At 34.2% G+C, this 72,089-nt stretch overlaps 1 protein-coding gene across 1 annotated transcript; it reads left to right on the top strand.

Moving 5' to 3' along the window:
- Nucleotides 1–18,324: 18,324 nt before the first annotated feature.
- LOC149579986 (3beta-hydroxysteroid-dehydrogenase/decarboxylase-like) lies at nt 18,325–48,556 on the top strand. The gene is made up of 12 exons (XM_089788285.1): nt 18,325–18,725; nt 30,215–30,304; nt 30,432–30,565; nt 30,750–30,920; nt 44,065–44,193; nt 44,313–44,392; nt 46,599–46,797; nt 46,918–47,035; nt 47,124–47,298; nt 47,403–47,559; nt 47,751–47,817; nt 47,898–48,556. Exons 1-12 carry the CDS (start codon nt 18,452–18,454, stop codon nt 48,044–48,046), a joined length of 1,743 nt encoding a protein of 580 aa, XP_089644411.1. The 5' UTR covers nt 18,325–18,451; the 3' UTR covers nt 48,047–48,556.
- The last annotated feature ends 23,533 nt before the right edge of the window (nt 48,557–72,089 follow it).

Genomic DNA, 72,089 nt, shown 5'->3' with positions numbered 1-72,089 from the left:
CTCTCTTTGTGTACTTCCCTACCTCCATCTTTATATATTTCTTATTCATAAACATAGACACTCATTTCTCCTTATATCTTCCTACCCCTATAACTATCATTTCTCATATGACATGGGACCCCTAGACTTGTGAAATGCACACAATATCTCATCTTTCCATAAAATAAAATAAACATTTATAAATCTATTGATTAATATAAGCTAGGCTAGCTAACAAATGTAATGAATATTAACTTTGTAAAAACATTTCATCTTATTCTCTAACAATATCAAAGGTTTTTTTAAAAATTTAATTTAACTCTATCCCAATTTTAAGTATTTCTACAACTAAATAAACCCCAATCTTATTTCAACACTACTCACAAATCTATGTTTGTAAACCTTATTCAGAAGCTATCACATGATTTAATATTATATAATTTTAAAATAAAATAAACATTTATGGATAAATATTCTGTGAGGCTTTACTACATTGGTGATAGGAAAAAATCTACAATGGTGATATATGATTCCAATTTTGTGGGAAGAGTGAGGATATGAAATCTTTAAATTTTCTACTTAACTTTACATTAGACAATGAAAAAGGTTTGTCTAACTCTAAACACTCTCTTTATATCTACCAATTTGAAAATCAACATGAGCCTATTCACTTACCAATAATTGATGACCTTTTTTTGCAACCATGGAATTGTATAAGGAAATGGATGCCTAATTCTTGTAAGGTTTGGCTTATCTAGCTTGAGAGAAGCTAGCAATAACTTTGTATAATGTGACATCAATTAGAACCCAAAAGAAATTAATCAATATTTATATATACACTCATTTGGAGGACTCTACGTATTTTCAAAGTTACAAGTGGTCTCAGACCCTTTTTATTGTTTGATGTACACGTCTAACAAATCAATGGATTTTCTTCAAACATACATGTATGACTGAACATTTATCAAAAAATATTACAAGATGTTTCAGGTGATTTAGATTTTGTCAAGTTATATATAATTTCAATGCTGTTGACAACATGAAATGGTACATTTTTTATGCATCTTCGTGGTATTTGTGATACAATTGAATAAAAGAGTTGGTTATAATGGATTAAAAGATCACTAAATGTACTCCACTATATAAGGCTTACAAATTATCATTGTGTTGTAGGCTCTTACCTTGTGGTGCTATGCTTTTAGGATGCATCTTCTATTATTATTTTTAGAATATAATTGTGTGAACTTGAAATTTATAAAAAGTAAGAGGTTATTTGTAAAAACTAATTGAATTATAAGAAAGGCACCTTCATTGATTGATATTTTGAATTATTAGCTGCTTTATTATAATTTTAATATTCTAAATCATTATAGATAATTTTTCAAAAAAATAATTGAACAATTTATAAGAATGGCGGTATTTATGCTTGAAATGAAAAGTTTCCACAGAAAATTGTGTTTTTGATAAGTAGATGTGGAGAAAGGAGAACATACCTTCGAAGCATTGATGCCCTCTAAACATATAGAACAAGGTTGATTTTATAGTTTAGATTTTTGGTATTTCCACAAAGGGCGATTGAGTAAAAGAATAGAGATGGAGAACATAGGTTGTGAATATTTGCATCATCCCCCTATATGACATTGAGTAGTTAGTAAGCTTGGATGTAATTTTTTTGAGAGTACTAAAGTCTACTACCGAATGTGATAGAATTTTCTTTTATAGAGATTTTGGACATCCAAGTTTTTGTTTTTATAGATTTAGAGAAACTTTACACAAGTGGACTCCCTCTATCATGCCATCAAAATCATGTATATTGACCATAGTAGAAATATAAACAATCTCTTTTGGTTTCATTGTTACAAACAAAAACTTACTATTAAAAACAAAAAGAAAAAATTCAGAGATAGAAAAACAAATTAAATTTGTTTGTGTTGATAAATAATGACGTCTTTAAAGTCTCAATCTAAAACTACCATTAATTTCAAACATAAATTGTTCCTTGCCATTAATTTAACTCAATTATATCGAGAAGTAATTTTTTTTGGTTTAAATGTCAAGGGCATTTATTTTCCCCTCTGTATTATTCTGGTCTCCTTTTCGGGCCCAATGTATTATCCCTAGAAACACACCAATGGACACATTAAAACAATATTTAAGTATATAGCAATGCCTAATATGACCAATCCATGGAATATATTAAATTATTATTAAAATATGTTCATCTATTTTCTCAATGCATTTTGGTGGCCTCTTCTAGAAGGAAACACTTTTCTTTATGCTTTATCCCTTTATACATTTTCTGACAATGTTTCCTTGTTCCCGACATCTGACAACATTAGAAAGTCATAACATTTCAACCAAGATCCTCTAAGGAATAAGCCTATGACTTAATTAAATGGGAGATGAATGATTCTTAGTGGTGGTCGGTCGAGTTTATAGTGATAGCTACAAATATTGTTTGAGCCAAAGTTTCTTTTATATGAAATGGTGGGCCTTGTTTCTCTCAAACTTAGGAGAATTCCATATTTGATAACGACTCATTTGGCAGCGAGAATACAAGTGGAATAGGCATATGTAAATTCTTGAAATTTTGAATTCTCCATTTGGATGCACCAAATTGGAATTGGAATTGGAATAAAATAGGAATACACATTCCAATTTGGGCCCAAAAATGAGCATTTGCAATTCCACCTAAATAGGTGGAATTGGAATACATATTCCTATTCCAATTTTATTTATTTCAAAAAACATAAATTTTTAGGTCCATGAATTCACCATCAAATTATGGTTGAACCAAACAAGAATAGGAATATGTAACCCCACTTTCTATTCAAGAATAAGTTGTCCTATACACATATTTATATTCCCGTAGCTAAATAGACCTAATTGAGGCCGCAAGGAATGATAATTTTGGCAGTGTCACTATAATCTTGTAAATATATTTACCAAAGTTATGTTTCATAGGAGTTGGTTGATGAAGATTACCACAAATAGACTATAACTGAGCAAGGCAATTTAATTAGAACTATTGTTGAAGTCATTGTGGTACAAAAATCCCTACTACCATGATGAAATTGGGAGCTCATAAAGCATTGTAAAGCATCATTTCTTTTAGAGGATAGTTGGACCTATTATATTGGATGACACCCAATCTTTCATTAAAAGTCCCCTTCATTTTTTTTTTTGAGGAAATTATCAATGAAATGATGTCAAGATTTCTTAGTGCCAAAAGGGCCATTTAGAGGAATTGTATTGTAATAACAATATTGTTTGGCTAGATATTTGATATCATACAAAAAGATGAGTTTAATGAACATTTTGGAATATCAATTGAGGTTGGTGTCACACTTGGAAGTTACGTATAGGCATGAAATGGAAATAAATTACCAAGCTTACACGTTACAAAGGAAGGTTAGCTAATTTAAGCCAGATAAACTTCTTCAGAAGAATGGGGAAAACATCAGAATATATATCAGACATTAAATATTGAATAGTAGAATGAATTCCTAAAACTTGAGATAACTTCCATATGTCTAGAATAGAATTAGGCATTTTGTTTTATGATTTGATGCATATGAGATAAGTAGTTATTATCATTTAGTATTAAATTTGTCTACTCTATATTTAATTTCTTATGTACTTTAAGAGTTATTTACCTTGATCTTTTCCTCTGAGAATGTTATTGTAGTAAGATGAAGATTGAGATTCAAAGGGAACTTGACATGTTATTAGAGGCAACCTTGAAAGAGAGGGAGAAAACTAAGGATGTTATTCAATTAACCTTCAATGGTCTCTGTCTTATTGATTCAGAGGGAGTAAACCATTTTGAGATGGATACTCCAGTAAATTGTCAAAGTCAAGAGGGCCATGATTCATACATCATGACCATGTGATTTTAATGGGCCCACCTCCTATGTACATCATGAGGAAGTGGTGACTTCTAAATGATTATCACTTGTATTTGGAGAATTTATTGAAAGGTGGTGACCTTAGAATAACTTTTATCATGATATACATTTTGTGTAAATGTTGAAAGACTTTATTTTATAAATCAACAACTTGGTGTTAGATGTCATTAATTTTACTATCTAAAAGTTGTTTGTGTAGATATATTTTAGGTGCTTGGTGAATATATTGCTTTGATGTCCCAATAGGCCATTACCACATTGAGTACTTGGTGCTTATCATTTGATTGATGTTTAGATAGGCCAATACTCATGTTATCTAATATGATATCAAAAGTGTATTTGGTGAATGTTGTGTGTTAACATTCTCATAGGCCAATACCCAAGCTATATCATATTATGAAAGTCTTCTAATCAAAGATTTATGTGTTGTGTGACTTCCTAATATTACCAACGGTGTAATATCTTGTGTTTATCCTTCCTAGAGGGAGTGTTGATGTGTGGTAGTTTTAGTTGGCTAAACTCCATGTTATACATTTTGAGTAAGTATTGTACTTAAATCATGAGAATATGCATCTTGTGAGACTTACAACTGAGTGCTTAGATGTCATTAAATTGATTATCTTTGAGTTGTTTGTTTATATGCATATTAGGTATGAGGTAAGTTTGCATTTTGCGAGACTAACAACTAAGAGCATAGATATCATCAAATTGATTATCTTTGGGTTGTTTTTATAAATGCATACTATATATTTAAATAACTAAGAGCTTAGATATAATGTAATGCCTTGCCAAGGGATCCAAAAGAATTAACCTAAAGTTTTACTAAGTTTGCCAAACACTTTTAAAAAAAAAGAAAGAAAGATAATAATACACATCAAACACATAGTAGTGGAAGCAATAACATACAATCAATTGTAAGCATACATAACAAGTTACATTCCTTAAGGATCCCAAGATGTTGAGTCACATTTAAATTTTAATTAATACTAATTCTAACAACTACCACATCCACATGAAAGAATAATTAAAAGTCCAAAGTCCATAATAAATATTTGTTCTGAATGCCTCTTGGCAAATGAAATCCAGAATGCTCAATCATCCACTGTACATGTCACAAGGTATGAAAGGCTTAAAAGAATATACATGTGCAAAAATAGAAATACATCATCCTTCACAAATCCATGATAAAAAGTACAATAAAATAAATGAAACTAATAACATACATGATACATCCATCCATCATAAAACACAACTAACAAAGTGTGTGGTTCCTCCCAACCATCAATAGCATCATACGACCATCGTGGGCCCTAATCATCCCCTGTGTGTAATATCCAAAGCCACCAATCATATCATCGATACTATCATAATATGGATGTCACTACTAAAACATGCTACAACATAAGCATAAGGAAATCTAACATGCTAGAATAAAGCATAAGATGATCCTAAAAAGTAGATAACATCACCTATCACAAGCTAATCATCAATATAAGAAAATGCGTCAGTAAATAACATCATCTAAACATGATAAACAAGCATCCCACGAAGCTCCAGCCATGGTGACTACGGACAAATCTCAATGGTAAGAGTAAAAAAGCACTACCACCCAACCGCGTAGAACCTAAATGGCCCACTCCCACTATGCTGAGGAGATAGTCTCAAGTCCCAAATAGGATATCAGATCACATAACACAAGTACTCAATAAGTCCAGGAAATCCTAAAAGCATATTAACTCAAAGGCTCCAACATAGATCAACATCTAGACCCAGAGGTGCACAAGACACATAGGAAACCTACTATGTAGGCAAGCAAGTGTCATTGCATGAATCACGCTTAGAGTTACTCGAGAAATCCCTTAGAACTCCTGAGTCCCTAGTGATCCCACTGTGGCCACTAGTATCCTCTCGTAGCAAAAAGGCATACTACAAAATGCAAGGTCACAACCAAGCGTTCTCTCTACTCCCATCCTAGTCTGTACTAGCACTCGAGGCATGGGCAAGAACATACAAGACTCTTATTAGGTTCATTTTACTCTTATTTAATGTAAATATTTTCACTTATTAAACAACTTACAATTGGTTACCCCCAAAGCCACTTAGGGCTCCCGACCCCCATTGCAAGCCACTTCACAACACTACATATAGATAACCTACCTTAGGCTCAATAAAAGCACAAATCAATAATCCCTACCCTAGGCTCAATAAAAGCACAAATCAATAATCATATAAAAATCACCTCAGCCCTATACAAGTGACTGGAATGCATCAAAAGATAATCCACAATAATCACATCAGTTCTCCACGAGCAACTGGAAAGCATCAAAGATAAATCACAACATCCATTGGTTCTCAACGAGCAACTAGAAAGTATCCCAAAATAAATCACAATACCTACCAGTTCTCAATCAGCAATTAGAAAGTATCCCAATAATATTGATCAATGACTCCAAAATGATCAAGTCAAACATGTCACAACATGACATCATCAAAAACATAGCAACACTTCAATCCTATCAAAGCGACTGGAAAGTAACCCAAATATTGATCAAAGACTCAAAAATGGTTAAGTCAGGTATCTCATAAACATACACCTCAGCTTCACATAAGAAGATTGGAAAGCAATAACAATCAATAATCCACACACATCATAGAGCATGCCATCACATTACCATGGTTAAGTAGAAATAATTAAGATCGAGATCAACATTAGCATGACATCACAAACACATAACTCCCGAGCCTCTGGTAACAACCTAAGAACTGGTCAAAACTAGATCAAACCCCGAACCCCAAAACATGGGCACCAACAGAAAATAGAGTGCAAATTTCATAGTTTAGTTTGATTTAGAAAACATGTTGTTGAATTAAAAGAAAGGTTTCAGTTTGCATTTTCAATATACTTTTCAAGCGTATGAGATTCCCAGTTTGCTCTACATATAACCCATCCATTTATTCGACTCAATTATATAAAATTACCCCCAATATTAAAGTCAATTTCCTAAAAATATTCTAAGGGTAATTACTTATTTAATTAAGTTATTAAAATGATCCTTATTGATTTCTAAATAAAATGATTTACAATTTTATTATAAAATCAGGGTTTATAATAATAATTACATAAATTTACCACCCTATCAATTTACCTTCATTAACAATTAAACATAATTAAGTTATATTAACTTAATTAATAAATTATATATAATTATCTTCTCAATCCCACAATAACTATTTATTTTAAATAATAAATATTAATAACTTCATTAATAAAATCTATTAAATAAATATTAATTTAAAATTATATATTATTAATTTTTTTATTTATTTTAATAAACAATTTACAATATTAAATTAATTATAAAATTTATATTTAAAAAAAAAATAGGCGTATTGTTTAAAGGCCCACCAGCCTTATTAGAATGGTGGTTGTCGTTGGTAGCCTGGTTGTCATAGTAGCCCTACTATCATAGACAGCATATTGCTACTACATACAACAATGCTGCTACGCGTAGCCGCTGTCACACACAACATGGTTGGTAGGGGGGTTGGTGGCCCCACCCACCAAAACTTATATTATTATTATTTTAATTATTAATTAAATCAAACTCCCCCCACCTTATATATTATTATTTTTTATTAGTTTTTTTATATAATATTTAAATTTAATAAAGTCAGTCTATATCATGTATTATATTTTTTTGAAAGTAACCCCTCCTTTTAAAATAATTATGTATATATATATATATATATATATATATATATATAATTATTATTATTTAAATAAATATTTACAATTATAGTCTGGTAGAGAAAATATCATTAAGCATGCGAATTTTCCAACCTAGAATTTTCTTTTTTTTCAATTTCAAAATTTTCCCAATTATCTGATTGAAAGATTCGATTAACCATTTGAATTTCTAAATTAAATTTTCTTTTTATTTCGACCCTTCCCAAATTAAATACAATTTTCTTTTACCTATGGACGAGGTTTCCAAATCGATTTGTTTTTCTTTCAATCTTAGTATATAGTTGAGATATAATATGAATATCATAAGATTTAGACAAGAGAACGAAAGAATCATACAATGAAATCTAGAGAATTCAATCTCAACAATCACGAAGAAGATAAAATTATCTAAATAACATAATTTTAACTGGGTGCATAAAACTCAAGAACCTACCTGGTTCTGATGCTAAATCGCAATGCCTAGAAGATTTGCAAAAGAATTCACTTCTATCCAAGAACTTCTCTCTAATAGTTTTCCCAAAATTTTCCTTCCAAAATTCGCTTCCCAAAAATTCATGTCCAAATTCCTCTCTTTCGAAAATGAACCCTCAATTGGTGATAAGGAGTTCTCTCCTCAAATTGGGGCACTAATTGTGCGTTCACCCGAGAGGACTCCTTGCTCATAAGACTCAAACTCTAAATTAACTTTTATTAATCTTTCTTTTATCTTTTCTTAATCTTTTCCATGCACATCAAATGAATTATTAAATTACATTATTTAATTTTCACTTAACTTCTTTTTAATTAATTTATTACTTTTCAATCTCATGAGCATTTTATTAAAAATATCTTTATTAAGTTCACATGTTATATCTCTCTAATTAATATTCTTTTATATTTCAATCTCATGCATACATCATGCAAACTTAAAACTTTTTTCATAATTTAATATCCTTTTTCACTTTTAATTTATTTTTGAACGTTTAATTTGATAAAAAAAATTATTAACTTAAATAACAATAATATTTAGCATTTATTTAAACATGAACTCTAAATATATTATTATTAAATTAAATAAATATTATCACGTTCTAAATTTAAACTTATAACCTTTATCTCCAAATTTAATTATTTTTATTTAATTAAGTATAATTAAATATTAGAATATCATAATAATTTTTCATTAAATTAAATCATTAATCTAATCTTTTAATTTGACTTAATTAATAGAAAATTCATCAAAGACTCATAAAGTAAAATACGAAAAACCCATATTAGAAAAACACATACAAAATCAAACTAAAGGGTTATAATCATGAATTAATGTCATTTGACGCATTTGGAGGGTACTCAACTCAGATACTTGTCTTAATTTTCAATTAGGACAAATGGTTTAAAGGTTTAGGATTTGGACTTAAGAATTTATCTCCCCTCTCTTACCATTGAGATAATGCGATAAGGTACGTTCATCCTAGAAATTTAGGGAAGTCGATACCTAGTACCTGCAACCTGCATAAAATCCACGCATGTACAAACACAGTATATACTCATCTAAACAGGCAATGGCAGGAAGTGGTGCATTGTGTAGATCCCGACTAGCAAGTGATTATGACTCCCTTCCTTAACCCCATCAAAAACACCATACATGAAGAAAACAAACACGCACACCATATACATGCAGTATGGGGTAAGTATCCATAAGAAAACATGTATAATAAACCATCTAACTAATCATCACCAATAACTGAAAACATTGTAATAATTATCATGCACACATGAAGTATAGAGTACCAAGTAATCTCATCATATAATCAGCTGAATCTAAAACAATATACGATAATCTTAAAACAATGCCACTAATCATAAGCATGAAACTAGCCTAAAAGAGTTCATCAAAGACAATAGAAATGTGAACTAGGGGCAGACACTACATATAATCTCATTGATCATCTTTGTGTTATTCAAAATATTGATTGTCCTTTACCTTTGATTATCAAAATATATTTATCCTTCTTGACTAAGAGGGAGTGTTAAAGATTTAGTCAAATTAGATGTCTTTATCCTTTATATGTGTGTGTTCATCATATATGAGATATATGTTTATTGTTGTGTGTGTGTGTGTATAATATAATATAACTATGATTAATCTTAATTATCTAATTATTGAATGGGCATGTCTATTCATGTCCTATGCTCAATATAAATGTGAGAGGAAGTTGCATTTGAAAAGGACATGCCAAATATCATGGGAGTGCAAATACATTTGTAGTGATCCTTCCAAACTTTAATAATTTCATATGTTCCTCCTTGGTTTTGCTAAAGATGAGTCTATCATCTAAGTATACTACTACAAACCTGCTAGTGTAACCCTTAAGAACTTCATTCAATGGCCTCATGAATATGCTAGGGCATTTGTAAGCCCAAATGACATAACTCTCCACTCATATAACCCTTCAGTGGTATTGAATGTTGTCTTTCATTCATCCTCTTCCTTGATCCTAATCAGAGGGTAGCCACTCTTTAGGTCCAACTTGGTGAAATACCTAGATCCTCCTATACAATCCATCAAATCCTCAATCCTAGGTATAAGAAACTTGTATTTGATTGTAATCCTATTTATAGCACTATAATTAGTACAAAGCCTCCACTTACCACCTTTGTATGCCAACACCACCAGTACTACACAAGGGTTGATGCTCTTCTTGATTAAGCCTTGGTCTAGCAACTCTTGCAAATGTCTAGCCACTTCTTGGTTCTTCTCTTGGGTGAGCTTGTAGGTTGCCTTGTTTGATAAAAAAGGCCCTAGAATAAAGTCTATTTGATGAATAATAAACCTTTTAGGAGGTAATGTTGCAGGTGTCTCATCATTGATTATGTCCTCAAACTTCCCAAGTAAGTCTTGTACTTCTTTAGGTATTGGTGCCTGCATAGTCTTTTTTAGGTTGCACCATTATAGAATATTCAAGTCACCTCCTTGTTGAAGAGTATTAACAAAATCCTTGCCACTACTTAATAAGACACTAGGGGTCTTTGACTATGTTTTATCTTCCTCTATTAATGATTGTATTTTGAAGGTCCTTCCATCCTTGTTGAGAGAAATGGTGTTCTCCTTCACCAATCAAATTATCTTTATATCCTCCAATGTAGAACTCTACCCATATATGTTCATTCACAAGTACACTTTGCCCCTTATTCAACCATGTCACCTTGTATGGATTAGTATGGGGTATCTTCTCCAACTTAAGCTTTGTTACTGCTTCCTTTCATATTATGTTATCTATGGAACTTGAATCCATAATAACCTTACATACCTTACCAAGAATTTTATATCTTATCCTGAATAAGGCTCTTCTCTGCTTGGGCTCCTCTTTGACTAGTTGATGGATAATAACTCTTTTAAACATCAAGTTCTCTTCCATCTCTAACTCAATATGGCTAATCTCTAGCGACTTGACAATGTTGACATTACAGTCAAGTTTTTTTATTAGTGACACACACACTTAATCAGATGGTTAGTAGCTACCAAGCTTATCTTTTAGTTTATAGTGTTAACCAAGTAATTCAAGCTCTACTAAGTTCTACAATTGCTACTGAGTTCCAAGAACAATATTTAGTTCACACCAAGCAATATCTACCAAGTTGGTGATTATTAGTGTAAACCAAGCTTCATAATGTTTACTGAGTTTCTTAGTGCAAACCAAGTTCTCTAATTTTTACTGAGTTCACAACCTCAATAATGTGAATCTAGTGTTGATCGAGCTATGCAGTGTCAACCAAGTAATTCAATTTATATGCCTAGTTTTGCAATGTTTACCAAGTTACCAATGCAGACTAAGTTTAGACTACTTAGAAGTGATCAATATGAACTGAGCTTCTACGTCGATCGAGTGCATGATGATGTTGAGCATTGACAATGGTTGTCAAGTGTTAGAACCTCACCGAGTTTTTCTTCAAAACCTGAGTACCATTAGTTGGGCTGACTTTGTGTATTTTGGTGAAACTTGTATTGTAGCTGACTTTGATGAATTGTAAATTGGATTGGTATATATGTAATATATTGTATCACATCTAATAAGAATATATAAGGATAGAAAGATATGTATAAGAGAAGAAGTGCGAAGTAAAAGGCTACAAGTAGTATAAGGAGCAGAAAAGATTTATCTATCATAGCAAGGTGATCATTACACTCCAAAGGAATCTCATTCAACAAATCATGGTTGCAAATCAAAGATCAGCCACTGGTTCATTCTAACAGGTGGAATAATTAAATCCTTTCACAAGGTAGACTTAACAATTTTTCATAAATATCTTTACCAAGTGCATAATTCATTGTATGTTTGTAAATCCTTTTGCAAGGTGGATCTAGTAGTCCTTATTGCTCCTAACAGAGTAGATCATCAGAAGTGATCATTGTAAGCCCTAAAAGGCCAACTTTATATTGTAGTACTAAAGATTGTGGGTATCATCCCCACCCCAATTTTACTTTCTATTTGGAAGGTTTATGGGTTATCATATTGTGTGTCAAAGTGTCATGAATATTTTAATGCTTTCAGTTTTACATGCATGCAATTAGATTAGATTACATATGATGGATTAATTGTTGAATTAAGATTAAGTTTATTAGTTCCTGATTCACCCCTTCCCTCTCAGTAACCTAGCCTATCTTATATTTCCAATAGGCACTTGATGTGTCCTCTTGAACATGTGTTACTCTCTTCTCAATGTTTGAAGAAGATGCCTTCTCAAGGAACCTATAGGTAGGGTGACCCATCTGTCCACAACTATAACACTTCATGCTAGCAAAGTATGAGTTGCTTTTGCCTATAGGTTCTTCCTCTGTTTGAACCCCCTTGAGTTCCTCTACCTCTTCCAAGGCCTCCTCTAGAAATAGTTTCATTCCCATGCTCTGTAGATTTAGACTCTCCTCAATTTATTGATTTAGCCCCTCTACCTTAGTAGCCACCTCTATGACCTCTTTGGTCTCTTCCTCTTCCTCTTCCCTTGGAAGTCTAATCATGTTTCCTCCTGCTCTCGTCTTTAGTCTTGATAACATTGATATACTATTTTTGGGGTTGAGAAGAGTCATCTCTTCTTGTATACCCCATTTCAACCCATATAGGTTTCTAGCCACCTTAAGACTTTCATCTTCAACTACATTTGACCTCACATAAAGCTTTTGGAATTCCTTAGTATAGGAATTTAAATCAAGATCCCTCTGTCTAAGACTTTGTCTCTTCTGATGCAATTGGATTTCATAATCCTCTGGCATGTATGCCTCTCTTACTTTGTGAACCATTCCCTTCCAAGTGGAAATTGGATTCTTACCTTCCTTGTCTCTCTGCCTAGATAAACTTCCACCATGTCAATGCAGAGCCTCTAAGCCTTGACTTTGCTACCCTCACCTTCTATTCATCTATGATTCCATCACACTCAAAATGGTTTTACATTCCATGACTAGATCTGCCTCCATATTCCCATTGAATAGTGATATTCCCTCTAGTGCCTTCCCGCTCATGGCTATCAATGCCTTTAAGAATGGTTCCTCTATAATGAAAGGATCAGGCATAGGTTCTTCTTCCTCTATAGCCACCTCTTTCTTCTTTCCTTCAACCTTGCCCTTGACTTCCTCAGTCATTTCTTCCATTTGATCCAACTTTTCTTCTAGTTGGGCTAATCTATTTTTGAGAAATTTGTTTTCTTCCTCTTACTCAGTCACCTTCTTTGATAACTCTTCATTTGTCACCATTTTAGTTTCTCCTATTGATTCCTTAGTCTAAAACATTTATCCACAAGCCTAATCTTTTGAGGCTCTGATACCAATCTAATAGGGAGGTTGGATGAACCAATCATAGGTTCATGCTCTTAGTCTTCTTGGAAGACTTCTAGGGTGTCTTCACCATACCACTTGTCACCTATAAAACCTTTATTTCTAAGGATCTTCTAGTCTCTCTAGACAACCCAACTATCAAGAAATATTCATCAATCAAGCCAACACTTGATGCATTCTTGCTCCAATCACCATAGCCCTTAAACCTTCATAAAGGCTCTTCACCTCTAGAAATCTTGTACTTAGCCTTGCAGAGGTGTGGAGGTATTCCCAAAAAAATCAAATCAACCAACTAAGGGTGTTAGGAGTCTCACTTGATTCAACTTCTCATCTAATTTCATCAATTCTTCACAAATTTATAGGCCTGAAAGGTTACTAGCCCCAATTAGGTCCCCTATTCCAAGAAAATAGGGACTTTCACTAACCATTCCAAAGAAACCCTATAAAATTTATTAGTATTCTTGGATCATAATCCAACGCCTCAAGGGTTTTTAGGGTCTTGGGGTCACCACCTTCCGTACAATACCCTAACTCAATTTGAGTGAATTTAAGGGTTTTTAGGCTCTAACTGGCTCCTATGCAAGTTGGAAAGTGTAAGGCTATAAAATGGATTGGTATGATCACACATTCTTCACCATACCTTGGCAAGACTCTTATCTACAATTTCTAAAAGGAATTATGGCTCTAGCTATCCACCTCTACAAGTTATGTTGTTTACACTTTGGTCTTTCCTAGCCAGACTCACCACAAGCTCACCTAGGACAAGACTTTAAAAATAGATTTTCTTCATTTGAGGGCCCAAGCTCCTATAAAATGAATATAAATGGAGTCTACTCACTATTCCCAAGAGGGAGTTCAAAATGGATGCTGGGAAAGTGAGTTAGAACTCCATCTTTGCCAACTATCTAGAAAGAACCAACAATAGTGCAAAGACAAGAAAATTTGCAAAAAGAAAGAAAATGTGCACAAAATGTCTATCTAATGCCATAAAGAGTTAGGAAAACATCTAAACTACACATACCATGTATTACAATATCAAATTCAATCCTCTAACTACCCACTGTCATGAAAAGTACAAAGAATATGCTAAAAATTACTTCAAAACTCTAATGTTTAGAACTTTCTCCGTACAATGGGTGTCCAACCCTGCATCTTGGTTAGGGCATGCCTTATGTAGGATGGTTGGGTAATTATTTCCCCTTAGGTCTCCTTGTCATCAATTTGCAACATTTTGACAATGTTGTCCAAGAAACTTTTCATAGTTGCAAAGTTGCACAATGCATTTGGCAAATTTTGCACAACTTAGCCAAATGAGTTCTAGTACTCCCCAAACTTGACCAAATACCTTAATTATGGTAAAAACATTATCCTAAATACTGGTGTGAGAATTATTCTCTTGATAACAAAAGGTCTCCTGATCAAAATGTTAGAAATGACTCGTCAAAATTAGCATGCATGAAAGAAGACATGTACTCTATGTCTAATCAAGAAGATGGTCAATAAATGAAATCTATAGATGAAGTAGGGTCTGCTAATGTATTAGGGCACCATCATGGAAATTTCAAAACTTAGGAGAAAGTATTCAATCATCTTGGTCCTAGTGAGATTGAAAAAGAGATCTCATGTGTCTCTCAAGAAAGTATGCAATATATGATTGAAGATGAAGGAGTGTTAGATGATGAACCTCACATGGTTATCATTCAAACTTGGTGTTTTGAGGCCTCAGATGATGACTTCCTCTATAGAGAAGACCTTCCTATTTATTCAACACTAATCATCAAAGACAAGGACTCTATTGGTGAAGTTAATTCACTAGAATCTATTGCACAATCTTCAACCACTACCACTGATGAATAAACAACCTCAAGTGAAATCTTGCAGACATCTCCTTTAACTTCAGAAATGAAAGTCTTTACATTCAAGTATGTTGAAGAATTTTCAGCAAGTGACGTGATCATCACAGGAGTAGAAGAACATCTTCAAGAGAAATATGATGAGTTCTCAAGCAATAATTTTCAAGGTTACAAGCAAGTAGAATATGAAGCCTTCCAATTTTGTAAAGAATATCATGAATAAGAGACAATGAAGAAAGAGAAGTAAAATATTAATCAAAATTTGATGATTGGTTCGATAGAAATGGAAATTAAGGATCAACTTCAAAGATAAGATGAAACATCAAGTTCTCACTCTTTCTCATGCATACAACCTAAATTTGAAGCATTTGAGTTCATTAATGGAGATTACAATGAGGAAGCATTGAAAAAAGATATATCTAACTGTCTAACTTTTGAAGCCTTCTATTTTAAATGCATATTTTTAAAAGATCCTAAAGTTGCATCTCGATGTTCAATGTCTTGTAATATTGATTTCATAAGGGAGAAAAATGAAGTGGACTCAGAGAAATATGTTGTCATATGTGGTTTAAATGATGTTGAAGTTCAAAAATTGGATCCAATATTTGAATTGGCACAACTTTCTTGTTATCACAAACTATATGAGGATAATCTAACACATTGGTTGATGTTTCTCATTTCAAGCTATCAAGGAGATCTTCAAAGAGAGGATTTTGGAATGTCTAGGGAATTGCCAAATGTTATGAGTAGCCATATGCAAGTTGATACCATTGTGATCAATGAAAGCTTACAAATCTATGATGAGATATGGTTGTTTGGTCCAATACCAAAGAATGTTTCATATCTCATATGTGACTCTTTGGTAAACTTATTAAGCCTCCAAGTATTGGTCAAGAGTTCACTTATGTTTTGCACGGGTTCCTACTTCTCCCAACTAGTAAATGGATTTGTATGATTCACTAGAGTCTCTTCGAGGTAGGGGTTTCTTACCATGTACATATTCCAATTAGGAGTTGTTGTTGTGATGGTCCCATTTTTTTGGTTTTTGTCTGTTTCTCTGGTTAGTCCCCTTTGTTGTTGCCTTTTGGGTGACAATATAGCCTTTTTATAAAGTACTACCTTCTCCTACCTCTAGGTTCATCCTACGTCCTTTGTAGTCCTTATACCTAGATAGAGCCATCTATTGCCTTGGTTCCCATACCTTCCAAATTGGGAGAATTTCATCTTCTGGAGTTAAAACAAATTCAAACGCATCAAATTTCAAGCTTTAAAAGAGCAATTTATTGCATTTTTTAATGATCTTATGGTCAAATTTCAAGCTTTAAAAGAGTAATTTATTACATTTTTTAATGATCTTATGGTCTTGATGCTTTCGACTTGTCTCCAACTCTACTCAACACTTTGAATTTTAAAAATTTGGCTCTTGAGTCTCAACTTACAATAGGTTAATGAAAGGTGCCAAAACACGTGTTTTTAATGGAAACATTAATCATGAAAACTTTAAAAAGGTTAAGAAACAAGGTTCAAAACATGTGTTTCCATTCAAAATCTTAACCTCTCATCACAAAAAGAATTAAGAAAAATATTCCAAATGCATGTTTTGAACCCCAAACCTTATCCTCCAAAAACCAAAGAGGCTAAACTTGAGACCCAAAACACTTTGTTTGGAGACGATTCTTAACCTCTTTGCCCAAACACTAGAAGGTTATAAAGTAAGAGGTTAATTAACCTCACAAGAAACACATAATTGGGAGGTAGTTATTAACCACATAAGGGTAGTTTCTTAACCTCAAGTCTATATAAGGGATCATTTTACTTTGTAAAATGACTTTTTGAATTTTGTTGAATTAGAGAACACTTATGTTGGAGTTTTGGTAGTAGGGCAATTTTTGGAAAGTGTTTATAGATCTTGTTCTTATGATCGGAAATTTCCCTTATGTTCTTGGTATAAGGAAATACAAGGAAACGTGTTTTGGGTTCTTTTTCTACAAATCTTAATTGTTGAAGTGTTGATTCTTTTTGTAATGAGTGTTTTCATGATATTATGTAAATATTCAAATATTATTGAATCAACATTGTGCTAATGACAACCTTCAAGTGTAGCTCTTCATTGTCCTTATTAGTAGTTTAAGCTAATCTAGGAAAGCTTTGATGTTGTTTGGTGCATTTGCCATCAATATCTTTCTTTCTATCTTTCAAAGTTTTAATACCTTTTTGTTGAAAAATTAGAACTTATATCTAATGAGGGAGTTGCCCCTCTTAACATAGGGCAACTGTTAGGAATAGTTTGTCACATGTACTCTCTTGGGTTGCATTACATCATTTTAATGTGACAAATCTATTTACCAACAAATTTGACTTTAATAATCTCAATATAGTTCCATAATAAATTTTGCATTTATTCTCATTTTGAAACAATGTACATATTGATTTTTTTTTCTTTTTACATTTTAGCAAATAATTTCGTAAATTATGCAACATTAATATTAACCTTTTCTATTATTCCAAAATCAGATTCCTCATCCATATTTAAAATTTGACAATAACACTAAAAGAGGATTTGAATTTTGATAACAACAACAATATCACAACTTTATCATTATAACATACCAATGACATCTTCAATTCCTAAAAATAATTTTTAAATAAATTTAACCATTTATATTTAATTCTTGTATACCTTATTTAATTTAGGTTAATTATATTTCATTATTATTTGTAAACAATAACAAACATCACAACACGCCAATGCTAATTGTAACTCTCTCTTTTTTAAATTTTTTTAAAAGCCTTTTTTTGGCTTGTAGATTAACTGCATTTTATTATTATTATTATTATTATTATGTGACAAACAATAAAACATAAGGTGCGAGGGCAAATGGATTCCCAACCATCCTGCTCTAGGGTGGTGTGACCTTTGAATATTTAATTTATTAATTTACACTTCCCGCACAGCCCAATAAGATTCTCTCATTAAAAAATAAAAAATAAAACCAAAAGAACATTGTCGTTCATGTGCGTTTACATATAAATAAATTCAAAATTTCCTAAATATTTTTTCCCCATTGTTTTTATTTTTGGTTGGCTCAGATCGTAGCTGGGAGCTACAGCAAAGCCTCAAAATACGAACATCAACCAACTTAGAAGAATTACAGCCATGGAGGATGAGAATCTTGTGGAGCAGGTGGAAATGAAATGCGAGGCAATGGAGCGCGATTGTTGCGTGGTCACAGGAGGAAGGGGCTTTGCAGCGAGGCATTTGGTGGGTAAGCTCGTTCAGTCGGGCCGCTGGACTGTGAGAATTGCTGATTTGGGTTCTACGATTGTTCTAGATGAGGACGAGGAGAATGGAATCCTCGGCCAGGCGCTGAAGTCGGGTCAGGCTATCTACATCAGTGCGGATCTTAGGGACAAGTCTCAATTGGTAAAAGGTACTGCTTTATATAGTGGGGATTTCGTTTGATTTGGTGAAAAGGAATTTGATTTATGTTTGAAAAGATTAGCGCCTGTTGCTTTCAAATTACAATGTTGGTATTGTAAAAATGGATTTTACTCCATTTTGAAGGTGGACTATTGCATGGTTTGGAAAATTTGAACTTCTGGAGTTCGAATTTGAACACTGTTTTGGAAACAGAGTTTCTTTGATTTCTATGTGAAAAAATGTGTGCTCTCTGATTTTAAAGTTAGAGTTGGGTTATTGGACCCTTGGTCTGTTGGTGAAGTTGAATTGTTCTGAATGTGAGCCCACCAGGGATCAAGTCTGTCTGATTGCATGGCTCAGAAAGCATAAGGAATGAGGCTTGGATCCAGGGTGGATTTTGACAGAAGGATAACCCTCAATCCTTGGCTCTTAGCTGAAGAAGTTCTCCCCACCTTCAAGAACAAAAAAGAAAAATTAGAGCTGGTATTTAAAAAAAAGGTTTTTTATTCAATTATGAAATTGGAATGTTTCTTGGTGTTGAGAAAAATGGATTTTTCAAGATGGAATATTATAATGTTTCGAAAACATAGGTGTGGATCTCAAAGACAGAATATTAGTTAGTGTTAAGAGTTGAAAAGACTAGTTTCTACAAATTTTAAATCTATAAATTTTGAAGAGTTTCTTAGCAGCTAAGTAAAAAAAATGAAATTAGTGTTGTCACTACAATTTTCGTAGTTGAGGTAAACTCAACCGTTCAGTGAAACATGACAACATAATGGTTGAAACATGGGAACATCCTTGGGCCTGTTGATTGGCTCTGATGGGGGCTGGTTGCCTTAACGGATCACTGGAAACTGTCTACTCTTGACGGGAAAAAGGGGATAAAGGATTGCTTTGAAATGAAACTAAGAGTACTAATTCTTAGGAGATAATGCACCGAATTTATGAGAAGCATAATCTGCTGCATTAATTCACAAAGCATTTCAATTAAAGATATTTGTTCATCAGAACTCAACTCAGATCATTAAATGCATAAATATTTCATAGAAAGGCTTGCATTCAATATTTGCATGAAAGAAAACAAGGTTTCACACCTTCAACTTACTTGAAACAATCAAACACATCTTATAACTGTACTATCATGAAAAATGCATGCTGAATGGGACATGTTTAGGGAAAACACAGTAAATATATCAAATCATTGATCCACGACACCAAAACAAAAGAGACTTGGGAAGAAAAACTGCTTCACTCTTATTGAACTGAAAGGAATTATTGCAACAAACTTAAAATGCTTTCAAAGAGCTACAATGTCTTCTACAATGTCTTCTTTTTGCTATGTGCAAAAGCCAAGAAGAGAAGAACTAAGGAAAAGAGAGTACAATGTTTCTTTATAGAAAGAAGGGCTAGTCCTAACTAAAAGAAATAACTGAAGGATCTCCTTGAAATCTGCAAGAACTGATGTTGACTTCTTTGAACGATGCCTCAATTTGAGTAAGTTATCCTTTTGGGTGAGGCAACTTTATAAAGACCCAAAATTAAGGTCTAAAACAGAATGAAACTTGGTAATTCTAGCCTCAAAATTTGCCTTAATTGGTGTTATGCTCATATGAAATCTATGAGCTGCCTTAAAACTGTCCAATGTGTCACAAAAACCCCCCTTTTGAGGCGTGTAACTGGTGCTGAACCAACTACATGATCTCCTTTACTGATTGATAAATCTCCTTGAGCGAGGCTTGATGTTAGAAACCGAGCTTAAAGTTCAACTGACCTTCTACTGTTTATATCTATCCTCGCACTGACTGTATTGTCATTGCATGTCGTCATCTGCTGCAAGCTGTTACTCTGATCTCTATTCAGAAAGTGTCTTGTACCTCATGAAACTATTCTATGTTCAAAATGACTGCTTTTAGGCATCTTTGACTGTCACATGATTTATGATTGACTATTTTTACAAGAAAATGAGTGTCCTTCGATGTTAAGATCACTGTTTTGACGGTGATATCACTTTATTTGACAATTTAACTACTGTTTCAATAAAGGAACTCAATGTCTTATCTATCAAAATCAAAGTAACGAGAATCGGAATCGTATCGGAATCGGCACGGCCGAATCGAATCGTGAATCGGGGGTGAATCGCCGGTGAATCGGTGATGAATCGGCAAATTTGAAAAAACCCTTTAAATGTAGAGATTTTAACAATTTAAGACTTATTTCATGCACCCTTTATTGAATATAACTTAAACACACTATATCATCATCAAATAGAAGTTGAAACTTAACATATATAAACATGGAAGTTTGTGTTTACCACATGGGGTAAAGAGTTTTTATAAGACAACTTCACATCCAACACCTACTCCAAGTGCTTCAAAGCATATCACCCCTCTCGAAAGGCTTGCTCTGTTGTTCTCTCCACCACAGACACTCCATGCCTGCAACAGCTTCAGGTCTCATCAACTGGTTAGACTTCCCACGACTGATAACTGCAGTGACTGGGGGTCTAGGGGGCTGCGCCCCCAGCGGGATCCTGGGGCAGCGCCCCAGGCGCGCTCCCTGTCGCGATACAGGGCGGGGTCGAGGGCCAGCGCCCCCGCTGCCAAGACCAAATTAGCACTCTGAAACCCACACAAAACTACATGGAACACAATGTTTTTATGATTTCTTCTGATCCCACACTCTTTCTGGGAACCGCTGATGTTTTACTACCTGATTATGTCTTTCCCTTCCCTTGGGCATCATCCGTTATGCATTCTAAACATTTTTTATTTGTCGTATTTTTTTTTTTTTTTTTGATAACCTATGGTTTTTCTTTTCTCTTCTCCTCTCTTCTAGTCATGCTTAACAATTAGAAGGCCCTTTAAGATTATAACAAAGAGGAAAGGTAAAAAAGAAAGCAAAAAACATAAGTGATTTTTTTATTATTTCCAACTAAACATGCTTGCTGCTGCCAGCTGATTTTTGGCAATTTCTAATGGCGATTTAGGCGATTTTTTGAGTGGATCGCCGATACATGCAATTCACCTGATGAAATCGCCGATCACGATTTCCGACACCAAAAAAATCGGCGTGCATGAATTTGATCGCTGAATCGGCGATTCATGCGATTTCAGCGCGATTCTCGTTACTCTGATCAAAATGACTGTTGTGAAACTGAAACATTGTTTTCTTTTCTTGAGATGGCTGCCCTGACAGTGAGATGAGTGTCTTTCATCTTTGTATTGGCATTCATGACTTTCTTTTGTCAAATAATCACTGCTTCATGTAATGAAATGACTATCCTCAAGGGCTTTTAGACATCTCCTTAATGCCTTTTGATTTCCTATAATTTGGATTCACAGTTCTTGTGCATTGCTTGTCTACTATTGATAAGATTGTCTTTCTCACTAGATCTGCTTTAAGTCACTGTGAAACTTTTTATTTATTGTTCTATCTCCTCGTTTGCTTTTGAAAAAGTTTCACGCATAATAATGTTGGTTATTGTATGTTTGAGCTATGTCTATACTATTCTGCTTTGTTTTGTTTTCACTTTTCATCGTACAGGTTGAGCTATAAGAGGTGGCATTGTGGGTGATTGATTTTGGCATTTACAGTTATGTGTATAATGGCTGACTGCTTGTGTTCTCATCAGCGTCTCTTCAGTTTTTGGGGAATTTTTCTCATCATCAATACATGGCACGAGAAAGCTTTTAAAAGTTGTCATATATTATTTGTTTGTGATATACACAGTGCTGTTCAGTGTTGCTATTTTGTTTGTAAGACTGAGATAGTTCACCGTATATATTTCTCTGAATTATCATTGTGTGTTGATGGTACAGTGTTAATCTTGGCTAATTGGTTAAGCGTATCTAGCTTGTGAAGCTTTGTACTGGAAGTTTTGGTTAATATAAATGATCTATTTGTGGGGTGTGGCTGGGTTTTTCCCTTGAGTAGGAGGGTTTTCCTAGCGTAAATAATTGTGTTATTTATTCATATGCTTTTCTGGGTTTCTGTATATTGCATTTATATTATTGTGGTTCAAAAACTTAACATTAGATGCCTCTGTTTTGCCATTCCAAGCCACTGTCCTTCCTTGTTCGAGATGACTGACTTATTCTCTGCACAACTCTTTACATTTTCATTTCTTATTTTCATCTTTGTTTTCTATGATCTCTGTTTTTATATTAGACCTGTTCTTATGCATTCAACCTTGATGCACCTCATGGTAACAATGATTTCACTGTGCATCACTGTCCTGCAACATGTCTTGAATACTTGGCATAATACATTGACCTGCATCGTCTATCATTGTATCCTAATCTTCACACCTCGATCTTTCCACTGGTCTTACCTTGACTCTCAACCTGATCTTACTGTTTTGAATCTTCCTGAAATCACTGCCTTTTTACTGTTTTGAGCTATCATTTTTGCTGTCTTGTCATTACAATGGTGATCTCTCTTTCTATGACAGCCTCTCTTTATCCTTTAACAGTGGCTTTCTTTGTTTGTGGTGAGCAATGCCTTGCCCTGCTAAGTCACAAGGTTTGAGTTCGAATTCGAGTTCGGCAACTATGAAATTCGGATAAAATTCAAGACCTCAAAAAATTCGGAAAAAAATCGACATTAAATTCGCCCATATAAAATAATTTTTAAAAACTATAAATAATAAATTTAAATTTAGATAAATATTATACAGAACAATGTTGTAATTTAAATCGATAAATTATATCTACTATTTATCACATAAAATCGTAATACTATCTAAATATTAAAAACACTATATAAATAATAATATCGTAATATTATCTAAATATAAAAAACACTATATAAATAATAATAATTATGATGTTGATAACATAAAAAATAAAATAAAAAAATATCACAGTATATATAAAACTAATAATATTAACATATAAAATAATATTATCTAAGCATATAAAACTATAGTATACATAAATAATATTTATCACTTTTAGTTATTTTTAATTTGAAGTGCGCTTCAAATATATAAACTTAATAACATTAAAAATTTAAAATGTACCCGACTGGCATTACAATTATTATTATACAAATAATAAAAATAATATTAACCTACAAAACTAATTTTAATATCTAAAAATTAACTATGGATAAATAATTTGAAAAAAGATCATTCATGCATTCTATTGAAATCTGGACTTTATTTAATCGTGTTTGAAGCTGATTCAGAGGAGTATGTGTCGTTCATCTAACGCGAAACATTTTCGTGAGACCATAAAAACACAGACATTAACCTTTGTGTAATGGCGCTCTACAAGACGATAAAATTGCGGACAGGGAAAAAACAGGGAAAAAACATGGATTAACGCCTTTGCGTGTACGTAAAAAAATGCGGGAAACCCTTGAAAACATTTTATTAAATGCTGTTTGAAATATTCGTACGAATATTAGGCGAACTTTAACGAATTTTTTGTGCTGTTTTGAAGTTCGCGGAATTTCGAACCTGATGGCTGAAATTCGCCGAACTCTGTGACTTAGTTGCCCTGTATGTTCTTAGCAGTAACTTTACTGCTGTTGCATTACAATGTCTTCTTCTCCTCTCTTTAAATACTTAGCTACATCTCAATTGTGCTTCCACTATCGTTTGGTCTCATAACAGTGAACATGAAGGCTTTTTCAAAAAAACAGTCATGAGTATCCTGAAGGGATGACACTCTTCATTCAAACAAAGAACCTTAAAAAACAATATGAGCATACTCTTAAACCTTTCATCTCTATTAGTGTAATGATCTCACAAAGGCAGCTAAACATCAGAAAGGAGTAAATGCAATCTTCATTTTTTGAACTCTCTTTGACATCTTTTATGTTAAACACTACTGCTTTGATACATGCATTTTCGCTTTGTTCTAAGACAATGACTTTGTATCTGCTCTTAGTGCCTATTTTCTGTCTATAAAACAGTTATCCTTGCACTTTACACTGTTTTTGTCTTTTGATATTCATGCTGCTGTTTTGTCCACATTTTTTATCTTTTACTGTTGAGGCATTGTTTGACAGTCAATGGTTTTGCCATTCCTTTCCATTGCTTTGACCTTTGTAGTGATAGCACTATATTTAACATCATTGTATCACTATTATAACTCCCTCTGGTATAGTCCTACTGCTGTAAATCACATCCTTCACTTTTACATTATAAAAGCAGTTGCAGTGGGTATTCATCCCTAATTTACATCCTGGATTCATCTACATTCCTTCTCATTGTTTGCAAACCATACAAACCACTTGCGTCACTGATTTCATCACCGTTGATTACTATGACTAATTTCATATGCATTGTTCACTCACTGTTTCAAGTTTGATGAGCTTCACTGTTTCGCATGTCAGCAATATCTACCCTCTTGCAACAGTGGTGGATACTATTTGGAATGCCCGCTTCTACAAAGCCCATTAAACAGTAAATAACCACGGTTTGTTTCCCATCCTATGGTATTACTTATTTACTACTCCCCTTAACTTATTCTATGGTTTCATCATTATGCCCTTTTGTGCGTACCAACATTGCATCTCCACCATAGTTCTAATATAAAAGTACCGATCCATACTCAAACATGATTCAAGACATTCATGAAACATGGTTATTCATACAAACGCACAGGAAAATTATGCAAAATCCTTAAACAGTAGAATTATTATTTCTCCTTGCACCTCTATGTACAATGCTATCCTCATAATCCATTTGGCTTCTTTTAGATCTTTTCATATATGAGGTCATGATTAAGACTTCTGACAAACTTCGTAATTTTGAAAGGTATACATCGTTGTTCTTTGATACGAGACTACCGCGCATGTGCCCTGTTAATGACTTCATGATCATTTAATGAATGAGAATCATTGAGTAGGGTTTTGATTGGGTTTGGGACCCTACCTTATACTGTGACTTTTGCTTGAACTCTGCTGCTTCCTGAGAAGATCTTATTGGTAATCCACTACTTAGTCAAAGAAGATGCTGCTTCTTTAATGAGATATGCAGCTATCCACGGGTTTTGTGCTCGAGAAACATAGAAACCTTCTTATTCCTTTGATAAAACTTGCTATTACTATCCAAGATCTTTGCTGTTCATTCCTCAATATCTGCTTTTCATCAAATGAAAGCACTGCTGTTTTCAACTTTGAATGCGTGTTCCTTGCATGAATCTTTGCACCTCTTCTTGTCTAACTGATGTTCTAATGAAAATGTTTTCTTTTCTCATTTATCTTTTCTGGTCCTTTAATAGAAACTTGCCACTCTCTTCTTCGGGTTTGGTATTTTCTATATTGGAACTACTGTTATGAACCTCACTGCTTTTTCTTTGCCTTAAAACTGCCATTTTCTTTGCTTCAAGGGAATCTTCTATCTTTTTAGAGCAACATGTTTGTAAAGTGAACATGGGCAGGGTCAGGGTTTCATTCGTCAAATGAACCATTCACTTTTGCAAGAATAACCCTTGATGTTTAAGTTTCAACAACAAAACTCAAACTCAAACTCAAACCAACCATGAGTAACAATGATTTTTCGAACCTCTAAACTCACTCCAAAAGTTTTTTGAGACTCTTTGTAATGGGCACCCTCGAAATGCCCAAAATCTGAACCAACTACTAATAGAGATTTTAATGACTTTGCATAGATATGAAACCACATAACATGAACAAGAAGGAATTTATGCAAAGTGGAGATTGAACCACTGCTGAAATTATATTAGTTTTCAAACTAATAAAATTAAATACATAGAAAACTCACTAATTACTCCAGCATCATAAAATACATAACAAAACTCTTCAACTCACTAATTACACCCAATCTGCCTGTAGCTGGAAATGCGCCCAAGCTGCCTGTTAATGAAGTTGATAGCAATGAATTCCAAAGGCCAAACCCCAAGGGAATGACGTTTAGAATCTCACAAGAGAGGATAGATGTCCTCTAATGCCAAGAACAGATCTGTAACTCACACATCCATGTTCTTCTCATATTCCACGTTGCCTAACAATAGCTACAAGCTCTCCTTTTATTCCTACTTCATAGGGTCGACCACTTTACACAAGCAATGTGGGATAAATAAAATAAAATAAAATAAAATAAAAGGCTAATGGTCACACAACTGGACAACTGCTAAAGTGGGAACATTACAGCAACATGGTTCTAGCCCCTTGACCAAGTTGAACAAGGCAATAGATCAAGGAGAAAAGGTGAAGGATAGAAATTTTTTCTGAACACTAAATCCTCCCTTTTGATATCTTATGCCCAAGATGTTTGACAAACTCCCAAGTACTTGTAAGAACTTAAAAATACTTCCACGGAATGTTGATAATAATAATACCAAAGACTCATTACAAGGCTATTTTTCTTTGAAGTGGGAAAGTGGGTAGCAATTAGTATGCCCAGATGTGTCCTACACTCGGAGCTGGGAGAGGGGCTGTAAGAGTATTGTTAGCTGACATGGATAAACATTTATCAATTACAAAAGAGCCAACACAAAAGAGAAAAAAAGGTCATTTATCAAGCTGGATCAAGTGCTCAGCTGCAGAGTAATGTTATTTGAAAAGCAAATTAAACCTATGTCTGCCTACTAAAGGTGGTTCAGGATGAGGTGAGCATGCCTTCCAGTCCACCTACTCCAAAATTATTAACAACCAATAGATCAAGGCTGTACATCAAATGGCTAAATACATTTTGGCCTTTCTTTCTCCCGTTTTGTGCTAAAAGATTAAGAACTGATCATATTTCTAGATGTCACAAGCTCTTTTCTATCTGATTAGTCTATAGTTTTGGCATGAAAAGAAAAAGTACTTTTTGGCTCCATAATTAAGTAAATGTTACTTCTTTATCATTTATCATTTATGACTAGATGGTATTCTCAATGGTGTAAACTAATATGATTTGTTGTAAAAGTGATGAATACTGATATTCACATGGTAACATAAATTGAATGGACCCTTTTGGACCCATTAATTTCTACAAAGTATTGTTCCGGTCTCATACTTTATTGTGGCTATGGCCCCAAAAATTAAATAATATAACCACTGTCAGTTTGAATAACATTGTTAATATAAATTTTAGGATCTGTGTTTGAGAGGTGCATAGCAAGATGAGTACTTAGTTTCTATGAAGGAGCCAGACTATACCATTTACAACTTTATAATTCAGTGTTTATGATATCATTGTACTTGTTATCTACAAAATTTCAATGGCAAGCTAAGGTGATTGTTTGATTGAATAAAACTGCAAACCTTTTTCTAAATGAATGAATGAGACCTTAGTTTGTGTAGTTCTTTTCTAAAATGATAACTGAAAGCTCTTTATATATTAAAAAAGATAAGGCTTAATAAAAAACCAGTTACAAAGGGACAACAATCTGTGACTAAAATCTACATCAAGCGTGGAACATGAGAAACATCACCATTGAAGGTAAATGCCCAAAGCTATATGTGATGAACTAGTTTACATATCTTAAGACTTATATACATATTGATATATCTGTTAAATTTTGACAGATATCAACCTTAAATTACTCATCTTAAATGCTGAAATGATGCAATAACAAATAAAACAAGATAGGTACTTTAGGGTTGATATTTCTTGGCATTTAACAGTTATCTGATCTACTTATCAATCCCCCTAATAAAAAATTTAACTTATAAAGAGTTTGGGTTGAGTTACTGCACTTGATGTTCATGCAGGTTTTCTGAAAGGACAAAGTTAATTTACTGAAAACTACCATTGTCATTCTGAGATCAGCTAGTCAGTTTGTGTGGTGACGGGCTTTCTGAAAACAATCGTTGAAAGGGGGAGCATTGGATTTTGAGTTGATCTGGTCAAGATTTGTATCACAACTAAGTAAATAGTATTTGGGCATTTGCTACAATGTTCAATTCATAATGGGACATACTCATTTAATGAATCCACTAACATATCTCTGAAAATCAGTTGAACTTTTTTGATATATAGTAGCTAAGTCACAAGGTTCGAGTTCGAATTCGAGTTCGGCAACTATAAAATTCGGATAAAATTCGAGACCTCAAAAAATTCGACATTAAATTCGCCCATATAAAATAATTTTTAAAAACTATAAATAATAAATTTAAATTTAGATAAATATTATACAGAACAATATTGTAATTTAAATCGATAAATTATATCTATTATTTATCACATAAAATCGTAATACTATCTAAATATTAAAAACACTATATAAATAATAATATCGTAATATTATCTAAATATAAAAAACACTATATAAATAATAATAATGATGATGTTGATAACATAAAAAATAAAATAAAAAAATATCACAGTATATATAAAACTAATAATATTAACATATAAAATAATATTATCTAAGCATATAAAACTATAGTATACATAAATAATATTTATCACTTTTAGTTATATTTTAATTTGAAGTGCGCTTCAAATATATAAACTTAATAACATTAAAAATTTAAAATGTACCCGACTGGCATTACAATTATTATTATACAAATAATAAAAATAATATTAACCTACAAAACTAATTTTAATATCTAAAAATTAACTATGGATAAATAATTTGAAAAAAGATCATTCATGCATTCTAGTGAAATCTGGACTTTATTTAATCGTGTTTGAAGCTGATTCAGAGGAGTATGTGTCGTTCATCTAACGTGAAACATTTTCGTGAGACGATAAAAACACAGACATTAACCTTTGTGTAATGGCGCTCTACAAGACGATAAAATATCGGACAGGGAAAAAACATGGATTAACGCCTTTGCGTGTACGTAAAAAAATGCGGGAAACCCTTGAAAACATTTTATTAAACGCTGTTTGAAATATTCGTACGAATATTAGGCGAACTTTAATGAATTTTTTGTGCTGTTTTGAAGTTCGCGGAATTTCGAACCTGATGGCTGAAATTCACCGAACTTTGTGACTTAGTATAGCATTATATCACATCTCTGACTTTAGTGAATGGTTTTGCATGATGTAGAAAGATTGGTATGAAGGTCAAATATCACAGCAGTAGAGTCATAACAGATACCAGTAATTAAGCATTGGTCTCCCAAGGGAAAACATCACCAATGTAGCACCCAATTATTGTAGCAAGTGATTGATTTTGTTGGAATATGGCAAGAAGAATTTGTCATGGTCTTGTAAAGAAGAGTGATAGACTTTGTGTGCCGAATTTTCTTATGCAGTTAAAGATTTTTCTTTACTAAACGTCGTTCTAGATTTCCTTATTACGTGTTGATTGTACTGGCCATTGTAGTACCGACTTATTAGGTATTGCAGCAAGTGATTGATTTTGGTGGAACAGGGTAAGAAGCTTTTCTCACGGCCTTGTAATGGGCTTACCAAGAAAAATAGTGACAAATATTGTGTGCCATCACTTTTCTTTCTGCTTTTCCTCATAATTCATTGACTATATGTCTGATGACATATTTTGATTTTTCTTAGCAAACATATGTACCCTTTTATATTGTTAAAAGATGTTTAATTACTTACCACTTCCTTTGTGCCCCTTGCAGTGTTTGAAGGGGCATCTGTTGTGTTCCATATGGCTGCACCTAATTCATCCATCAACAGTTTTGATCTTCATTATGGTGTCACAGTCCAAGGTTGGTTGTCAGAAAAATTGCATTAATTATTGTTCACATTTTCAACCCATGAAAGATGCATATACTTTTTTTTCTCAACTTTTAAAGTATAGCAGCATCAGAAGAGTTTAACTTTGTTGGTGTTTAGGTACAAAGAACGTAATAAATGCGTGCCTTCTATGCAAAGTCAAGAAGCTTATTTACACTAGCTCTCCAAGTGTTGTCTTTGACGGTATTCACAGCATATATAATGGTGATGAATCTTTATGTTATCCAGACAAGGTGATTTCCTTGCAAAATATTTATCTCTGTTCTTTGTTCTCTTTTTATCATTATAGTTCCTTTTCATGCCTTTACCTTCTCATTTTGTTAGTCAGGGTAGTATTATTGCCACAGAATGAAGAGAGTTTTGATTCTTGGCATACTGTAGTTGCTGATGTAATTTTGATCCTTTCTGAATGTGTAGCACAATGATATTTATTCTGAGACAAAAGCAGAAGCAGAGGCTTTGGTGTTGCATTCAAATAGAAGAGAAGGGTTGCTTACATGTGCTATACGTCCAAGCAGCATATTTGGTCCCGGAGACAAGCTTTTTGTTCCATCTCTGGTGGCAGCAGCAAGGGCAGGAAAATCTAAAGTAAGAAGCAGCTTTTCTATATTGTGGTATCAATTATTATGGTATCTGATGATTCTTCCATTCAACAACATCTTTTTCTAGATCATCTGAATTTCACTCAGAAATTCTAAGAACAGGGACAATGTTACGAGTAAAGTTAGAACAGGTAACTAATAGTAGTAGTCTGGAAACTTCATAATTGTTGTGATGAGTAGGGTAAATGTACTTCATATTTATAATCTAATCAATGCTGAGAGAAATTGAGGAGAGGGCGCCATTGCTTATGGAATTAAGCAGGAGTGCAATGCTAAAAGCCTGGGTTAGTGCTTTATGCAGCAAGATAAACTGATGAAGAGATACATCCATCTATAGTTCTGAATGTGTTGGATCTAGCCATCTTTGCAATTTCTTTGAACATGCACATATCTTGGCAGTAATTGTAGCAATAAAATTTGCATTTATGCATTTTGCATTTCATTACTGTCTGAAGGCTGAAACAGGGGCTAATTTCAGAAGACATAGCGATTTTACAAATTATATTGTTCAAAGTGTTGAACGAGTTGTAGGTGATTTGAATTGATGCTGTTGAATTACATTTGTAATTAGTTTTCAGCTGGGCAGAGTAACAACTTCTATAGCCCATAGTTACTTGGAGATTTGTTCCCTAACCATTGGTATTCATCTCTCATACTAGAAACTCATGCCCATTTTGTGTTGAGATAATGGGTGTTGCACACATTGCATAATATTGTTATATTTTTTTTTTTTTTTGTTATGTAATGTTGCCCCTAGATGGACGTGCAACATGTAAAGATTCCCACGGAATATTCTTGATGAGTTGTGTTGTAACATTGTGATAATATTTTATGCAATTATTTAATATTGGGGAAAAAAATTAAATGCCCAATATTAAATGTGGGGTCAGTGGGTTAGGTAGCACATGGTTTATGTAATATCACTTAGTGGTTTTGTGAGACTTGCTACTATATAAGCAGCTACAAGTGTAGTTGTTGTAGAATAAGAGTGAGAAAGGCAAGAGTCGAGCGGGACAAGGCTTGACAGGTTAGCCAAGGGAGCATTTGTGAAAGTTGAAAGCATGGCATGGGATGTGTGGATTCATGCTTGTTCACATAGTTTGCTCGGTTGTGGCTATGGCCATGAAGGTTTCCATGGTTGTATTGCAATGGTATTTTTTATTGAATAATACATGGTGATGGATGCTTTTGGAGGCTGGGTTTTTCCCTCAATGAGGGTTTCCTAGGGTATATCTTGTGTCACAATTTTGTGGGTATGTTGTCTATTCTCTTGCACGTAGATTTTAATTCCGTATTTATTTCAGATCTATTATGGGTTATGTGGAAACGGTTATATTCTTTCTTGCCAAGTTTTCTTACATTTTGAAGACCTATATGGACACATCTGGGAACATTAGGAGACATTTATTTGCATCTCTCTCTGTCTTCTAGAAGCATCCCTTGAAAATTAGTAAACTTCCCATATTTTTTTCCGAGATATCGTATAAATTACACAAGCTTTTCTGAAATTGTTTATATGTGGTTGACAAAAGCTAAAATACCTAAAGAAATAAACAGATAGTCTTGTAATTCCTATTTTATGCATTTTTAAAAAAAATTGTTTCTCATCAAACTTAAAAAAGGTAATTGTAGAAAGAAAGAAAAAATAGTAACTTAAGGCGTATACAGAATTGAAGTTTTATCAATTGGTTGGAAATATAGCTGTCTCCACGGATTAATACACCATGTTTTAGAAAAAACATTCCTTTCTTAGTCTCCATTTATCATCTCTAGTTGATTATGATTTAAAATATTTTGAATAGGATGATGATTTTCATATATGGATACCAATTAATCTTTGCTTTCACTGATATCTATTTCAATTTTTTAAAACATAGTTCACATACTCAGACTTGAGAGAGAATTTATTTTTTAAATTGGCGAGAAGTTGAAAACTTAAATAATACTTGATTTTCTTTAATAAAACTTAATTATTTATGCAAAATATACTAACAAAATGTATCATATTAGACTATAAAATGTTGAGAAAGTGTTATCAATTTATATTTGAATACAAATAGAGTACAAAATTGCATCATCGGGGAATGCAACAGCTAGCTGATAATTGAGATAAATTTATAATGATTGTCATTCAAAATCATCACCTTTGATTGCATATCCATGGTAGTTACAAATTATAAGAATTTGCAATTTCGTCTTCTTCATTCTATTGAAAATTGAGGATTGAGTCTAGTCTATATGCACATTGGTGTGGCTCCTTGTAAATCTTAGAAGGCTACATCTCTTGCTCCATCCCGCAACTAGATGGCAGCGATCCTGCTTTGCCACATATTTGCCAATCTCTCTCTCTTTTGCTAGACCTATCATCCTCTACAAACATGGAGGACTTCTCATCCTGCATAGTTCAATCATTATAAGGGATCAATCTCATCTGGACTAGTAAGCATCTTTGATTTGTCCTCCACCTTCCTAATGTGAAGATGAAGGTTGAATTTCACATAAATTAGGTCATTGAGGTGTTGTTCGGGAAACTTATTGCTCTTATTTGTACAAATGGTATCAAATAAACTCTAGTTGCACTCATAATTAGAGGTGCTTCAAGGCTGAAACAAAACTTAGTGGGCTAGCTTTGAAGATTTCGGTTATTTTTACTCCAATTTTCCCACCAAGATCTTGCAAATAAGATATTTGAAAATTTGTGAGCTAGGTATTTTCTATTAATAATTGTCATTTGTAAGTGGTAAGATATGAATAGCCTCCAAGTTTTGTTACATAGCATTTGGTTGGATTTCCGTTGGATAGAGAGTGGCGAAGAAAAGAGTCTCTCCCTATACTTGTAATTTTGAAACTTTGAAAGGAACCTCAACCTTAGATGTTATTGTCTAATTCATGTGAAAGGTGTTAAAACTAGAGGTCATAAATCAATGAAGATAAACAGCAATAGGAAAGAGGCAAAACTGAAACAATAAACACTAGAAATACCCTAGGAAAACCTTCCTAGAATGAAGGGAAAAACCTAGCAACACAACAAATGATCTTCTTTAGTGATGATAAATATTCAAGTGTACAATGCCTATCGCTTGATGCGATATATACAACTAAAGGAGAGACTCATCACATTCCTATTAGAAAATAAAGCTTAGCATGTTTTTTGTTTTTATCCATGCTTTTATTGGATAAAGCTTCTTTTCTTAGTGTGGAAACTAACTAAGGAATACTTCTGATTTTTTCAGTTTCATTCTTGTTTTTCCTCTGCTTTATGCTTTGAGGAAGCTTATATTATTGTAATTCCTTCATTGTAATTAATGAGAAGTTCCATTTTTCATCTTCTATTTTGAATATTTTCTTCCTACAGCTGCATATTTTGTTCCATCATTCTAGCTAAGATTATTTGCTGGTTAAGCTAAAATTTTGCATGGTACCAGAGCTCAGGGCTACTAGAAAGGAGAATGAATTTTTTTGCTGCAGGGATTGAAGAAACTTAGAGCTTTTGAAGAATGGAATTTTCCGCCTTTACTTGCTTGAAGCTATATTGCTATTATAAATGGAAGCCAAAGATTATGCTTCAGCTTAGTAATGGCAATAGAGGTTGAACTAAATTCCATTTGTCCATCACAGACATGCCAAGATCATGCTCTTTTTGCATGGGTCTTGTCTTCATCTTCTTCTTAGTGACACACAATTTTAGTGGACCTGTTATGCCTTTCATTTCTAGATTTTGGAGAGTTTTCTACTATTAGTGTTGATGCTTCCTTGGTTCCATAGTTGATCAATTTTGTAGACAATTGGCACCTATATTTTCACCTAGCGATTTATTTTTGCATGGTTGAGTAGTGTCATTTGGGTTACTTGTACAGATTTATGTGTCATCTGCATCCTTAACTGATAGATGTTTTGCCTTTGTTTGTCATCTATTCATTGTTTGGGGGCTTCTATCGAGATTATTGTCTTCTGTATCTTCGATTGACATATGTTTTGCCTAGCTTTCCATCTGCTCATTGTTCGAGTAGTGTTGTTGGGGGCACTCATGCAGATTGAGCCTAATTTTTTATCTCGGTTTTAAAGGAGGTTTTTCATTCAGCACTATGACAATTATCATTCAATAGTTGTCTACACTTGTGTATCAAAAGATTCTTTTCTGTTGCATATTTTGAAGGGGGTTTTGTTCCTATTGGGTCTTCCCTCTTTCCTCTTTCCTATTCTTAGGCTTTTGTCTCCTTACTTAGACTTAAGGGGGGGTGTTAGAAAATAAAGCGTAGCATTTTTTTGTTTTTATCCATGCTTTTATGGGATAAAGTTCCTTTTCTTAGTTTGTAAGCTAACTAAGGAATACTTCTGATTTTTTTAGTTTTTTCTCTGCTTTATGCTTTGGGGAAGCCTATATTATTATAGTTCCTTCATTGACATTTTTCATCTTCTGTTCTGATTTTTTTCTTCCTATAGCTGCATATTTTGTTCTATCATTCTAGCTAGATTATTTGCTGGTCAAGCTAAAATTTCACAATTCCAACCGAAGGTCACTCCAATTTCCCAAAATGTGACTCTTTATTACAATTACAAATACAACTCTTCGAATTTCCATGCCTCAACACATGTCGAATGACACATGTCATTACATTTAATATTATAATTTAAACATAAGTGTCTTTTTCAGCTGAAGGTGATAATAACGGTAATAATGTCCATATTTCTAGAGATCAAGATCTCTATCGCAGCTACAATCTTCAACACTCCCTCTTAGCCAGAGAGAGATCTTTAGCTGAACAATCACACAAGGCTGCAACCAAAATGTCAATGGTAAAATCTCATCACATAGATCCTATTAAATTCATGGAATTACTTAACACGAAAACTTATAACAATTACTCATTGTTAATAATCATGGAATCATTCAACATGAAAACCTGTAACAATTACTCATTGTTAATAATCATGGAATCAGTCAAAATGACAGATTTGTAAGACTCACAGCTAAGCCTTTAATCATAGAATCTCTCAACATGACATCCAACTCCCATCATGGAATCTCTCAATGTAATGACATAATGGACTCTCTCAACATGATGTTCATAATCGCATAGTGGAAGAGTTGTCATAGCTGATCTTACAATCTCATTTGTTCACAAGAATAGGTATAATAAAATAGGACTTAGTTCCATGTAAGTCTCAAATCTTACAAACATCACAAGCATACATAAGAGTGACAGGGATTCCAAAAGAACTCCCTCTTAATTATGAAGCCTCCCTCTAAAGCTAAAACATCCCTCATAATCATTGCTTTTCTCCTGCAGCAAAAGTAGATATTAATGACTTATAATATCAATTCTAATACAAATCAATATTAGAACATTCACTATTCCTAGTAAAAGGACAACTCAAAAATAAATTGCAAGAAGACACCATGCATAACATCAATAGTATTTATCTTCTGAATATATTTCTTCGCAAACTCCATTATAATCCCAAATGCATAATTCAAGTGATTCTTCTTTCTACTAGGGCAGTTCTTTCATTGCCAAAGAATGGCTTCTTCAAGTATCCATCCAAGAATAGCTTGACCTATATGTTCCACCTTTGAAATGAACCTCGAGTTCTGACAACTTCTTGAAGTTCCTTTGTCGTGCGATCCTCCTCGACTTATGTTTTCTTGTCTTCCTAAATTCTCTCTCTTTGTGAGAGATTGTCTATCATTTTCTCGATAGTCAATGGATTAAAAAATCTTGAGATGTTGCCTTTGAAGCCTTTTGATCGGTAAGCAAAAAAGTCATCGAAAACTTTGAGAGTGGCTTTATCTAAAAGTTTCGATCCTTCAATGATTCCACACCATATATTTCAAATGACGCTTATGGCTAGCACCCGATAAAAGAACATATGAAAAAGTTTGCACTCGAGATCTTTCTCCACAAAACCACTCATTCCACAAGATATTCCGATGAAAGAATAAATGAGCATGGTTACAAGAAAGAAGTTGAAATGACAGATAAACAATAAATTATATGAACTGATTTCAAAGAAAGATGTTTGAAGAAAAATTCCATATGAAATGACACAAGAACATGGATATGCGATAAGTCAGCCCAACGAGCATATGCAAACACATAAAGACAACATAAATGCAAAGCCATGACATATGAAGAGCAAGCCAACAAAAATAACGCTTGAGAGAGCCACTGAATATGCAAATATGAGCGGATCAAAACATTAATCAAAACATCGCATTGGTATTGCATGAACTCCAAATGATTATTCCAAGTAGATGGAGAGAATGGATATGCCATTTGGAGAGCATCCAAACTTAATCCTTACATATATTTACACGAATATGAACTTCAAACAATCATAGGCCATGAGTTGAGTAACAAGAGATGACAAATCACAATCAGCATGAGCACATGATGCACGGGATATCAAAATGAAAAAAGAGAGGAGACTCTTCAAAGAACGATAAAACCAGAGTATCTGCAAAATGCCATAAAGAATCGATGCCCATATGCACTCAACTTTTACAATAAAGAACGCGATAACTCAATTGTTGAGAGATAGGATGAATCCAAAAATTTAAAAAAGAGTCTTTAACAACTCATACACTGCCTATACATTAGGCGGTGATGATTGAGACAAAAAGACAACAGTCATAACACTCACAAATAAGTGAAATTTTCTCACAAATTATCATAAAAATAATAAACAACATTTAGCTTTAGATTCATTTTATGGCTCTTATCGACCTGGCTCTGGTACCATGTTAAAAGTAGAGCTCAGAAATCAATGAAAATAAACAGCAATAGGAAAGCGCTAAAATTGAAACAATAAACACTAGAAATACACTAGGAAAACCCTCCTAGAATGAAGGGGAAAACCCAACAACACAACAAAAGATCTTCTTTATTGATGATAAATATTCGAGTGTACAATGCCTATCGCTTGATGCGATATATATAACATAAGGAGAGACTCTTCACATTCCAACCGAAGGTCTCTCCAATTTCCCAAAACGTGACTATTACAATTACAAATACAACTCTTTGAATTTCCATGCCTCAACACATGTTGAATGACACATGTCATTACATTTAATATTATAATTTAAACATAAGTGTATTTTCAGCTGAAGGTGACAATAACGGCAATAACGTCCATATTTCTAGAGATCAAGATCTCTATCGCAACTACAATCTTCAACAAAAGACCCTTTTTAATCTCCCCAATAGTATCTGCAAAGTTATCACAGAAGAAAAACTTTGGTTTTAGGGAGTTCCCGACTCCATAAATGAGTTGATGGAGTTGATCATTCCATTATTTGTCAATGACCTACTACATGGGATCAAATTTGAGATGGCCTCTTTGACTCTATATAAGGCCTTGTAAATGTATCCCATTAGTTTTTTCTTCCCTACTCAGCACAAACTTTTACTAGAGGCTCTAAGATCTATAAAATATTAATAAAATAAAATCTATCATTAGAGATGCTATTTCTATATCTATTTGCGATTAATGGCTATAGTTAAAAAATATGTTCCTCAGTTTTCATTACCAAATTGGGATCAATGGTTATTGCTCTAGCTACATCTGCCTTCATCCTCTCCAATTTCTTCTCATCCAATAATACAAGGGTTGCTTGCATTTCTTGTTTTGCCTCTTCTTTGGCTCTTTCACATAGCTTGGCTCCTTTGCAAGGAATTAATGTGATAGGGCTTATTTGTAATGCCCCCATCTTTTTAGCAACTCAGTGGAGTTCTTAGCCTTTACATTCTCCAAAGGCTAAGTGGAGAAATAAGAAATTGATTAAATTAATTTTTTATAAAGTCATTAAATAAATTAAAATTAAAAGGTGATTTAATATTTAATTAATTAAATTTATTATTGTATTGTAAGGAGAAGCTTCTAGACAGTGCATTAATTATTGGAAAGGGTCTAGTAATTTAATTTTCTAGAAGCACAATTAATTATTGTATTGCTAGGGAGGAGTTTCTAGAGAGTGCATTAATTAGTGGCAGGGGGAAGCTTCTAGTAAATGCAATTAATTAATATTTTATTTCCTTCTAGAAGGGTGAAGGAAAAGTATAAATAGAGGTGGGAGCGTCATGTTTAGCATCCAATTATTGTGAATTGCATTTGATAAAAACTTGAATGTGTGAGTTACAGATCTGTTCTTGGCATTAAAGGACGTCTATCCTCTCTTGTGACATTCTAGACGTCATTCCCTTGGGGTTTGGCCTTTGGAATTCATTGCTATTAACTCATTAACAGGTAGCTTGGAAGCATTTCCAGCTATAGGCAGATTGGGTGTAATTAGTGAGTTGAAGAGTTTGTTATGCATTTGATTTTATGATGCTAGAGTAATTAGTGAGTTTGCTATGTATTTAATTTAATTAGTTTGAGAACTAATATTATTTCAGCAGTGGTTCAATCTGCAGTTTGCATAAATTCCTTCTTGTTCATGTTATATGGTTTCAAAATCTATGCAAAAACATTAGAATCTTTATCAGTAGTTGGTTTAGTTCTTGGGCATTTCCAGGGTGCCCATTACGGTGGTATCAGAGTGGTTTCTTACCATCCTGTGAGGTAGGAAATTTATATTATTGTTAGATTTGCTATTACATTTGGAGTGACCAGCACTTTAACATTTTCTAGCCATGGACAGACATAGGAGGACTAACAGTTCTAGAAGTCAGTAGAGTAATGACAAAATTAGTGCGAAGATGAATGCTTTGTGTGAGAGTATGGAGAAACTTGAGCTTCATTAACAAAAATTGAGGGAGAGCTTTTCGGATCTAGAAACAATTGAAAGTGCAGTGAGGTATATGGTTTCTGCTTGTAGAAGGTGGAGATCGAGGTTGCAGGGAAGGAAGTTTGAGTTTTCTGCAACATGAGTCCCTATTTCAAGTGTACCTATATTTAGTACGACACCTTCTAGTCCTATCTGCAGTGTTGATGATGGATTTATTTCATAGGGACATGTGGTTGTGTCAGTGCCAGCAGAGGATAGCAACACCGGGCTTCAACAAGTTGAGACTCCCAGAGCTATTGCTATAGTTAGTGTAGAGACAGTTGATGTAGTTGTTACCGCTAATACTTTCGACTCTCTCAAGGACAAGATTATTATTGGAGATTTGTATGTGAGATCTCATGGTGTTGCTACAGTGCAAGAGGCAGTTGCTTCCTCAAGTGGGATCGAGACACGTATAGAGCCACCCAGCTATGATGTTGGTGATGTGGGTGTTTCAACGGAGTCAGTAGATGTGAGTTTACGCTCTAGTATTATTGATTCGCAATTTGGTGTTGAGTCAGGAATGCGAGGATACTATCATATCAACAGCTACTTCTGTGTTAGTTGAACCATCCAACGAGGAGTTTAGCAGTATGCATGCAGTTGTTGATGTGTGCTCTAATGATGATGCACATGTTGATGATTATGAGTTTTCATCAACTACAGATTCGGTTCAGTTTTCTATTGCGGCAATTAGTGTTGTTCCTATGTCCATATATCTTGATGTGACTACACCTATTGTTGATACAGTTAGCATGAGTGCATATGGTTTGCGTATAGCTACATCTTTTTCAATGCATGTTGGTGATGATTAGGATTCCAATCCAATAAATATTATGTGGGTGGATACAGGGAAGAAGAGGTTTCATAGATCTTCTACAAAGTTGACTTCTGGTGATATTTTGACTTCTACATCATCAATACAAGTTTTGGGTGCTAGGCTGTAGGACATGTGGTTGGTTCTGATGATGCTGGTTTGCAGTTGGTTTAATGTCCACATGGATGTCACATACTACTTCATTTGGGATCCAAGTGGAGAGTGGAGTTCATTGTGTTGCTGGATTGCTTGAGGACAAGCAATTTCAAGGAGGGTGGACTGTAATGTCCCCATCTTTTTAGCAACTCAATGGAGTTCTTAGCCTTTACGTTCTCCAAAGGCTAAGTGGAGAAATAAGAAATTGATTAAATTAATTTCTTATAAAGTCATTAAATAAATTAAAATTAAAAGGTGACTTTATATTTAATTAATTTAATTAATTATTGTATTGCAAGGAGAAGCTTCTAGACAATGCGTTAATTATTGGAAAGGGGGAAGCCTCTAGTAATTTAATTTTCTAGAAGTAAAATTAATTATTGTATTGCTAGGGAGGAGTTTCTAGAGAGTGCATTAAATATTGGAAGGGGGAAGCTTCTAGTAAATGCAATTAATTAATATTTTATTTCCTTCTAGAAGGGTGAAGGAAAAGTATAAATAGAGGTGGGAGCGTCATTGTTTAGCATCCGATTATTGTGAATTGCATTTGATAAGAACTTGGATGTGTGAGTTACAGATCTGTTCTTGGCATTAGAGGACGCCTATTCTCTCTAGTGACATTCTAGACGTCATTCCCTTGGGGTTTGGCCTTTGGAATTCATTGCTATCAACTCATTAATAGGCAGCTTGGGCGCACTTCCAGCTACAGGGAGATTGGGTGTAATTAGTGAGTTGAAGTGTTTAATTTAATTAGTTTGAGAACTAATATTATTTCAGCAATGGTTCAATCTTCAGTTTGCATAAATTTATTCTTGTTCATGTTATATGGTTTCAAGATCTATGCAAAAACATTAAAATCTTTATCAGCAATTGGTTCAGTTCTTGGGCATTTCTAGTGTGCCCATCACACTATTGAGATGAATGGTGCCTCCATTACGCTTCTTGTTTTAGAAGAGGATTCTTCTCATCCAATAATTCAAGGGTTGCTTGCATTCTTGTTTTGACTCTTCTTTGGCTTTTTCACATAGCTTGGCGCTCCTTAGAGGAATTAATGTGATAGGGCAATTAGGTGAATGATGACTCCATTATGCTTCTTGCTTTAGAAAAGGAAAATTAAACTCCCATGGAGCAGTTGAAGTGTGGCATATTATCAAATGGCATCATGGCTTCTAGTAGGATGACATTCAATTGAACAACTTCCATTTACCGATTTTGAGCTGGATGCCATTGTCTGCTAATTGCATTATTTTTAAAGATAGAAAAATAGTGTTTTCTTCTTCTACAGCATTTTCACCTGTTATGCTTCTTATTGTTGAAGAGCAAATTACAATCCTTGGATCAGTTAAAATGTGACATGTTACCCATTGGCATCATGGCTTCCAGTAAGATGACATCCAATTGGAAGCTTCCATTTGCTGATTTTGAACTGGATACCATTGTATGCTAATTTGTTGTATTTTTAGGGGAAGAAAAAATAATGGTTTAAGGAATATAGTGATTTGAACATGAAATAAAAAAAATTATGTAAATGTATTTCACATGTTATACAATAACTGAATAACAGTTATTCATATATTTAATAAAAATGACTCTTTTACCATAAAACATAAACCCTATGATTAGGAAAAAAAAGTTAAAACAACCACCATTCCGAAAAACATATGTAAATCAACAACAAAACTTAGTTTAATCAATTCAATATATTTATAATTGTTAATTTTACACATTATAAAGAATTTAACATGCAAAAAATAATTTACACGCATTTTGGAAGAAAAGAAAAAATGATAATTGATTACCTTGGAAATCCCAAATTTCTCAAATTTTCTCTTCAAGACTACCATAACATCACTGGAGTTCACTCGAGATTGCTCAATCTTGTTGTGATCTTATCCTTTTAGGGCGTAGGTCTTAAATAGGAAAAAAAGCTATATATTTTCACTCTCTAAAACATGTTTTTCAGTTTCTGAATTACATGTTTGCATGACACAAGTTTTACTGTTGGAGCTGCAACGTGCTTGTTAGTACTTGTGTGATTCAAAGGGTATAACTCCTAGAAAATTTGGTTTGCAAGACACATGAGAAAGTTCAAAAAGATTGTGTTTGAATAAAAATGTGCACACACCAAGTATTTGACAATGGAGATTTGTTAAATTATGCTTTGAAATGTTATATTTTTAGATTCATAAGTATTTTAGTATTTACATTCTTTAAATATTTTTATATTGATTAGTTGGGTTTTCTGTTAAGTGCCCCACAATTAATGCTCTATAAGTGGGGGTATTGCTGCAATTGCAATTCATTTTGTAGGGATACCACTATAGCTATCACACTTTGCCTTATAATCTACCAGCAAGGATATTACATTCTTACTATTAAACCTATGGAGATACTGCTCTATTCTCATTTCAGCCTTCTCTAGCATCTATATCAAATCCTTCTCCCATAGAACTACTGCTTTCCAGTTCCTCCACCTTTCATGGCTTGAATGCTACTTCCAGTTCTCATCTCTTATATCCTCCTGCAAGGGATTTACTCCACGGTCCTTTTCATCATTTCCTCCATTACTCCAGTAAGCTCCTCTTGCTTGAATGCTTCATTGTCTTCCTCCTCTTATGTTCCTCTAGTGCACTCATCTTGCTTGAACACTTTTCACCTTCTCACCTTTAATTTATCCTGCAGTCCATCTACGCCTTTCATCCATTTTCTTCTACATAACTCCAGCATGCTCCACTAGTGTCAGCTCTGGTACAACCTCATTTTGACCAACTGCATCAGGACTAAACTTTCAGCATGCCTGGTGGCCCTAAGATGTCACTTGGGGTGAATTGAACCTTGGTCTCCAGCGTGACAACATAGTGAGCCAACCACTTAATCACAACCCTTTGACATTTTATATCCTTTAAAGTTGCATATATTTTCTAAAATAATTATATATTTCTTTGCCATCTCCAAGAACCTACCCCCAACCATTTGTTTTGGAAATGACATTCTAGTAACTTTGCCCATCTCTTTTATGATTTATCAGTACTAGTTTCTGTTTTTCAGTAACTGATATTTTGATTACTTCATGGTTTCTCCTTATCCTTGACACCATCCTCTGCAGTAGCCTTTCTTACTATTTACAACAATGACTTAACTGTATACTCCAACCACAAAAAAGTGGCTAACAAAGGCCATCATACATCATTTTAGTATGCAGTATTGTTAAGATGAGCAACTGAAATAATGAACTCTGACATTGCCAGTTGATTCTCTCGAATTGTTAGTTCTTGCAGAATTTGGATAGTTTTGGCTATGAAATTTCATATTGGATTATAGTCTTCGTTCTTGTTTTCTGTTCCTGATCTGTGGCTGCAATTCTAATGCATGGAACTCTTTTGTTAGTTTATCATTGGTGATGGGGAAAACAGGTATGATTTCACTTATGTGGAGAATGTGGCCCATGCACATATATGTGCAGAAAAAGCACTAGATTCAGTTCCAATTGATAGTGAAGATTCAGCTGCAGGCAAGGTATTTTTAGTGCTATATAATTTAAATTGTAGGTTTCTCCTGGTGGCAGATTTCATTTATCAATGAGCTGCTGAGTTACTACTGATGGATTAGATTTTATGTTTACTAAAATTGTACAGGCCTTTTTCATAACCAACATGGAACCAATAAAGTTCTGGGAGTTTATATCTTTGATAGTGGAGGGTTTGGGTTATCCAAGGTACCATTTACACCCTGAAAATAATTGTAGCTCTTTTTATATACATTGCATCATTTCTGTGTGAAGCATCTGTTTTTAAACAGTCTTTATTTATAGTACAACTGCAGAAGCTTTGAATGGATCCATAAACAGAAAACATCCTTGACTGGTCAAAATACATGTGTGCTGTACAAGCTATTTGGTTGTAGAAAAGTGACCTGTTACACAAAGGCGGCTCTAGTCTTCTGTTTATGTTGTGGAGCAAAAGACGAGTTCTCGAGTTGGCTGTTTTTAGCCAGAATGAAATGTCTTTCACATGCTCTTCTCTGCTGTTAATTTTCTTACTGTAGTCTCTGAAATGTTATGTGGTGGGATGCATATGTTACCGAGCTTAAAAACCTTTTGATTGCAAATTCTGACCAAGCAGTGAAGGTTGACTAGGAGAAAATCCAAGTTGAGTTAAAATTGACTAAAAGTGGAAGCGAAATAACTAAATGGAGAGGAAGGTTATCATTATCCTATATCAGTGTTTCCACCTATTTCAATTTTGTGACCTTTGCTTCCGTCATTAATCTTTTGTGCAAAGATGCATTAATTTTATTTGGTTTGCCCAGCTTCAGGAAAATCCACCTTGTTACAAAGGAATTTTAAATGCTTCCAAGAGAAAATGATTAATTGGCCTAAAATCCCTTGATGTAGAACAAGAGGTTAGGGTAAAAAACGTTTTCTCTTATTGTGCAGCTCCACTCAGGTGTTGCAGGTGTGCTAAGTTGATAGTTTGGTGTCCTTTATGGTCAGCTGGTGTGAATTGAAGGATTGTTATCTGTCACTGCCTATTAGTCCAATATTTACTTGTAGACACAAATTTGTGCAATTCTATTTGCTGGACAAAATATTAGAATAGTGCTGGACAATTACTCTAAAGTCATTGAATTGGTTTCCACTGTCATATGACTCATAACCTGCTTATACAACTTATATCCACATAGGTACTAGGTCCGATTTACAATTTCTGTCTGTCACTAGGATATCATCATATCAGTGCGTAGCTTAGGGCATACCACTGCTCAATGAGGAAGCCAATTTCGAGATATGAGGTGCTACATAGGGCCTTAAATTGCAGACCTGGCTTGATAATTTAAGGTGCTGCAAGGAGTAAAATTACTGTTACCAGAGGCTTATGGGAAAGCTGAAAGCTAGATGACTTGGGCAGGCTTCCCATCACACTATGATCAATAGGGCGGGGGACCTCTTATACATTATGGAAAGTGAAGTTGAGTCAATCTGTTCAGCTACTCAAAATTGCATGTCAAAACTCTTATACTGCCATGCCAGCTCCAGAAATATCATCAACTAAATCTGATTGTGTTGGTGACTAGCTTAGATTCTTCCAGTTTGAATCAAATCTCTTAACGACAGTGTCTGTTTTCAGATCCAAAACTGATTTACATTCAAATAAAATAGATTTTTTTTCCTAACATTCACCATGTTCAAGTGTGAATGCACTTTAAAGAATTGAATTGTTTTCCATCAATTGAACTTAATTAATATCCCTGGTAGTGTATAAACATACAAGGAATATTTCATAATGGAAAAGATGGAAGGTTATTTTGATTCACATGAATGCATCTGAATGATCAAGCTCATTCTGAAAGCTCTCTCTCCTACCTCACTGTTTTAGCATACAATATGTTATATCTTTTGTGATTGACTGTATGCACCTGTGATGAACCATCTTCTGTTGTTTTACAATCCCATCTTCATCTTTGCTCAGATATACAGAATTAGAAACAGCTAGAGATTTACATACATAATTTGCTAGCTCCATAGCTGAGGAAAAAAATAACTTATAAGTGTGTGTGTGTGCACGCTTGTAAATTGGATCCTGCATTGATAATATCAAGAACCATATGATGTCTTGGCCTAGCAGATATAAAAACATGCTGCCATTTGCCTATTAATTGACCTATTCTAATATATGATTCGTCCCATGTGGTCTGTTTAGTCTACTGTCATACACAATATTCCTCATATGATTTTCAATAGTTTAAATATGAAGAGACTTGAATTGCTCTAATCTAGTGTGTTGGTGTTTAACAGTATCAGATCACTGTACTTTGCAATCATGTCATTATATTAGAGATACCAGTTATTTTTTGGCTTTATATTTCAATTGTACCTTGGCTTGCTAATACCATATTCTTTCATGTCTCCTCGTGGATTCCAGGCCCAGGATTCACATTCCCTTAAAAGTGATGATGCCAATTGCCTACATGGTTGAATGGATTTATAAAAAGCTTGCTGCATATGGGATGCCATTGCCTCAATTCACACCATCAAGGATGAGGTTGCTTACTTGTTCTCGAACATTCAGTTCTTTGAGAGCTCAGAAGCTTCTAGGATATGTACCGGTGGTATCTCTACAGGTGGGCATTGACCTAGAATCAATAAAGTAGATACTGAACATTTAGTTTTTGGTTTGAGACAGTAAATTTCAAATAGCATTATGCATTCGGTCACCTGAAATATTTTCTTTGATTCTGCAGCAAGGAATTAAATTTACACTAGAATCTTATCTGCATTTGAGAGCTGATGTACCTAGCACAAGGAGTCGAAACATTGATGTACCATCAAAGGCATACAAAATGCTCAGAAATGAAAAAGGTTCATAATTACCTGATTTTATTTGTTATTCTTATGAGGGTGATGGTAAATGCAGCATTGTCTAAATTCCACCTTGTTAATTGTGCAGTTGCAAATATACTTCTGTGGAGAGATGAGAGGAAGACAGCTACAGTAGCAGTCGTCTTAGTAATCTTTTTCTACATGTTTTTCATCTCTGGGTTTACGGTGATGTCTGTTATGGCCAAATTTCTTCTGCTGGTTGTTATGATTTTGTTCATCCACAGTTTTCTACCTTCCTCAATGTTAGTATTTTTATAGTACTTTTCTTGTGTCATTTGTCTATTTAATGCTTTTTATCTTATATTAATTTAAACCGTTGTTAATATAGCATAAATTTACTCTGCAGGTTTGGTTTCACAATTGAACAAATTCCTTCTTCCTTTTTTCAAATCAATGAAGAAAATGTAGAATGTGTATCTCAGTGTGTAGCATTTGCATGGAACTCAGGAGTTATAATCTTGAAAACACTAGCACAAGGGAAAGATTGGACCTTGTTTTTTAAGGTAATTCAAGTCAGGGTTACTGTGAAGAGATTTGCATTTTGTGCAGGACATGATTTGATAGTAATATGCAAGGTTTCTACATGGAGTCTTAAGGACTTTTTATTTCCTCGTCTTTCTTATTTTTTATGTTCTTCATACATGGAAGCTCATACAAAAATTTAATATTTTGGCCCACTAACTTCTGTGACTAGACAATGGTGTTTCTGCTCTTTCTCAAGTTTCTTGGAGCATTCTCCTTATCAACGATAGTTGGAGCAGGTAAGAAACATGGAACACCCAACTCTTTTTCTCTTTGAAATAACTGTAATTTTTATTCTAATATCTTCTTTTTTGTACAGGTTTGATTTTCATGTTCACTGCATTCTACATATATGAGCAAAAGGAAGAAGAAATTGATGACATGCTCAAGACTATCGCTGTTGTTCCTTTGAAGTTGAAGGAACTAATATCAAGCAAGTTACCAATCTTAAGATCATTACTAAAGTAAATGTAATTTAATGGTGAAAGGGTTTTGATTAGCCATCAAAATATTGGGGATCTCCAGGTTTATCTTCTTTATGCTGGCAAATTATATGAATTTCTATCACCATCTGTCTCTGTCTTTGTTACTTACGCCAATAATGTGGAATGGATTGGATGCGGCTCAAGATTTGAGAGTGCTTTTTTGTACATACACGAAAAGGGCTGTTGATCTACAGGGGGAGAACTGGTGTTAGCAGCATTAAGTCTGATTTGGGCAACAATTTGGTGTTGCCTGCAGTGCAGAATATACAATCTTAATTTAGTTGCTTGCCAGAATTTTGTGGTTGAGGAGTTTTAACTAGTTATTTGAGGGAATAATTATTCAATTTTGGATGGTATTAAGATGATTTCAAAAACTAATGTTGTATGCAACTGTGAGGGCCTTCATCTCTAGATCAATCAACTAGGTCAATTGAACTTGTAACTACTGTATCTCATATTGGTACCGATAAAAATTCAACATATTTTCTATTCATTAAGTATTTTAAATTTAAGCAACATAAATAGCTTAAATAATGGATTGGGATAAACAACTTGAGTTGGATTGATTGTATTTGTTTCAGTCATACTTTAGATTATTTTGAGCTTGATTCACAGTGGTGCTTATATACTCTACCTCCCCTTAGGGGAACCATAGCAAACTATCCATGATTATTTTAAATTTTAATGTATGAGTTCTAAGGTTACAGGCAATTCAAACACAGTCGATTGCTTTGCAAAAACACAAGCCTGCTACAATACGTAGTTTGAATATTGTTTTGAAACTCTTTGTTTGAAGAGGTCAAAGAGAGAAATTTATTGATTTTGGTTTCACTTCATATATCACGGTTGCTAGCTAAGTTAGAAAGGGCACCTCATTGAAAGTCTTGAATTTATTTATTTGGCAATGCTATTAGAACAGCAAAGCCAAAATAGGTTGCAAATACACATTCTAGTTTTTAGTTTTATGAGACAATGAAGATACCATTGAAGGCAATACCTTTTAACACCACACATAAGTTAGGTTCTATTAGTGCAAGTGAATTGAAAATAAAATTGTAGGACATCCAAAGGAGCATGAATTAGTAACACTCCCTTATTGAATATATAATGTTTTTAACAATGAGCATAAGCTGGCACACGCAACTTGTGCTTGACTTCATAAAGTTATTTCTTGGGGCCAAGACTACTAAGACAATATAAATTGTAAATTGGTTTGAGTAAGGAGGGGAAAACAGAAGGTTGACGCGACAAAGCTGCAGAATCCACAACTCGTTTTTATCAAGCCACTACTGACATGTTTAGCATTTGAGTTATTCCAATTATTACTGCCAAAAATTTTAAGCACTTCATCAATGAAAAGAGCAACATTCTCTGTTAGCATGGTAAATGCAAATGTCTTAATCAACGACCCTGATCACAGCTTGTATTGCTGTGGAGTTGCATTACGTTTGATAATGAAATATGAATGCTGCATATTATGATAAGCCTAGTAATGACTGTAAAAATAATTGTGGCCATCAGCCTACAAACTGTTAACCGCCTTGATATTAAGGAATTACTCTGTGAAAGTTTATTATTGTCAGTCTTCATGAAGTTGAGCTCAACACACATTTAATAGACCCTTACAAGGTCGATCAAGGAGATGAAATAATAGAGAACATCTTATTGACAATAAGATGAACTATTACATTGCTAATCCAATAAATTGTCAATAAGATGCTGATAGACCAAGATGGATCCATATGAGGGTTCATCTTTGTAATTAATTGGTTAGGCCTGCAAGCTAACATTGATTAAATAATCAACCTTCAATAGTATCAATGAGGAAATATGATGATTAAAGAATTAAATAAGAAACTAAAGGTAGTTCTACACAAGCATGTTATGTGCAAGGATGCACATACATGCACACATGTGAAGTGTCATTGGACTGGAAGGACATAGGCATAATAAAAAAATCAAGCAAAGAAATATATCTTGCATTTATTGTTGCTTTGTCAATCAGCGGTAATCTATAAAACTACAATAATCTTGTTTCTATTCGTGAAAAATTGGAAGTATAGTGGGTCTGTGATTAGTCATATCAGTTCATTTGGGTTTAGTTGCACAAGAAACTAATTGGTTTCCCTAAGGGTTGTTATGTTTGATTTTGATAGAGGAGACAGGGAAAGGGCCTCGAACTCAGTTGTTATGTTTGTTATTGTTAGCATACATCAATAGTTGGCTATTTAATATGCTACATTTCATTGAAGGTTGTTAATTACTATTATTGTCTAGACATTGATTAGTTGGCTTGTTAGTTGTTTAGTAAATAATTGAATTAGTTGGGCTTAGGTGCAATGTACAAGTTGAACAAGGGTGGTGAATACAGACACGTAAGTTGTGCTTGCAACTTTTAAATGTTGACTAAGGTGGTGTAGTGCTTTGCATGGCGCCCTCACTTCACAAGAATCAATTACACATCCTAGTTAGATGGACATCCTAATTAGGAGGTACTTATAATGCATGACTAACTAGATTTGTGTAGGTTCTAAACACCAAGACATAAATGACGACCAAATATAATTTTCTGTTTATACTCTCATTAAGGGTTGGGCCACTTGTAAAAGGAGCATGTGTGGGGGACTGCTAGGTCCTATTGTTGGAGGTAAAGGGCCTTGATGTTGCTCACCCTATCGTAGATGAGACCTAGACTTGTATGAGAGCACTAGAAGGAAATTAATTGTCTATAAATTCTAACCCTCTCTTCTATTTATTGCATTTCACTAAATGAACAAAGACAACTACACATGTTTTATTTATTTGTAATTATTATGCACATAAAGATAGATTACATTTCTATTTAAATTTTAAGAGATTTATGAGAGATTCAAAATTTCTTATATTATCAACATGGTAGAGTTAATAATTGTGAAAATTCGATAGATATTTATATCGACATAGTTAGCATGTTACATTATAAGATTGCACTACTATGTTACACATTTGGGGTAAAGCCTAAATCTTTAAAATATGAAAAGCATTCAACCCTTTGTTGGGAGGAAAAACCTATAAACTTGAAATCGCTATTGTTCTTTAATTCACAACCTTTTTTTCCACCATCTTTATAGAATGAAAATGTGCAAAAATATATATTTTGGAGCATTTGAGTAGCCTTGAGAAAACATTCATGGTAGGATGAATTTTAAAAGTTATTCACACCTTTGACATCAACCCTATGTTTTGGTTTAAAAATCCCACTCTAACAATGTTCATAACTACTGGAAGATGTGAAGTAGCTATCTTTTGTTGATTCACAGCCCTACATGATTAATAGTGTCCTTAGTCTTGTAGAAGAGTAGGTAACCTTCATTTTTGTTTCTTGTAGGGTTTGGACAACAAAAGAACATTGCTATCTTTGAATGCATTGCAAGACAAAGCCAATGAAATCCATAAGCTGAATGATTACAAATTGTCGCAAAGATCATTGAGAGTTAAATTTCACCAACCTCATTAATGATGAAATGGTCATTCTCATAAACAAGGTTTTTGGGTGGGGAAAACATGATTTGGTAGTTGCAGGGTCAAATTTGATCATAGTAGTATTTTGGGAAGTTTTGGGGAGTTGTGTAAGTAATCTAAAAGAATTGTAGGGATACAAAGTGGAGCAAGATGTGATGATAAGAAACTTTTTTTTTGATGTGGTATCAAACATTGGAACTAAACATTACAAGAAGGCTCAAAAGTCCATCATAACTTCATAAACTGAGTGAGGTGTGGATGAAATGGGTGGGAGGAAGTGTTGGAAACAAATATGGGAATGTATATTAGGATGAGATGTTTAAGTGTGGAACAATATGTTTGAAAGTTAAAATGACCTCTACACTAGAATAAACAAATTGTAAAAGGCCTTAATTATATGCATAAGAATTTGATGTGGAATAGAACAAAGGATATGCACATTTCTATGGATATCTAGATGTCCCTTCAAAGTTTGTAAAGAAAAGTTTGGATGGAAATGAAGAAGGATGAGCCAAGTAATATGAGGTGAATGTGGCACTTCAAGTAATTTTGTGGAAGGAATAGAAATTATGTCGAGAAAGCTTGTACAAGTGGACATAAGAAGTGCTTATGATGATATGAAGCAAGTCTAGATTGATTTTGAAAGTTTGTAAGGATGAAGAGAAAGAATAGATTAAGAGTTGTGGGGATCAAGAATAGAGAAGAGTTGAAAATTAAGATGTAGAAAGGAGAAGGGGATACCTAATCAAACTTCAAAAGTTTACAAAAATGGAAAATGTGAGCTAGTAGAAAAAAGTTGTGGACATAGACAAAGGGTTGAGATGAGAGAAAAATACGTGAGCCCCTAAAAATGATGAACAAGAAGGGAAATGGAAGAAATGAAGGAAACTAAACAACTAAACAAAAGCTTCATGTAGGACTAGACATTAGAGCTAGATATTAGACAGTACTTAATTAAATGTTCACAACTTCACACAAATACTAGAAAACAAATGAGAACACCCCATACTTATAACATTCTTAGATTATTTCAATTTTATTTAAAGGGTGAATATTTTGGTTAAGTGGTGTTGTTATTGCCCACACCTAGGTTAAACCTTTGATGGGCCATTGTGATTATGGGCTTGTGTATTTGTTGTTCCAATGTGCTCACATGTTTGGGCCTCAACTTTGTAATAAAGGGATGAGATCCCCTAGTTATGGCCTCACAAGTTTATAGCTCTAGGTTAAGAATGTTTCACTTGGACCAAGAGGGTGCGTTGATGTTTGCATCATTGGTCATGTTAAAATTTTTACCCATATTTTGGTTGTTTTATGATCTTGTTGATATGGAATCTTAATGAGCATTTAATCAAAGATTTAATTTTGAGGCAAACCTTCCATATTTAACATGTTAGCATTTGGATTGAAAGGAGGATTTTTTGGCATTTCAAGAATTTATCTAACTTATGAAGAGGTTGACACAACTCCACATTTAGAACTTTTTAAGCTCTACAACTTTAAGAACCCGAAAAAAAAATGGAGGATGATAAAAGTAGATACGTGCAAATTGACCAAAAGGAGTCCAATTGAAGGTTTCTTGGACTGGTAAATGATGGAAAAAATGAACTTACACCAAGCAAATTATGCATGCAAAATTGAGACAACAACAGCTAGTACTTGAAAGTACTAATTATAGACATTGTCTTGCTAATTCTCATTTTGTTTATCTCAATGCTTAATAACTTTCATTCATTATTATATTAACTATTTCATCAAAAAGCAATTGATTAATTTTTTTATTTTATTTAATCAACTTAAATGAATCATTCATCACAAATGTCTAGATCACATTATATAAATAATAATTTATCCATCCTAATATAATATTGTACAATAACATAAATTAATTAACTAATTGATCAAACCTTAATGAAAAAAATCTAAACAATGTGAAATAAATAAATTAATAATAATAATAAACAAATAAGCTAACTAACTAAGAATAGTCACCCCTATCTTCATCCACTCTACCTATCATGAGATAAGCTCTCAATCTAAGAACAAATCATGGCCGTCCATTTGTTTCATTAAATCCCATATGCCTAGATTTTATTCCTCACTTAAAAAAATTCATGCTCAAGGTTGAGCAAATAGACGTTGAAGGTAGTAGTAATAGATGCACAAGTATTACATTTGAGAGTACATCCGCATGTTGCTCTATCAAAGGTTTGCATATGGTTTTAGATTAAGTAGTTTAAACATTGTTAACAAAAAAATCCCTCTATTAGTTTGATTTGCATGCTTACACTAATGCCTTTACTTGTGTTGGCCTTTGGGGAATCACAAAGGATAATAATGACACTCCATATTTGATACTAGGTGGGCTTTTTGCTTGTTCCATTGGGTCATTGTGTCCTCCTGAATTTTGTATGAGTGTGATGTTATGCTAATTCACTAGTTTATTTAAATGCTCATTAACATTTTTTCTAGTGTGTTATTGGTTGGAGATCATAATCTTTTATTGTTCTTGTGTGATATGGGAGAGACATCAATATGTAGCTATTGCATGAAATACAATAAAACTTTTTTTTTTAAAGAAATGTAAAATGAGCATTTAACTACCTACAACTAAGTTTGGAAAGTATGAACTATCATGCAACTCGTTAAAAAACACATCTAGTGAAACATGTCAAAAAAAAAAAGTTTTAAAATATTCAACTAAAACTTAATATAAAAATCTCTAGTAGCTAACTTCAAAAATATCATTTGTTGTTAGTAGAATATTGTATTTTTATATAATATATAACATATATACAACCTAAATGGAGCGAGTACCTAATAATTATAAATAATATTTGTTATTTCTAACCTTTATTGTTAGAGAAATTAGATATTTTCTAATTAACTCTAGTTTTCTTAAGCTAAAATTTAGGCATCTAATAATTAATTCTTTTATTAATTATTATTATGCAACCTAGGTTAGACCTTTTAGGGTTTCAATCTCCTTTATGAGGATGATATCTCATTATAAACATTCATTGAGACAATTTCATTATTGATAATAGCAAACTACTTTTTTGCTCATCAAGAATACCTCATCTATGGATCTGGCAATTTCAGCCTCTATAGCTTTTGCTTCTCTCTTTTAGTGATAGGTGTTTGCATGCAGATGATTCTTGGGAGCTTTGGGGTTGATCTTTCATCAACTTCAACATAGTATGAGAGCTCTAAATCTTCATGCCCCTATTATGTTCTTGAGAGATTTTAGCATCAGTTTTCAAATCTATGGCTTTTAGAGGATTTTGTATTGGTTTGCGTGGAGGGCGGGGTCACCTATTTTCGGAGCACTTTGAGCCTAAACAGACATCACCATTGAGCTCAGAGTGCTCGAAAACCCCCATTTCCATATAAGATACATCTAGTTTAGACACTACTGAAATATGAATGAGGCAAAGCTTTTTTGCACCTAGGTTGTTTCTTACCTGGGCACACAAATTGAAGCAGCCATATTTTTTGATAAAATTATTATTATAAAAGTGTTTTTTACCAGCGTTGGGTCTTTTGATTTTTTATTTAAAAAAAAAATCATGGTTCATGCAATTAAAAAGAAGGATGCACTTGCCAACCATTCTTGGAGAATGCACACATTTTTCTTTGTATGGCACCTTAAGTTTTTTGGTATGGCCTTTTTTGGGAAGCGCAGTCTCCTGTGTATAGGGAGGTGAGGCCACATTGGTCCATGTCAACCCTCCTTGGATTCTGGCCCACCTCCATCTGGCTATGGTTCTCATGTTTGGAACTCCTATTAGCAGCTGTGCCTTGGGTTTGGCACTCATGTCAATGCCCAAAATTTGTGCACATTTTCATCCACATCTGCATTTTTTGTGGGAAAATTTTGGAGGGAGGCATGAAATGTTTTAGAGGCCTACGACCTGCCTTTTTTGGCTTTGCTCGTTCAACTTTGGAGTTTTTATTGAGGTACCCGCTAGTGCCTTGTTCAACGTGCTCCCACACTCCTTGCGATTTTTGGATTTCAATGGTGGCTTTTTGCTTGGATTGAACTTCTCATTTGGTGTGGTTGGAGGGTAATTATGTTGTGATTTGTGACTCTGACTTCCTAAACATCGTCCTTCTACTATCATGCCAGTGAGGTTTTTTTATGGTTTGAGTGATTTTTTTTCTTCATTTGAATGCAACCTTTAACCTCTCCCACATGATCGCCATTTTGTTTTGGCACATGCACAGATTTCAGATGCTAAGCAGAAGATTTTTGGAAAGAATGGATTGGTCTGTGGATTCATAAATACAAGAGAGACAACTGCCTAATTGTCTCTTTGTTAAGGTAATCTATTCCTATTTTTTTGGATTAATAGAAAAATCGGAGTTCTCGAATTGTTAGCTTGTGTACAATTCATTTGTGTTGAAATGAGCTTGTCTATTGTTTCTAAGGATTTTGTGCTTGGGAGGATGCTTTTGGTCCATGTGGGACCTCTATGGATGATCTACAACATCATTTGGCATCTGTAACTAGAACTCCTACATGCAATTTTGTGGCGCGATTACTTGGTGTGTCAGAATTGACCTCTAGTTATGGGTCCACAATTAAGCCATGAATTTTGTCATTATTTTTGTAGATTGACACTTTTAGATTAGACAATGCACATTTTTAAAAAATATATATTTTGTAAACAAATTTGGGCATGCATTTATATGAGTGGGCCCATGTGCATCATTAGTGCTCCATTTTTGGGTTTTCTGTCCACTTGGTGGAAATGATTTTGCATGACAAGATTGTCACATTCATTGCCATTGGTTAGCGCATGGACTTTCATGGCGGTTTCTAGTCTGTTTAGCATTTTTTTTGCCAATCCTTTTTTGGAGATTATGCTTTATTTTGGCCACTAGATTTTTCCTCTAGCATCGACTCTTTTACTGACGACATTGTTTTCATACATTGTCTTGCTTTCAGCAGTTGGATTTTTTTTCTAGCAGGGGTCATTTTTCAAGCATTTTTGTCTCGATGACCATTTTCTCATCAAAATTGGGCTTGTCACTTGCTGATGTCAATGACATGTTAGCACTGCATCAACACTTTTGTCACCTCTTTAGGCTTGATTTGGACCTACCTTCACATTTGTGCTCATATCTCGAGCATACGAACTCTATTTTTTGCAAATGACATATTGCCAAAAAGCTAGTTCCCAGCCCATCATAGTGGTATAGTTAGTTTTAAATTTTGATGCTTTTTCAATAGATTTTTCTGCTATCAAAGTCAAAAGTTCCTTTTTGCACTCTTAGAGACATATCTTGAGCATCTGATCTTTGATTTGGGAATTCTTTATATCATTGGAAAGGCCTTTTTGAGCTCTTTCCAATGATGTTGGTTGTTTTTTCCAAAATTTGCCCCAAGCACATTCTATTCAGTTTTTTCATTTTTGCATTCTAGTGGATATCTTGGTTGTTTCAGGTCTAGGAATCAATTTCGTTGTTTTAGATGATTCATCATGACTTGTACTATCTATTGTATTAGTCTTATGTCTCTTCTGCTCTATTTAACATCATTTGTATGCATTCTTGCAAATGCACTAAGATAAAGTGCCATATTCCATTTGTATTTTCATTTTAGTAGGTTTGCCTTGTTTTGCCTTCTAATTCGAGTAGTGTCATCTGAGGACACTCGTACAAATTATTATATTCTTGGGATTTACCATATCTTGTGCCTTATTGTACATGCACTACTCATGATTAAAGTGCCATGGGGGGTTGATGTTTTGCCTTTGCTTGTCATCTTCCTTTGTCTAGTGAGTATCCCTTCCATGACATTTGCTTCATGACGTGTTTGAGATTGATCACCTCAGTACATACATATGTACTGTTATGTGCATCTTGATCATGTCTCCTTGACTTGTAGTTCTTTTGGCCCACTTTTCCAGTTGCATGTTACCTCACCCTTGTTTGCATTAGGAGGCATTCTTTTTTTTTTCTCATGCTTCCTTGGTTCGATGGAGTGAGCTATGTATTTAAGTTTTGTTCCTATGTACTAGGCAGATGTAGTGGCTGGGTACCTATGCAATTTAATGAGATGGAACATTTACCATATAGAAACTCTTATTTTCATTCATACTTTGGTTATAGCCTTCCATGTTTGATTGATTAGCTCTTCAAGATTTGATGTTTCATGCCATTTGTATCTTTGAGTTCAATTTTTTTGCCTTTCTGTGCCTCCTGATTCGATGTAGAGCACAATCTTCTCTACCTGGTTAGGTTCTATTTTAGTGGAGGTTCTTTAGATCAACAGAGCTTTACAACTTCTACATACTTTAGTTGTGTTCTTCATGATCATATTTTGTTCATATCTTCTAGGACATTCCCTAGTTTGGAGGCTTCTTCAATCCTTCACTAGTTTCTTTTAGCATTTTCCATCTCTTTTTGGAGTAGGGTTTTTCCCATGTGGTTTTCTTTATTTTTCCTCTTTCTAGATATTTGGTTGTGCTTGGGTACCTCATCGAGCCTTGTTATCAGAACCCAAATCTACTTTCTGTAGTGGTTTCTAGGTGTTTAGCTACTCCCTAAGGGTGGGTTAGAGTAATTAGATATTTTCTAATTAACTCTTGTTTTCTTAAGCTAAAATTTAGGCATCTAATAATTATTTCTTTTATTAAATATTATTATGCAACCTAGGTTAGACTTTTTTAGGGTTTCAATTTCCTTTATAAGGACGATCTCTCATTATAAACATTCATTGAGACAATTTCATTGTTGATAATAGCAATCTACCTTTTTGCTCATCATGAATGTCTCATCTATGGATCTGGCAATTTCAGCCTCCATAGCTTTTTCTTCTCTCTTTTTGTGACAGTGTTAGAAGATATAGCCCACTGTTATAACAGAGAAGGAGGGGGGGGCGTGGTGAATCAGTTATCCAACTATTATCACAACCATTAACCTTAAACAAACTTAACCATGTGAGTAATATAAACTAAAACCACAAAAAGATACTCATACACAACTAACACTAGATATGTTAACTAGGGAAACTCTTGATCAGAGGGAAAACTCCAGTGGGGATGGTACCCACAAGATGATGTACTAATATAAACATTCTTTGTTAGAGGATGGACCCTATTAAGAGTCTGCTACAACATTCAGTACATATGATTCCCTATTAGGAGACTTTGAACCCTACTAGGAGTTGTGGAAGACAGCTAGATCCACTATACAAACAACTTCAGGGTTAAGATCAAAGAACTCATTGTCCAAATGATCTTTGTATTATTCCTTGCAGAATAATAGAACTGAAATGTACTTCCTTCCTCTGTCTTTGTGTAGTCAACCAGACATCTACTCCTTCAGGTCTTGTAACCAGATCTCATACTACGCATAATGATCCCTTGGATTGCTTACATGCATTCAATAAGCATTCTACTCCTTCTCAAGCTATGCACTAATACTTCATAGTCCACTTGATCCTCTAATTCAAGTCACATGACAATTAAGGAAAACAACTTTCCTTTATACCATATCTTCATAATAATTCCTTGAGTTAGCCTTGAGGCTTTCCCAATTAATTAAAATAAGAAATTTTTTTAATTCACAATTACAACAACACTGTCACCTCATAGTCTATACAAAACTTCACATGTGTGAAACCATGTCTTGCGCATATGCTGGAATCATCACACAATTGTCCTCTATCACTGTTATCTGCTCATCACCTTCATTACATCTCAAATGAAAGATAGCAACAGATCATCAAAACTTTATTTTCCAATGCTCTATTTCTACATGACTTCCAGTAAAACAGGTGTAACTTCCATACAACATTGAATCAGACTTAGTCCTTTAAACCATGTCATCAGGACAATCTTAGGAACATATCCTCCATTATGCATCATCTAAAACTTCTTCAATTTTTGCACATACTAAGATTACTGACTACTATTCTTCTAGTCTTAACAAAATTACTGCTATGTTGAAATCAATGATAAATACATAATGAATGCAACATATCAATACTCTATAATGTTTAAGATACTCCCCCAATGTAGTATCATCAACATTCATGCTAACAATCTCCTCTTTTGACATTGATGACAACATAGATGAAAAACATCTAAATTCCAAGAATAACAATTTGTACTCTATTGCTGTCATCTTCTCAAATCCTCTTCATCAATCTAAAATCTTCTGGAACACTGTACTATTCTTCTTCTTCTTTTAGGATCAGCAAAAGTTGTTCATAGTAAACAACTTCCAATACTTTTGGCTGCATCTACACACTTACACTACTCACTGTGCACTTATATTTCCTTTTGCACACTTACATAAATCTTTTTAAATCTCCCTAAAGAGATAACTCTCCCCCATTTCCATCTCAACAGGTGCTTCTTATTGCTTATGTACATTCTCTCAATATGTTTTTCATGTACATTCTCTCCCCCATTGACATAATGTCAAAGGTGTCAATCATAATACCAATTGCTAATCAACTACTCAAATCATCAACCAACTTGAGTGTCCAAAGACACTATTCAATACCAATTACCAAGAGTCTTTCATGACTTAGTACATATCAGATACTCCTTGATTCAAGAAGCATCAACATTTAGTCCAGTCTAACCATAAAGAGATAACTCTTCCCTATTGCCATCTCAACAGGTGCTTCTCATTGCTTATGTACATTCTCTCAATATGTTTTTCATGTACATTATGTCCCCCATTGACATCAATGTCAAAGGTGTCAATCATAATACCAATTTTTATATACTAGTTGCTAATTAGCTGCTCAAATCATCAACCAACTCGAGTGTCCAAAGACACAATTCAATACCAATTACCAATTACCAAGAGTCCTTCATGACTTAGTACATACTAGGAAGCATCGAAATTCAGTCCAGTCTAACCATTGTGCTCTGTACCACTAGATTGATGCACTCCTTGCATCATCTACTCTGAAGTAGGTTGGGGCATAACCCCTAGCATACCTCTTAGGTACTCAAAATTATCTTTAGGCAAAGGCTTTGTAAAGATATCTCCAATTTGATCTTTAGTGCTTACATATTCTACCCTTATCTCTTTCTTTGTTGCCTTCTCTCTCAAGACATGATACTTTATGGATATATGCTTTGTCTTAGAATGTAATACTGGATTCTTAGACATACTTACTATACTTGTGCTATCACAGTAAATGATAACAAGTTTTGTGAACTCAATTCCAATATCCTTCAATATTTGTTTCATCCACATAACTTGATTATAGTTATTTGTTGTTGCAACATACTTTGTCTTAGTTGTACTTTGAGATATGTAATCTTATTTCTTGCTCAACCAAAAAACTAATCTTCCTCCAAGAAAGAATGCTCCACCACTGGTCCTCTTTCTATCATCCATATTGCCTGCCCAATCTGCATCAATATATGTGCACAAGGTGAAATCACTTGATCTATCATACCATATTTCATAATTAGATGTACCCTTCAAATATCTGAATATCCTCTTTACTGATGCATAATGATACTCTTTTGGATGATCTTGGAATCTTGCTACAATCCCAACTGCATTTACTATATCTAGTCTTGTGTGAGTCATATATTGCAATCCTCCAACATAGACATATACTTCTTATGCTCAATTGTAGGTGTCTCATCTTTACTGGATAACTTGTGACCAATTATCATGGGTATACCTACAGGTTTGAAATTCTCCAAACCAAATATTTTCAACAAATCTTTCAGATACTTAGTTTGTGAAATAAATATCCCATCTTTGTTCTACGCAATTTTCCATCATAGGAAAAACTTCATTTATCCTATCATGCTCATTTCAAATTCATTTTTCATCTCTTTAGCAAACTTATCACTTTCTTCATCATTTCCTCTAAATATTATGTCATCCACAAATATTACAATGATAAATAGAAATCATCAATTTTCCTTAAATATAAATCACCATCTATTGTACCTTTAACAAATCCAAGCTTAGACAAATACTTGTCCAACCTTGCATATCAAGTTCTAGGTGCCTGCTTCAGATGATACAATGCTTTCTTTAGTCTTTATACAAAATATTTATCTTCTGTCAGAGGGAATCCATTAGGTTTCTCAATGTAAACTTCTTTTTCAAGTTCTCCATTTAGAAAAGATGATTTCACATCCATCTGATAAACCTTGAAATTCTTGCTTGCTGCATAAGCCAAGAACATCCATCCTGCTTCCATTCTTACCACAGTTGCATATGTCTCTTCATAATCTACACCTTCTTGCTGTGAGTAACCTTTGCAAACAAGTCTAGCCTTGTTTCTCACAGATTCTCCTTGCACATTCATCTTATTTCTATATACTCATTTGGTTCCTATAACATTTTTGTCTTTAGGTCTAGGAACTAATTCCCATGTCTCATTCTTCTCAATATGATCTAGTTCTTCTTTCATAGCTTACATCTAGTGATCGTCTTTATATGCCTCATCTGTGCTCTTAGGTTCCACTTGAGAGATTAAACATAATTCTTCATTCACTCTGTTCCATGTCATCACACCTTTATCCTTGCTCCCAATTATTTGTTCTAAAGGGTGATTCTTTTTCATGTTTCTGCTGGAAGTAGGAGTTGACATCTTGACTCTGATCTCTTCCCTAGGTTTAGATCTTTGATATTCTCTATACTCAATAGATACATCATTTTGCAAGTCATTGTTAGTCTAAAAAAAAATTCAGCATTTTGTCTAATAATTTCAGAATTATCCTCTTCTTCATCAGAATTATAATCTACCATCTTATCTTTAGTACCAAACTTTTCATCAATCCTTTCATTTGTGCACTCAACTATTATCTTAGTTCTATATTTTAAACATCTATGTTCTTTAATTTTTAATGAGTAACCAAGAAACATACCTTCATTTCTTCTAGGATCAAACTTACCAATATCATCATCTCTCTTTATGTAAAACTTACTTTCAAAAAATATGAAATACTTGACTGATGGTGAGTGACCAAACCATAACTCATAAGGTTTCTTGTGTTGGAAATATAAGAGGAGTAACTGAGAGGGGAGGGGTGAATTAGTTACTACAAAAATAAATCCCAGATCCCTTAGATGTTAGTACAAAATAAGCTCTAAAATACTGAACTCTATTGATGCTTGACAAACACATGAAAATGATGTAACTTGGTAAGTACTGAGAATCCTTAACATAAAATCTTAAGATGTTATCTGTAATTACTTTAACTTTAACTTAGTTGCAAACATATAAAAGAAATAGCATGAACACATTTGGCACCAAGATTTAACGTGAAAACTCAATTTAGGAAAAACCACCAATTGCAACTAGTTACTATTTTTCACTCTTTTGAAGTGAGCTCTATTAGGAGCCAACCCTGTTAAAAGTTTCAAAACACATTGTTAGTGTGACCCTATTAGAGGATATATACACCCTGTTAGGAGTGGCCTTGTTGGAGGTCTTTAGACACTTCAATAGAAATACCACCTTGTTAGAGGATTTACAAATAGTTGTTAAGCCAACTCTGTTAAAAGATTTAGATCACCGCTAAAATGGTTAGAGAGTAACAATGACATGACTTGATTTAGATGTAATTGAATTGCTAATTATAGATCTCAATTCTGGCTTATACTTGATCCTTCTTGATCGAATATATCTTTTCTGCTTCACAAGGATATTCTGTTTGTCCTCCTGATTTGCTTCTTCTTAGCATCATCAAATCTTCCACATTCTCACACACTTCTAAATCTCAACTTGACCTTATACTTATATCTTTCATATTGTCAAGTCAGCTAGAATACAACTTAGAATAATTAAAATTCATCTTCTCAATCAGCTAGAACCAACAGATAAATCAATTGAACTCAATATGCCAAAATAAGAAAATCCTTCGTTAGTTGACCTTGCTCAGTAGACACTAACTCAAAAATTATTTTCCTATGTTAACCAATTGAACTCAGTCAAAATTGCATACTCGCAAAATTCCTTTGGTAACCAAGTAAGCTTGTTTAACACTGGTTTCATCCAAAAAAAATTCATTAACCGAGTGAGCTCGGTTATGTCATGTCCCCTTTTCAAATAATTAAAAAAGAAAATCTTTGCTAAGGCAGGCAGGCCCAAGAAAGTGAAGTTTCGGAAAAAGGGGGTTAATCTTTGGAAACCGTTGGACTAATAAATGAAAATTATTATTAAAATAAGTTTCATTAACCTCTCTTGGACGTGAGTTACAGTTATGCCCTCTTTTAAGGGGTTTGGAGGCATTTTGGGCTCATTCCAGAACTTGATTTTTGCTCATTCTTTGTTATTCTTTAGAGGCTACCAAACCTGTGGAGAAGGAGACCCAAGAACGGGAGTTTGCAGGTTTCCAGGGAGACCCAAGAACGGGAGTTTGCAGGTTTCCAGGAAGGCTAAGAACGGGAGTTTGAAGCCATTCCATGTGCATGCTCATACAGAGTATGCCTTTGTGCTGAACAGTGCAGATTTGTGAGTTTCCGGGTGTGTTTTTGTATGAGTTTGGTGTTTACAGTTGAGTATTTCATATCAGTTTGGGTTGCTGCTATATACCAGACTTTTAAATGTTAAAATAGAGCTAAATATATATATTAGGACGTGATTAAACTTCTGAGATAGATTATTAGTGTTTTTGTGGTGTTTCCGGGCATATTTTGTGCTATTTTGGGAGCCCGATGAGCATAGTTTTGGTCCTACATTTTCGAGCTGTTGTGTAAAGGCTATACGGATCTGGAAATGTCAATTTGTAGTCTGTTATGCTGCTGAAAGTTCTATAAAAATTTCCATTTTCAGATTCATTAATAATTTGTGAAGTTGTGAAGCTTTTAACACTATTTTCAGCATACTCGATTTGGGGTTTCTTGAGGAATTTGGTGGATCTTTGGGATATTAACTGTTTGATTTTAAAGATCTGATTAGAGGTTGAAAATATCATTTAAAATCAGAAAAGGGACATTTCAGTGGTATCAGAGCCATGATCTTGCCAGCCTGAGGGTTTGTAGAAGTTGCAGGTCAGTTTTGACAACTACCCAGATCTTGCATTTTAGTTTTTAGAACTACCCAAATCTTGCATGCCATAATTTATGGTTGCATGTTGCTTCTAATCAGATGCATGTCAAAATTTATGGTTGCATGCTACTTCAAATCATTTTCATGTTAGTTCTTGGTGAATTTGGTGGTTGTAGAAGTTTGCATTTCAGTTTTGACAAGTACCCAGATTTTGCATGTCAGTTTTGACAACTACCCAGATCTTGCATGTCATAATTTGGTGGTTACATGTTGCTTCTAATTAGTTTCATGTCAAAATCTATGGTTTCATGCTACTTCTAATCATTTGCATGTTAGTTCTTGATGAATTCGGTGGTTGTAGAAGTTTGCATGTCAGTTTTGACAACTACCCAGATCTTGCATGTCAGTTCTGACAACTACCCAGATCTTGCATGTCATAATTTGGTGGTTGCATGTTGCTTCTAATCAGTTGCATGTCCAAATCTATGGTTGCATGCTACTTCTAATCATTTGCATGTTAGTTCTTGGTGTTTGAAGAAGTTATATCCTATTGGGGTTACACTCTACTTTATCCAGAATGGACAAGTATAGTACAGAGTCTCAGAGGAAACGATCTTGGACAATTGATAGCCAGAGTCAAAACAGTAGAAAGGATGGTTATTTAGACATTCGAGATAAACTTATGAAAATAAGCCATGACATGTCTAAACAGTGGGTTGAGCACCACCGTATAATGAATGACATGTTATCTGACCCAGCTAAGGTGGATAAGTTGACTGGATTTCTATTTCGCAAATTTTCTCACTGGACAGATGACACAATTCCCAAGAACTTGCATGAGGAGTTTGAGAAACTAGCTGATAGCCAGGTAGAGGTCTCAGATTATACTCTGCCACAAGAGGTGGTGGGAAGGGATATTACACAGATTGATAGTAACGGTCAACTTGATACTCAAATTGAGACAATTGTTTACAGGTCGTCAAAGGGTGATGCCACAGGTATTCAGGATGGTATAGTTACAACAGGCAGTGACTACAGTGTAGTGGGTTCAGATGATGATTATGAGGATGTTGTTGTGCAGGATGGTGAGATACTTGGTAGAGATGAGCAGACATTGAGCATTCATGACTTTGCTGAGAAAGAGTACCAGACACAGTTAGATGCTTCATCACATGAGGTTGAGGCTGGTAGTACTTCACATGATTTGTCCAGCCAGCTGAAGGTGAACAAAGATAGTAGTGTGACTTCATTATCTCATCATGACAGGTATGTGGAGTTAGTTGGTATTGGTCATATTACTCAGGTGAGGAGTTTGCTTGAGTTACCAGTTGATTCTAGTTTACGGATATGGACTTGAGATTGTTATATTGGCATTTGGGATTCAGTTGACTGGAGATCTTTAACACTTTTTGGTAGCAGTGTTTTTTTGGGTGCTATCATGGATTTGATTAGCAGATTACATGGTGTTGTCTTTTCTTGTGCCAGTATCTTGTCTGATGTTGGTATTAGTTTTTATACACCAATGTTGGGCTTTGTTCATATATCCAGTCAGCCATACTTGCTGGAATGTGTTGATGATATTTCATATTTGGTAGTGTGTATAGATGAGTCCCAGGATCATATTGGCATTGATGACATCCAGAAGGATGCAATGGGCAGTTTTGAAGACTTAGTTTCCTTGGGTATAGAGGAGTTGGACAACAATGCTAATGTTTTTGATACTCTGTATGTTGATATGAGCTTTAGATTTGATTCACAGGATATGGATGGTAATACTCTAGAGACTAGTAACTTTGAGGACACTCCTTCAGACAGTGCATCAGAGGAGGTTTGTAGGAGACAGTCAAGCCAGTGCCATCATGTGTCTAATCAGTTGAGAGTTAGTGACCAAGACATTGCTATCACTTGCCAACATTTCGATGCTGCTCGTCAGTTGTTAGTAGTTTATGGATGGGGTTCTCCTACTAGTGATGAGCAGGGAGGAAGTTATCTTTCCTTGACAGAGATCCACTCTTTATGGGAGGCTATTCGGATTTTGAGACAGAATTATATGCAGTTGGTAGTCGACAGAGATTATCTTATGGAGTGGGGTAGTACAGCATATGATGCATTGTTGGACAAGGAAGATGAGGTGAGTGATCTTACTGAGCAGCTTGAGGTGACTTCTGAGATTCTTAAGAGTACACAATTGGCTCTCAAGGAGTCACAGTTTCATTTAGCTAAGGTGACCATGGAGTTAGAGCGACTACAGTCTTTACCTGATTCTATACAGTCACAAGCTATGGTGTTTGGTGATCTGAGGATGTCCATGGCCGAGATTGTTAGAGACAGTGGAGATGGGGATGCATCCATCCTTGATACTAACATTGGCATATCAGGTTCATTCCCACTAGAGTCAGGTTCAATTGAGTTGGGTGCTGTAGCAGATTTTTGTGGTGTGCCTGACATGGTGGTGAACTCTACCACTAATGGCATGAAGACTAGAGATGTTGTATCAAAGACCATGTGTGATGTTGGTGAGCTGATAGTTGGCATGGTTCCTACTAGTAATACTACTCCCTTCGCAATGTCTTCAGAGGTAGTAGTCAGTTCCAACTTGGTTAATGATCAATTGCAGTTAGTTACATCTGGATTGCAGTCTAAGCCATTGACTGAGATTGGTGCATTCTATTGGCATTACACTGTGAGGTATGCTCATCTATCTACCTTTGATGACCATGTTGATGAGATGATGATACAGAGATGTACTTTGGTTCCTAGTGCTTATCATCAGTTATGGGATAGTTTGATGCCTCGGGATGAGAGTTGTGATGGGCATGACATGGTGATAGGTCCTGCAATTGACAGGTTGATAATACATGACTTAGAGCAAGAGTTTTGGAGTGATGCTTTAGCAGGTGTTGTTATTGATTCTACTCCTTTGGCTATGACATCTCTTGACTTAGCTGGTGATCAGTCACAGTGGATTGTATCACTTCTTCATGTGTATGGGAGTTATGGTTATGAGATAGTGGCCGATGATTTGCAGAGTTGTGTTGACTGCAGGAGTTGTACAGTGTGTGGATTCTCCACACTTGGTACAGTTTCATTCGAGAGGGTTCACCATTGTTGCAGAGTTGGATTGTACATTCCATATAGGCCAGTGGGATGCTTTGATGGTATTTACTGTGTTGGTAGTTTGATTTGTCCACTTTACTTGGGTTCTGATGTTCTAAGAGTTTGTGCCTCATGGGTTTTTGATTGTGGTAGTGGTGATTTTGGAGTTTGTTTGAGCTATAATTGTCAATTTGATTATGGATTCCTCTTGGTCATATTGCAGAGGATATTACAGGAGCCTGTGTTAATTGTTAGTAGTATAGTTCATGACTACATTTGGGATCCAGGTGGATTGATTGGTTTATTGTTCAGCCATTGCTTGAGGACAAGCAATGATTGGGAGGGGAGGACTTTTCATGTCCCCTTTTCAAATAATTAAAAAAGAAAATCTTTGCTAAGGCAGGCAGGCCCAAGAAAGTGAAGTTTCGGAAAAAGGGGGTTAATCTTTGGAAACTGTTGGACTAATAAATAAAAATTATTATTAAAATAAGTTTCATTAACCTCTCTTGGACGTGAGTTACAGTTATGCCATCTTTTAAGGGGTTTGGAGGCATTTTGGGCTCATTCCAGAACTTGATTTTTGCTCATTCTTTGTTATTCTTCAGAGGCTGCCAAACCTGTGGAGAAAGAGACCCAAGAACGGGAGTTTGCAGGTTTCCAGGGAGACCCAAGAATGGGAGTTTGCAGGTTTCCAAGAAGGCTAAGGATGGGAGTTTGAAGCCATTCCATGTGCATGCTCATACAGAGTATGCCTTTGTGCTGAACAGTGCAGATTTGTGAGTTTTCGGGTGTGTTTTTGTATGAGTTTGGTGTTTATAGTTGAGTATTTCATATCAGTTTGGGTTGCTGCTATATACCAGACTTTTAAATGTTAAAATAGAGCTAAATATATATATTGGGACTTGATTAAACTTCTGAGATATATTATTAGTGTTTTTGTGGTGTTTCCGGGCATATTTTGTGCTATTTCGGGAGCCCGATGAGCATAGTTTTGGTCCTACATTTTTGAGCTGTTGTGTAAAGGCTATACGGATCTGGAAATGTCAATTTGTAGGCTGTTATGCTGCTGAAAGTTCTGTAAAAATTTCCATTTTCAGATTCATTAATAATTTGTGAAGTTGTGAAGCTTTTAGCACTATTTTCAGCATACCCGATTTGGGGTTTCTTGAGGAATTTGGTGGATCTTTGGGATATTAACTGTTTGATTTTAAAGATCTGATTAGAGGTTGGAAATATCATGTAAAATCAGAAAAGTGACATTTCAAGTTAACACTCATCTTCTACAAACTTTCCTTTGGTGCCCGAGTGAACTTAGTAGATATTGCCTTCTGAGCTTGGTAAACTCAGGAACACTCAGTAGACATAGAAAACTCTCTTTAATGCCTAAGTGAACTTGGCACCCACTGACTGGTAATGATATGCCATTTTGTGTAACATCAAAGATAATACACAATTAATCAATTGTTTCAACAATCTCCCTCTTTGGCATTGATGGAAACACAATATGCCATAATATAATGAAATTTTAGAGCAAGAATAAAACAAGGAACATTTTCTTAGTTTCATTCTAATTCTCATCCATGAGAACTCCTATCAATGTGAACTCTTTCTATCTACATTTTCTCCCTCTATTAGAAAACTTCTGTTTGCTAGAACTTCTACCAAGTTCATTCTTCCTTATTGACAACAAACTTCTCTTTCTTTTCAACCCAATTTTTTTTTCTATAAGATATGAAAGTAAACTTCTCCCTCTTTGACATCTCATGCCAAAGATAGTACTTAGTGAATATCAATGTACCTCAAGTACTGATTCATTTTCAATATGCCCTTATCAATATTGCACCAACTAATGATCTTCAACATGCTCTAGTTGATGCATCACTAAACTTCATTTAGTGAGCTTCAGATAGGGGAATGACCCTTAGCTTACCTCTTAGATACAAAAATGCATCCTTAAGTAATGGCTTAGTGAATATGGCTACAATTTGTTCTTTTGTATTTACATATTTCAATCTAACTTATTTATCTTGCACCAATTCTCTCAATAAATGATATTTTATAGCAATGTGCTTTGTTGTGGTATGCATCACTAGATTCTTTGATATATTGATTGCATTGGTGTTATCATAGTATATGACTACTAGACCCTTGATCTCTATCTTCATTTCTGACATCAGTTGTTTGAACCAAATAATGTTAGAATAATTAACTATTGCTACCACATATTCTACCTCTGCTGTGGACTGAGAGATATAATTTTGTTTCTTTCTTTTCCAAGACACTAGTTTTTTACCAGGAAAGAATGCTCCACCACTAGTGCTCTTCCTACCATCAATACTTCCTACCCAGTCAACATCTGTAAATACTTTTAAGTCCAAATTGCCTCTTATTTTGTACCATGAACCATAGTCTTCAGTACCTTTCAGATATTGCATGATTCTCTTGAGTGCCATCATGTGATTTTCTTTGGAATTTTCCGAAAATCTTGCCACCATACCAACTGCTAATGCAATATCAGGCCTTGTATGCACTACATACTATAATTTTCCAATTATTGATTTGTATGTGGTCTGATCTACCTCTTTAAAATCATCATTCTTGGAAAGCTTATGTCCAGTAGTGTTGGTGTAAATAAGTATTACTATTTATAGTTTACTTAAGTTTACTTAGAATAATGCATATTCATATTAGTTTCTATGTAGACACCTAGGAGTTTGCATATTCACATGAGTTGTCATGTAGACAACACAGTAGTTTGCTCTCTAATTGAGCACATGTTGTCTACTACATCTCTTTATGAGATCCACCTTTGCATTCTTATCCTCTCATTATTCACATACATTCATGCACAATGGAGGATAATCCACTCTTGGTGGACATGTGCTTATTTGTTATACTTATCTCTTTATTGACTCCTAGTCATATCAGTTTCCTTTATATACAAGGCACTTTGATGTATTCATCCAATTATTTGAAATCCAATCATCTAATATCCATTCTCATTTGATCATCATTTGTCTCTCTTGTGCTATCTACTAAGCTTCTTGATCTTAGCGTTGAATTATTGCCTTAGGCAAATTCTTACATGGTATTAGAGCTATACCAAATTCTTACATGGTATCAGAGCCATAGGAGTTTCATGGCATAGCCATTGGAGAGATTTTTTTGCAGATCAAGATTGGAGCTTGCTGGTACAAATAAGATATTGGTATCACATTCAGAAGGTTCAAAAACCCCTAAATCGACTTTTGTTTCGTTAAAATTGGACATCTAAGGTGAAATCTAGAGTCATTTGATTTTTGGAGGTGTGATGACGGAGATTCAGGAAAAATAATTACAAAGGTGACTTTCAAAAATAATATCTCCCTCATAGTGACTCCTTTTTTTGAGCAATTTTTTGTTCTAGGGTAGAATTTCATGATCTACACATTGGTGTAGGTTGTTTGTGATCTCTGTTCCTAATTTTTTTCAAAAATCACCAATTCTAATTTTTACAAATTTAGAGGCTTTGTTCAGGCTCATATGGACACAGCTTCAAGTGTTGTTTTTTTGAAAGTACATAAATTTTTGTTTACTTTCTAGATCAAGTATTAGTTTGAAGTGCCTTCACTAAGCCTTCATTTCACTAAGTATTAGTATTACTTTCTAGATCAAGTACTCACAAGTTGACCATGGGAAGTGCCTTCACTAAGCCTTCATTTGATGTGTTTGTAAAAATGTTGATGTTGGAACAATCCAAGTTGATAGATATGAGAATTCTCAAGTCATCAAAGTCTAAGGCATTGGTGGCTAGTAATGAGAACCAAACAAATCAAGGTGGAAAAGGTTTTACCAACAGAAAGAAAAAGTAGTGCAATCCAAAATCACAATTAGAGACACAACAATCTTCCTCCTCACAAGGAAATTTTTCTTCCAACAAGAAGGGAAATAACAAGAAGAAGGATAAACTATTTTGTGCATATTGCAAGAAACCAAATCATGATGAGCATCATTGAAAGGCTAAGAGAATAGATGAGTTGGAAAACTTAGGAAGAATAAAATCAATGTGCCAAATGCTTCCAAGGATTCAAATCTATCCACTTCAAAGGGAAAAGAGCAAGCGCTTATGGCAAGTTCAAGTTCTTCAGGGGAATGGATTCTTGACTCAGGTGCCTCGCATCATATGGGTTCTTCCAAAGGATACTTTTCTTTGTTAGAGCAATCTAAGGTACCTCACATCTTTGTAGGGAATGATACACAAGTGGAAGTTTAAGGGAAAGGACAAATTGAGATGGAAAAAGGAGAGTTCAAAGATGTTCTATACATTCCTCACCTTAGCACTAATCTCCTTTCAATTTACCAAATCATTCACTGTGGAGGTGGAATTAAAGTTGAGTTCCTTCCTGATTCAATAATGCTGCAAAATATTAAGGATGATTCATTGGTTGCAATGGGT

The sequence above is a fragment of the Cupressus sempervirens genome, chromosome 1, assembly GCF_028749045.1.
Source record: "Cupressus sempervirens isolate cs-2001-9-10 chromosome 1, ASM2874904v1, whole genome shotgun sequence".
Lineage (NCBI taxonomy): Eukaryota > Viridiplantae > Streptophyta > Pinopsida > Cupressales > Cupressaceae > Cupressus > Cupressus sempervirens.
The sequence above is the reverse complement of the archived record's forward strand: the minus strand, read 5'-3'. Positions and strand labels throughout refer to the sequence as shown.

Bases quoted from the DNA above. Each gene is read 5' to 3' on its own strand.
- LOC149579986 (XM_089788285.1), top strand. From the start codon at position 18,452: ATGGAGGATGAGAATCTTGTGGAGCAGGTGGAAATGAAATGCGAGGCA. The intron at 44,393-46,598 runs GTACCATTTACA...CGTGGATTCCAG, and splicing joins GAGGGTTTGGGTTATCCAAG to GCCCAGGATTCACATTCCCT. The intron at 47,036-47,123 runs GTTCATAATTAC...TTAATTGTGCAG, and splicing joins AATGCTCAGAAATGAAAAAG to TTGCAAATATACTTCTGTGG.